Here is a 71,852-nt window from a genome sequence, read left to right on the forward strand (position 1 = left end):
GAGCAGTTTCACAAAGGACTGTGGCCCGTGGGAGGGACCCCATGATGGAGCAGGGGAGAAATGCGAGGAGTTCTTCCCCAGACGATGAAGCAGCAGCATGAAACAACGCGTGATGAACTGACTGCGACCCCCATTCCCTCTTCCCTCCTGTGCCGCTCGGGGTCGGGGGGAAGGTAGTAGAGACAATGTTAAGCCTGGGAAGAGAGAGGGGTGGGGGGAGGTTATCTTGTTCCCTGTCTCATTCTCCTGCTAGTTTTAGAAATAAATGAACAGTTTTCCCCAAGTTGAGTCTGTTTTGCCCGTAATGGTAACTTCAAGGATTTCTCCCCATCCTTATCTCAAACCTTGAGCCTTTTTTCTTATATTATCTCCCCCTGTTTTCTTGGAGAGTGGGGGGAGTGAAAGAGAGACTGCATAGTCTGGTCCTGATTGGGGCTGAACTATGACAATTACGAAACAAGGGAACTTGCACTTAGTTTAAATAGTATTCAGAGCAGAACTACTGAAATATGGAGGCCTTAATAACGCCTTAAGCATTCCTACAGTGAGACAAAGCACAATGGCATGAATAAGATTTATTTTTCTTATTTTGTTTTGAGAAGAGGGAAACAATATTGTGTTTATAGTCTAACAATTCCCTTTGGTCTTTAAAACTACCATGAGGTTAGATGAAGAGATGAAGCTTTGCCACATGCCTTCACAGATAAATTGCAAGCCCTACTCCTAGTACTGAACATCTATTTGGGAATGACTTAGGCTTCCCGTGTGGATCTGGCCTATTCAGTGTTCACCTGTCAGTCTTGCGCCACAGATGATGTGGTTAAACAGCACATCCTAAAGAATCACCTGTTTCAGAGTCAAGTTCCTATATCCCTTGTAGAGCTGTGTACCCTGATGCATAGTTGTTCAAGTACCCCAAAACTTTTATTTTTCCTCCAAATTATATTCAGAGAATTTGAAACACTTTTCAGTCCATTCACCTGAACTATATCTGGTGAACTACCTTTCCTCTTTGATTTTTCCATGCTTATGTCAATGGGAAGCATAAAATGAAGCCTAGACTTCCATAGGGGACCAAACATCTCTGTGCTAAATTTGATGCTGCAGACTGGATAGATGAATTCTGAATGAATGCCAGTCTTACCCCCGTGATGTGCACTTTCAGAAAATGCTCTATGGCCCATCTTTCCTTCAAATATATTAAAGTGACATCTTTTCTGGCCTCCATTGGCTTCTGGTTGGACGAATTTGGTCTTAGCAGTCATAAGTGGTGTAGGAATATTATGCATTTTAGAACTAAGGTTTGACATGATGCAGGTTAGACCTTGCTGAACAATCTAGATAATAATGTTTTTTATGGCTTTCAGATGTTTCAGATGCTGCAGCATAAAGGTCCATAAATATCTAGAATAAGGAGTCTATGGCCCATTCATGTCTATTTTATGTAGCATTGTATTTCTTTACTGAAGTTTGCTATTTCATGTATGATAGCAGCATTTTTGTTTTCAAATAGTTTTTTTTTTTTTTTTTTTTCCTATGGAGTTTCTTGTAACACAGAAGCACTGAGGTGATCAGAAGATGAATTCTATTTTAGCACTCACAAATAGGAAGATATCAACAAGAATTAGCCAGAGAAAAATAAAGAAATAATCCATGACAGTGTTGAGAATGATTCCCAGAATTTTAAATACTTGTTAAAGGCTTTGCTGTATTTCACTTCAATAAACATCATGCTCCAGTTACTACTTGAAACCATAGGGGCATTATCCTGTGCAGCACTTATCAATATTTTAACATGTGAAAGTCAAATGATGTTGAAACATTGAACTATATTTCCATCTGTGCAAGCTAAAATGGTACAAATGCATCCCGTGTAATGGAATACTACATCCCCAGTTACTTTCTTACAAGTGATACCCGATTCCTCTGTATTTTCTGTAGTTGTTTCCATTGCTCTGATGGCACCCAGTGGAAGACTGTCCTTTAAAATTAAAGTTTACAGCATTTAAGGAGTTTTAACACAAGCAGTTTTAAATCCAGAGAAAACAAATGCTTGGAATATGCTATTAAAATTGGTAACTGATTTTCAGTTGCCCTTGCCTTGGTGCTAATTCTCTCTGTGCATGTAGATTTTGTGTGGAAATGGGTATCAGGACCAAAACAAAGGTCCTGAGAGTGGCTAGAGCAGACATGCACTGCTTCTGTAAGAGATTCTGGGAGCTTGTGCCCAGTGGAAAAATGGTCAGCATTGTCCATGTACTGCTCAGCGGGCAATAACAGAAGAGGACTGCGTGTCCCACCATACAACAGGAAGCAGTGAAGGGATGAGGATGCTGCCAAGCATCGAACATTTCAATGGGGTTTCTCTGAAACCTCTGGGAAGACAGTCCCAGTCATAGACCTGCAATGTGACTTCCTTACGCCATGGCCCCAGAGTCCCCTGCCTCAGGCACAACTGGATGGCCTATCGTATATTAGACCAATTGCCTCATTTTGCCCCACAGGGTAATGAACCAGAAGAAGGATCACTGCACTGTGAATGGGTGTGACACAGGTGTGATGACATGAGAGTGTGAGACCCATGCCAAATGATACCTCTGTCACTCAGTGTGTCACTTGAGAGTCTGTACCCCAGCAAGATGTTCTTTCACCAGCAACCCATCACTGACTGATAACGATTGCTATCCCTTCCCTGAACTAGTCTCTCGTTGCTTATGTTGTTGCTGACAGTAGGGATCTTCCTTCCATCTGGTGACTGTGTTCCTTTTTTTTGGCTTATATCATGCCAGTTTTTGTTGCACATTCTCCTTGTTTCTTCCGACTTTTCTACCCGAGGTCTTGGCTTATATCCTCATGTCAATTAAACACTTACTTCCTTATTTCTTGGATTTATCTGCAGCTTTATCTCTCCATGGTAATGTATCTGCATTTCTTATATGATCGCCTTTCTAACAAAGCTTGGACTGCTTCCTTTTGCTATTGCTTTATAAAAAGATTTGATGGCTACCGAATCTGCTTAATTGTGAGTGTGCTTCAAGTACTCCTCTCCAGCCTTTTAGGGGCTGCTCATTTAGTTACATGTTTCTCTGTATAGTTGTAGTCCTACTAGGCTGTAACATCAAGCGAAACAGACTTTGGGTTCTCCTGCCCATCTTTTCTGTGCTAATGGGAGGGTGAATTTTTATATTCCAGCATTGCAGGACTGGACTCTGTTCCCACCTGATCTAATGTCTTCCTCTAGGTGTCCAGGTAGACCAATGAGTCAAACAGAGAGCCAAGGTGAACAGAAAACAGGCAGCTGTAGTTGTTTGACCATGTCCCTTCCTGTGGCTATTACTCCTTTCAGTTTCATCCAGCAGAGAAGCAGTTACATAGTCTACACGAGGCAGGACGACTCTCTCTCTGCACTTTCATGCAGTGTCATAGGGCACTCAGATCTGTGCTTTGCAGTGCCCTGTTGTCCAGCAATGGTCAGTTCTCCAGAGTGCCAGTTATGGATGTGTCCAGGGGGAGTCTTTTCTTGTTTCATGAGTTTCCCGGCTTTGCACACCGGCCTTAAATTGGTTTCACAGCCAATCATCAGTCACATTTTTCCAGGGCATTGCCGACTCTGCTTTATATTCTTTTATTCTCCTTGTGAGGCTATCTACTGGCAGTTTATTACAGTTGTTTAGCAGTGTTTCTGGGAATGGATTTCAGAGGGCTTCCCATCCACCTGGAATTGACTTGATCCATTAGCCTGTAAGTGGCTGTAAGTGCATCCAGTAGAAGGGGTGCAATCATTTGGTCAATATGTTTCATCTACAGTGCATGCATCTAGAGTACCTTCAGAGCTGGTAAAGTTATACAGCAGACACTGCTGCCTGCATCAAAAGACCAGTCCTAGGCTACATCCCCACTACCATGGGATAATCATGGTGCTGGAATACAACATGAGCCTCTCTGCAATGCTCTGCTTTTCCCATGATTTTTTTATAGGCTGAACATTCTCCCTTCTTGCTTTCCATTGGATCCTGATATCTGCATTCTCCATTTGTCTGCCTGGCTTCCTATTTGCCTTTACACCTGCCAGCACCTGCACAGTGCTGTTCTCTGTCATTACTATGACCCTTTCCCAGACAGTTCAGCTGCTCTCACTGCTTGGATTAATTGCTCTTTGTATTCTTTTCTATAAGCCACAATAGAGAGTCCCAGGCAACATACTCATGGTGGTGGGAAATGACAGGGGTGATCAGGCAGGAGACAACATCTTTGAGAACTCTATAAAGGCTCATGTGGTTATCAGAATCCACCAAGGAAAATTGTTTTATAGTCAGTGGTTCAGCAGGCAACCCTGGAATGGAGATACTGGGCCTTTGTGAAAGATTTTGATTTTTCAAACTCTTGCATGAATTACCAGTAGATAAATTTCAAACGACCAGTTCAAGCATCCAAGAACATCAACGGAGATTAAGTGTGGAGAACACAGGGCTTTCTAAGAAGGAAGCCTGGCCTGGAATTTGTGATGTATATGATTAAGACAATGCTAGCTCAACAGTAAAATCAGTCTCTGATCAGCTTTTGATTGTAAATGGTAAATAAATGCTTTTAACTGAGATTAGAGCAGAGCTGTGGTGCCTGAATATCCACTCCTTGGTGCCTACAATGAAGCAGGAAACAGAGGTGAATAATACCAAGCGAGGTGTGTGACACCAATATCAAATGGTCCATGTTTGAGGCCCAGGTGACCCTGACTTCTGTCTGTTCTCTGCTCCAAAACTGATGTTGCCAGTTATCTATTAAGTAAGTAAGTGTGAAAAGTACTTGTTAGACATTATAGTCTATCCCAGTGGTCATGCAGTATTTTAGATGGGCTTGTGCACCTTTTCCTCCCAAAGAGATGATAAAAAAAACCCTTCACATTCTCATATACTTATCCCTCACAGCTAGCTTGCTATACAAACTCTGTTCCTACTTTCATGCTTTTGAAAAATTTTTGATCTGGAAATCAAGCATTGTTAGAAGTGTGTCTCCCCTTTTTTTTTTTTTCAGTGTACTTAGTGTGCTAGGTGTGCTATATTTCCCTGCTCCTGGGAAAGGTTCATGAATGGTGAAAGCTGACCTTGATTCAGGGAGAGATGGATAAAATTAACAGAAAAGGAGGCCATCCATCAAGTCCCGCTAAATACAAATTATTTTGGATCTGGAAGTCCCTGAGCAGCAAGTTGTTGAAATGTGGTTATGTGAGTTTGCCCTCTCCTAGAGACAGGTTGCTGGGCTGAATGGATCTTTGCTCTGATTCTAGTGAATCTAGAGGCCACTCTTAGCATTTATGTTAGAAGACTCTGTATTTCTAAACAAAATGACAACCGTCCAGTGGCTAGTCTTCCATTTTAGTTTCCTGGCCAAACGTGAAAAAATGTATTTGAGCCCCTTCCCTTTGAACCTGGCAGCCGGACCAAGCTCTTCCGTTTCTGCCTGGAGTCATGAGCAGCAAAACACATACTCAGTCTACAGCACAGACCCTGCTCTAAAAGATTTGGGTTTGTGCCAACAAGGAACAAAAACACATTTTGAAATTTTCAGTGCTGCTGCAAAGGGAACGATGCCTTGAAGTGCAGGGTGTATGTTGCTTCCTGATGCCTCCTCTAAAAATCTCTCCTGCAAATGTGCTTTTCCCAAGGTCAGATGGAGGAAAGATCCAAAGCCTTACCTTCTTAGTTTCCCTCTGTGCTCACAGAAACTGCTTTTGAAGAGGTAGGTGGCTGCTTTGGTCAACCATTCTGGAGGTATTAGGATGGACTTCGGGACCCAGAATAAAGCAGAAGGTTATGGAGTTTCTACACAATTGGATGTCACTTATTTTGGCAAGATCATCCTGCACCTGGAAAGGTAGGCAATAAAACTGCAACCTGTTTTCTACCTAACATATGGTATCTAACCCCACTGGAGGCTTGTGCTTGGCAAGGAAAAACACTGCAAATTTGATTTAGGCACATATTCAATAGTAGTCATATGGTTTCCACACGCTCTGCTTTGGAGACAGGCCAGGTGCACAAACAAGAGGATATATAATATCAGTAGTATGGAATTCTCTTCCTCTTTTCAACTTTGGCTAAAAATTAGGTGTCTTTGTTAGGGAATACAAACCATTCCTTCTGGCAAAATAACCCCACAAACCCTGGCCTTCCATTCATCTTCCCTGCATGTATGAAACAAGTTATGGGGTCTAAAGGATCACAAAAAGGACAGGAAAACACATTCATAAGTTGTCGTCTTTATTCATGCTTTGTTCACTTCATTATTCACCTCATTATTTATTTCATTAAATGTTATCTGAAATGCAGAGGTATGTAGGAATCCTAAAGCAATGGCAGCTGTAAGGAGTTGGCGTCTTCGAAAATAAACTGTGTTGGACATCCATGTTTGAGTTTTCTCTGCCTCACTTTACCTACCTAAAAAGAGGAAAGCTGTATCTGCCAGCTGACTTGGCTGGTGCCTTGTGGGATTAAACTGGTGACTGGGAAAATGTTTTGAAGCTCCTATCTGAAAGACAGTGTGTATTTGTGAGGTGTTACGGTGTGCAAACAATGAGTGATAACATACAAGTTCAACTTATTCATTGCACTATGTAAAAGCAGTGCATTAATCTTTTGGATTGAATCACGGTTTCAGCGTGGGATGGATTAGAGATGTCTCTAAATGCATTAATACATGCAAACATAACCAGACTGATGAATCTGTTTACTCAAGAGACAAGCTGCCATGGTCTCATTGTCAGCGAGAGCCAGAAAGCGACACTGCGTCAGGGCGTAGGTCAGGACAACAGTTACAGCTACTGTTAAACAATTCAACAGCTCAGCAGTTCTTCCTCCTTCTCCCCTGCTGCTGAAGGCAAATGATCACCTGAGACAGGAACTGGAGCATTCAGGCAATGTCATATTTCATGCTACTTCATGTGTGCCTTACTGCCGAGAGCTCCAAACAGTATGTGCTTTTCTTCTTTCCTTAAGTTTGGAAATTTCATCCATTTAAATCAGTGCACTTGAATCTGGGGGTCTGCACTGGATTGACAAGAACATTTTGGCCATGAACGTTTTGAAGAATAATTGTGAGCTGTTTGGACACAAGACAGTTCCTATGAATTCATATACTGAAAATCTTGACTATATTTGGGATTTGTAATTCTGGACTCCCTAAGAAATAGTTTAGCAGCAGTTAAGAAGCTTCAGAGGAGCCCAGCTGTGTGCAGTCATGTGGCTACCGAGTGTTCAGGTGGAACAACTGTCCTGGGGTCTGTGGGTTGCAGAAACAGTGCAATATCAAGGTAAGCACTCACTGACTGAACATTGAACCCAATCCATCTGCTGGCACTGGAGCACATCTCAATCACGCCATGTTACTGAGATTGGATAGAGATGTCAATGTTCAGGAAATTTTGTTCAAATAACAGGTTGGCATGGAGGCTGGCATGAAGCCTCAAGGTACTGACAATTTGTTTGTGTTCTGGTGAGATTTCAGACATAGCCCTGTCACTATCTAAGCTGAATATTTGTTACTGCACTTCCTTAAGGTAATATCTTTGTTGCCTCATTGCTGAGGTGGAAGGAAGCACAAGGACCATAACGCAAAATTTTAAATTTGGGATTATGAAGTAAGACTGTTAAATCACACTTAGGAACTGATGTTAAGCTTGATTCGCAGAGCAGACTGGTCACCTGTTGGTCCTGGCATCATCTGACATCATGTGCCCACACTTTTTGTCACAAGTTGGCCCCTATGACGAAAGATGAAAGGAAATCCTAAAGAGACCCTGAAATGTAGATTCTTTCATATTTTAAGTTAGAAGCAGGGAAGAGATGAAGAAGGACAGTTCTCTGTGTTCAGGAGAGCCTCTCTATCTGAGGGCACAGTGAGGCTGCCACCAATGAACAGCGTAGCTCTGAACCTGTCACTGCAGGGTGCCAGGGCAGACAGGTGCTCCCAGACCAGCCGCTGCGTCCTGTTACGTTAACAGACCTGCGAAAGGAACAAAGTGTACAGGTACTGTGTAATCCCCAGGGCTCGGGAGGAGACCAGGGAAGAATGATCTGGCTTCCTGATGGAAACTAGCTCCAGGGACTGATAGTGTTTTCCTTGGCTCGCACAATAAAGGGATTTTCCCCAAAAGCCAAATCCATGCCTCTTTTAATCCACATTATGTGGATTTTGGCCACTTTACCTAGCCTGCAGGTTCTGGGAGGCAGAGGTGAAACTCTTTCCACAACACTGAAGACTTTCACTCCTTGACACTTTCATCTCTCAGGTTACTTGCTGTCTAGAAGGTGACAGCACAGGTTCTGATGGTCAATGAGCATTGCTAAACGCACTGTACAAAAGTGTGCATCTGGAAGGAGGCATTTCAGCATCTCTCTTCCCTGGAGAGTCAAGCAGAAGCCAGAGTTGTGCATGCCTGTGTGAAAAACAAAGGCACATCGCAGCAGCATGAGACGAGAAACACAGTTATACTCGCCAACAAGAATGACACTGATATTTGACACTTCTCCGATGCTTTTCAGCTGAGTATATTAGAGAACTGTGCAAGGGCAGTCTCTCAGAAAGCGTCATACTGGAAGACCAACAAATAAGCTGGGCAGAGGAAAGTCATGCAGACAACCCTTCTTAAGCTGTCCTGGAGCAGGGTGTGTTTGTACATCACAGGCTTGGGGGCTTTCTCCCAGTGCATTTAGTTAAGAATTTTCCAAATTTAAAGTACCCTCACTATTTTTTCTTCACTGAACAGAAAAGATCAGCCCAAAACACATGTATGCACACTCATAGTGGCTAAAATTGCAAAAGGTATGAGTGCTGTCAAAGTACAAATCTCCATTATTTTTGCTTTTGAGAAGATATTTCCTCAGATACAAACATGGGTACAGATTTTCTACTGGGAGAGAGCAAATAGCAGCGGAGAGTTGGACCAGGGAAACTGCAGCCCCCTGACATATCCCATGGCAGTATATCTCTCCTGGCCATGCAACACAGAGGAAACCATATACAGAGGCACCTGGCTGTGCAACTTCAGTGTTACAAAAAGATTTTGCAGCAATTTTTCATCTCCCACACCTGACAATTGCGAATAGAAGCTGCAAATGCCAGCTCCGGTGGTGCGTAGCGCACCGCTGTGCAGGGAGGGCTGGTGTTCAGTGCTGCCTCTCAGGGGAACGAGGGGACTGCCACAAACTGACATTCACCCCACCTGCTATGGCACAGCTCTCCATTGAAAGATACTCGCAGAGAACATTTCCACTTCATTGTGGTCTTGTATCAGTGTGGCTTCCACATGATGAATACACTGAAGGGCACTGTTACCTTTTGAATGGAAACTTGGTTTATTCCTGAGAAAATGAATAGCATTATTTCATGCGAACAAATGTAAAGTGCTTTCACTGTCTTAAAGATCTGAAGTCACTTCTCCCCATCCTTCCCCTTGCAAAAATTACCAATGCCTGTGAAGAGGATGGCAGCTAGTTGTGGTGGGGCACGAGGAGGCTGCACTGGAACGCAGGGCACCTCGTTCAGACAGCCCCTTCACCAGCTGGCTCAGCCACTTCACATTATACCTGTGCTGAGTCCTCTGCATTTCAGGCTTTGTTTGTCCCTGATAGGGAGTCAGGAGTGATTTTGAGGCTTGGTGCAGCACTAGCACCTAAGTGAGTTGCCCAGGGATATCTAGGGAGCCATAGACTGTAGATAGACAGTCCTGATCTAGCCACCAGAACCACCTCTTTTCCTCACAAGAGCTGCCACCGATTCCTCCTTCAGTACTATCTACATGCTGCTTAAAATAGATTTAAATAGCCTTTCATAGACCTTTCATAGCCTTTCCAGACAACTTGCCTTGTTCACTACCTTTTTATCTAGATGTTGAGAAAAGAAATCTCAGTTGCCACATCTCCTAGTCTTTCTGCTTATTTGCTGCCATTTTTTCTCATAGCAAAAATGTTCTTTATACCACTTTCCAGAAGAGCATTCTCCATGAAAAAATATTTTTGCTGCTTCCTCCAGGATGCTCCCTTGTGGGCAACACTTTTCTTATGCTCATATTCTTAATTTCCTGCTCCATGTGCTGCCATATTCTTAGACTGTCCTAGTGGCAATGTTGCTTGATGCTTCTAAAACTCGAGCTTCAGATGTTACTGCTTTCTGACAAATCAAGTTCCAAGCATATTAATAAGCCTATCCTAACTGTACATCTGAACTGTGGGATTATTTTCCCCATTGCCCAACAATTCACATTTTAAGTACCTTGCTGAAGACTTTAGTTCTCACTTTACTTTTTGGCACAGTCACTGCACGTGAGTGGCTGTGAGGTGAAATCTATACTGATGCAGAGGGGTTGCACAAAGGCAGTATCAGAAGCCTGAGTCCTCCGAGCTTTTGCAGGACGACAATTTAATCTAAGTGAGTTAAAGGTGCTAGTGCAATGAGGCTCTCAGCCCTGGCATTAAATTTATCCGTGGTGATTAGGGAAACCCTATCATTCAGGCTATTTTGGCACATTAGGCACTTTCTAAAGCTAAATCAATCTCTCATCCCCATATAGCTCCACTCTGTCTGTGAATCTGCTCTGACCAGCTGCTTGAACTTACTGCCATGCAGTCTGTCCTATTTATGCTTCAGTGTGCTCTGTTCTGCACAGGAGATTATTTCTCTTCCATGTTCAAGAGGTTTGCTCTTGGGGTTTCATCAGTGTATTGGTTCCTCACACACACATGCACAAAACCACAACAAAGAATGCAAACCAAATTCCTCCTATGACAAAGCCCAACATTAATATAAAAGCAGCTTTATTTTACTGGAAAATGTAGAGGAATGCAATATAACAGATTACCTGGCGACATGGGAGAAAAATGGCCTAATTAACAGCTCATCATTCCAGGGACTGTGCCAGTGGATGTAGATATTTTCTGTGGCACTTATCAAGGAATTTGTTGGTGGTGTGTTTTACTTTTTAACTGAATTCTCACACAGAACTTAAAGGCAAATACCTAAGGGAGAAACCTAGACTTAAGCAGAAGTGAGTTTCAGAGGAGTGTAAATGCAACCCTGAAAATCAAGCCATTTCCTCATGGACCGCAGTAGGAGAAAGGGCCCTTAATGTGCATGAACTCTGCAGGACAGAGTTGCCCACTCTGCCTTTCCCCACCCAAGAAGCTGTGGTCGTGCCCAAGCATTCTTCAGTGTGGGGGGATTTTAGGGCATATTCTCTCTATCTAGTTTCTCTTAACATAATTTTTTCTCCTCCTGCCTCTGCCCACGGAGAGCAGACCGCGGCTGAGCGCTGTTCAGCCTCATGTAATAATACAGCCAAAACCAACAAGGTCTGAGTACATCCCACCACAAATAACTCCTATTCCTATTCCTTATAAGGACAGAAGATGCAAAGGAATAAGGAGGAAAAGAATTCAAATTTTTTTTTTTGGAGCTTGAAGATGCAGATTCAATTCCTCATGTGAAATTAAAGGCCACTAGGTGCATCAGCAGTTTTGGAAAACTTTCTGCAGCCCCGATGCTCAAGACCATACAGGAATCTAATTCCATCTTAAGTCAATGGGAGTTAAGCATCTATCTGAAGATCTAAATCTGAGGGGAATTTTCAAAAACACCCAAGGTACCAACTTCCTGTTAACACCAAATACAGCCTGGCTGACCTCCACAGAAGAGAATACAGTGTTTGCCATCTACTGCCAAAACACACAGGAGTCGGTTCACTTGACACAGGCTGAATATGTCTATTAAAGCTCCGTTCTCAAACTTATTCTTCAATTTAAGAAACTCATCAATGTGCCTAATTCAGTGCTCACAAATTCTCCCCCTGAAGTTACAGAGCATGTTTGTATCTGTGTGTGAAAGTGCTCGTGGAAATGGGAGGGATCTATCACAAGTTTTTCCACGTGTCACCATTCCAACTTCAAAAAGCTTGTAGCAATGTCAGTCACAAGGTTATCCAAGATCTTTTTTTTTTTTTTAAAAGCACTGTGACCCTAAAGGGCTATAGTCAGCAGTGAACTCAGAAAACCTACTTCTGACATGAATACTAGCACAGAGAGATGAAAACTTGTTCAACATCAGCCTTAAATAAAGGAACATGACTAAACAAGAATACATTCTTATTAGCAACCAGTTGTCTGTCCTACAGAAAGCAGAACATGCTAATATATGTAACTATAAAGACAGACTCCAAAATATTTAAGTTCATGATCAGAGGTGTTGACAGTTAAATTGAACTTCTGGCAGGCATTTCCAGCTTGTGAGGGAGCAAACAGCAACTCTTCAGCTTTCAAAACATTTACCAAAGATAATAATTACAAAGCCACATAGTTTCAGAATTACTTTCATTTGTTAGGACAGTTAACAGCAGTGAGGAGCAAAGCCAAGAGAAAAGCCAAACGCTAGCAGGAAAATAGTGACAAATCACTTGATGTAAAGCTGAGCCCTGTAGTATCACAGGAGAGCACAGGACCTGCCATCTAGTCCCAGCAGGCCCACACTGAATCTGTTACAGTCGTCTGACCTGAGGAGGAACTAGGCTGCGTTGGGGTTGTGTGGTACAGCCGTAGGGCAGGATTTCCAGTCTGACAGTGCTTCTTTCCCCCTTCATCCCTTTCTAAGTCTGACCGGATATGGGTGAGATTGCATCATTGTCCCGACCAACAGACTCAGAACAGGCACTTCATGATGCCAGGGAAAAGGGGAGAGAGGAAGGAGGTATCTAGGAGTAGACAACAGGGATAACCAGACTGGTGGGAAGGGAAGTGTCTGGGATATCATCCTCTTCTGCTTGACAGGAGCAATAAGTGTATCACTCAGCAGGTTTGTTCCACCTCTCACCTTGGCACTCAGGTCCAACCTCCTTCTCCTGCCCTCTCTGGCCATCCCTCTGACCTTATTTCTTCTGTTCTGCAGCAAAAGTGTCTGTTGGCAACCAGCTATCCAGAGCCAGTGCATCTCTTAACTGGTCATTTATCTGGTTCTCATCACAGCCACTGGAGCTTGCTGAATTTAGCACAGGCCCCACAAGGGGGGGCCTATTTTTTAGCGAGGCACCCACCTCGCTCTGCAGGCATGTTTGCAAAAGCAGAACTTAGAATACCAGCTCTGGGCTACGCAAATTTGGGATGCTGGTTCATTCGTAAATGTTTTGCAAAGAGCTATCACTTATCATCTTTATTAATTCCTGTGCAAAACAAACATTGTAGCTAAATGGGGGAGGAGGTGGGTGAAGTGAGTTGGGTTAAATGCCCCCTAGCAACCTAAACTGGTTTCAGCTGCAGTTTAGGTTGCCTGTTGAGTTTTGTTTTTTGGGTTTTTGCTTTTTAATTCAACTAGTCCAGAGCAGTGTTGGTGCTCTTCTGCTTTCTGCCTTGGCGCAGATCCAGAAATAGCAAAATACACTGCAGAAGAGGCTGTTCGCAGAGGAGGTCTGGGAGCCCAGAAGTGGGGGAGAGAAAAGTTTTATGAGTGAGTCTGTTCATACTCATTTGCTGTCCCGATTATGCAGATTAAGAATGTTTCAATAAGCCAGTATTATTTGGAGTGCAGAAAGAAGACAGCCAGGATGAAGACCGGCTTGAGCTCTGTCTATTGACATATAAACAAGACAGGCTACTGACAAGATGTTACTCTTGGGAGTAACTCACAGCTATAGCAGCTGCCACCAACTACAGTAGCTGTTCAGCTGGGGAGACTTCTGTAACATTGACCATTATAACAGCAAAGGATATCACACACGTGCTGCCTAACATGCAGCTCAAAAAGAGAATGTAAAAATCTTCTGGTCTTGCAGTCAAACCACTATCTCCAGTGTATCTTAGCAGACACAGCCCGAGGACAAAACTCCCAACGGATACTCTAGTCCAGTGCTCCCCATGTGGATGAGCTACGGAGATTTCTGAGCATCGGCAAAGTGTAGCGGCGTGAGTAACATACCACAAATCAGCCACGACTTGGCAATGTCAGCAGAAGGGTGTTGAAGTGTTACTATAGTATTTCCCTTTTCACACTTCAGTAAGTTAAGAGAAGTATTAAACCATCTAATCTCCACACTGTTGTTCCTTTCTAATACTTCTGGAAGTGAATACTACAAATAGATGATACCAATGTTGTGCGGGAGTGAGGTAGAAACTCTTCTGGTAACTGCCTGTCCTTACAAAAAAAAAAAAGTAGTTTCAGCTTGCAGAGAATACCTGGCTTCAGAGCAAGTATAAACAAAGTTGGAAACTTGGTTCATTGAACAGATGTTAAGAAATGTAAGGCAATTACAGCTCCTTCAACTCAGCCTTTTGTGTTGAAAGCATTGCAACATTTATGGAATTATTTATTACGAACTTCTATGGGTGCAACGCAGTATGTGCTGCTGCTGCTGTTGTGTCTCCTGTGAAAAGCCATCAAAAGTACATGTAGACAGACAGACAACACATCACATATGGTTAGATGAACTCTCCTAGGGTAGTTCCTAAATCTGAGACATTTTCTAACATCTTGCCATTCAGGAGTTCTGTGTTTCTGAAAAGTTTCATAGATCTCATTTTATCCACAGAGGACCAGAGTTATGAACAGTCAAACCTGTAATATGTTTAGGAAAGAAGAATAAAAAGAGGAAATCCCATTTCTCCCCCAGTCTTGGGTTCCTGGACATCTACCGAGGCCCTTGATGGTTCTGGGACTGGTCAAAGGTGGTGCTGACAACATTAACAATATTCTGGATAAGCAAATATTAATTTGTGGTGGGGACTTGAGAAGATTATCTGTCCTATCAGACAGATCTATCCTTTCAGATTCATTCTATTGTTTGTGGCAGAAAAGTAGGTAACAGTCATCAACATCCTTGGGCCACATCAACAAAATTAGTATTTTTCCATAACCTATAATTGACCAGATGAGTTTGGACCAAAGTCCAAAGAGATTGACTGAAAGCCTGAGGCACTTTTTAGAGTTTACCACATTTAACTATTACTTTAGTTTTGCTTTGTGTAAATCTTTTGCAAATGGAGGGAAGCATATCTGCACAAAAATAGGGGATGTGGGCTCTGCACACCAAAAAATCTATGCTTGCCACAGCATGGAAAGATGCCTTTTCGATACTCTACTCAGTCACATCTTCCACATATTCATATCATTTCTGTCAGTTCCCACAGTGACTACTCCCCCTCCTTAACTAACCTCACCAAGCTCTTGCCTTTGGGGCTAATCCCGCTGTCTTCACTCACCCATATAGTAACAGCCTAGCACTGCATGATCAGCCATCTCCCAGCCTCGCTCACAAACACCCTGTCTCTTTCCCTCTTGCACTAGGAAATAATGGGGTTTAGGGCATGCAAGTGACCATCCAGGCAACTTCCAGGCAGGCAGCGTCCAGGGAGCCACTCTCCCCTGTGTACATGTGCTGGGAGGACTAATGTCAGATGTGCTCCACAGGGCACATTCGAGCGGCATCTGAGCTTCCTTTCGCGGGTTTGTTGTCTGTGTGACTGATGCGCCTGGTATCAAGGCAGATTTGGAGCCGCCCTTAGCGCACAGTGGGGATCCACCCTCTGAGCCTGGAGATCCTTCTCGTCTAATTATTTCTAGAGAATTACACAGATGAAGTGTACAGACATGATTAGACTTACCATGGATTTTAAGGAGTACTTATATGTTGCATGGTGCAGAGTAAACTTCAGCTGTGGGAAATTACATTCTGCTCAAAATATGTGCAGCAGGAATAGATCCTTTTTTTTGTAGGGATCTAAAAACACCCACATCACTATAATCTAGTTGCGTAAAACCTCTGCATATGGGATTAGAGGACTTTGTCTACAGAAGACTAGGGTTGTCCAGGTCATACGGTGACAATAATATATGACCTATGAATTCTGTTTGTTGTCCCACATCACTGTAACAATGCATTAAAAGTGTTTTGCCCCTTCCTCTCTTTCCCTTTCTCCCTTAATTCTCACATCATCCTGGTGTCTCCATACATGTAGGTTGGAATGCTTTTTTTTTTTAACTTCATATCATGATGACATTGGGATTGGGGATCCACAGGCTCACACTGAAATGATTGATGCCATTTGCATTTCACATTCTAACAGCTTCATAACAAGATCTCTGTAGACTTGCACTGAAATTGTTTTCCAACTGAAGTCTTACAACACAGCAGCAATATAATGACATTTTAATGGGATCCCTATAGACTTGCCATGAAATTGTCAAGAGAAAATAGTGGTGACGTTAATTGAATTGGGAGCTAACATTGTTAAAATCAAATGCAAAAAGTAATTGCTCTGTGAGAAGAAATGCACAAATTTAGGTGCTGATCCTGTGAAGATATATGTGTGTGAGTAATTTTGCTCATAGAAGCCCCTTGATATCTACTTCTTTGGGGAACAAAGTTAGGACCTAGGAAGAAACCAATTCATTTTATCTTCTGCCTTCATATACAAAATGGCTAACCCACATGCAACAATCAAAGACTGTGCCTCAACTGTGACATTTCCTATGCATGTCTGTGCAGATGCTAAGCAGAAATTCCCTGAAAAGCTTGGCACTTGACATCATGAATCCTCTAACTATAAATAAACACAATAGCAGTTGCTTATCTGGTAAAGCCCTGGAGTAAAACCATATTCATAATGAAGTTGCTGGGAATTGTGTCATTGGCTTTAGCAGAGCTAGCTTGCCATTCCCAGTATCATCTTCCTGCACATCCCAAAAGCTCAAATATACACCTGCTTTGGAGGCTAAACCTACAGAGAGGAAGGCTGTTCTTTTTAATCCTTGTGTTTTCTGAGACATTAGAATGTGTTTGAGCTAAAATTTTCTCTTTTATTTCTGGTGTGATGAGACAGAGAAAATCGCTTTAAAAATGAACTTTGTGATTCTCATGTCATCGTGTGTGTCAGACTTAGGAGTTCAGTTATTTCAAATTTCAAGAGACTACTGGAGTGGGCAATGCCACCTGACTGTGGAAAACAGGGTGAATGTTCTGACCTCACTCTCTTGCCTATGGCATTGTTTGTAACAATTACACTAACATCTACTGACAGTTTTTTAGTTGGTCATAAAACAGTCAGAGCACAGCCAAAAATAATCCCACCTGATCAGAAGGACCTAAAACTGTTACGTCCAACATACCGAGTTCTGTCCACAAATAAAGTGGTTTTATTTGGGATCTTTTTGAGAGCACTTCCTCATAAGCAGAGTTGCATGTCAGGAGGAGGTAAGAAGATCGATACAGAAAACAAACCATTAGCAATGATAAATTATTCCCTTTCTGTCACGAGAAGCCTAGAGTAATTGATCTGCCATGGAATCCATGCAGACCTACTCCTTAGATAAACAAAACGCTGAACAATAGAGTCCTGATAGGTGGCCTGATAACTCAGAAGATTAGCACAGGGCTGCTGAGTGAGCTCTGGGCCAGGGCTTCAGCCTGCCTTCATGGAAATCAAGTGAGAACTGTCACCATCAACTTCAGTAGAAGCAGGAGAGATTTTTATGCCAGGTAAAACTAAAACTATGAGCTCAGTTATTAGGGAAAGAATACAGAGAGAACAAATCAGAAAATATAATTATGTCTGGGTCTGAATTCACCCCCACCTGGAGTACTGCGTCCAGTTCTGGAGCCCCCAACATAAGAAGGACATGGACCAGTTCGAGTGGGTCCAGAGGAGGGCCACAAAGACGATAAGAAGGCTGGAGCACCTCTTCTATGAGGACAGGCTGAGAGAGTTGGGGCTGTTCAGCCTGGAGAAGGGGAGGCTCTAGGGAGACCTTATAGCAGTTTTCCAGTACCTCAAGGGGGCTTACAAGAAAGATGGGGAGAGACTCTTCAGTAGGGCCTGTTGTGGCAGGAGTAGGGGTAATGGTTTCAAAATAGAGGGAGGTAGATTTAGATTAGATATTAGGAAGAATTTTTTTACAGTGAGGATGGTAGAACACTGGAACAGGTTGCCCAGAGAGGTGGTGGGTGCCCCATCCCTGGAAACTGGCTGGATGAGGCTCTGAGCAACCTGATCTAGTCAAAGATGTCCCTGCTTCTTACAGGGGGGTTGGACTAGATGACCCTTGAAGGTCCCTTCCAACCCTAACCATTTTATGATTCTATGATTCTATGATTCTAATTCATCTGCGTCCCAAATATTGCATGGATTTTTGGCATTTCTTCATACCAAAAAAGGATGCAGTTTACCGCAAAAAGATAGAGTGATGGTTAAAAGGCTGATGAGAAGTAGGAAATGGCTTGTTTAAGGAGACATTGAAAAGAGTCTTAGTTTGCATTGAGGACTCTAAAAGGATGGAGGGCATAAAGAAGGTGAAAAGTGTATATAGAGTAATTATTTCTAACATCACAGTGACATGGAGACACCCACTGAAAATATTTGCCAAATATTTTAACGAAGTGAAGTAAGCCTTTTTTTTTTACACAACACATGAATAAACCATGGAACTCATTGATGCAGGATATGGTAGACAGCAAAGCCCCAAAGGAAGTCTGAAAAGTATTATATGCCCTCATGGTGGATAGATACACTGGCAGCTTTTAAAAATTATGATCTGGATGCAACACTGAACTCACAAATTCCCTTATCTAGAGATGGATAGATGTACAAGGGAGAAGAGCAAGATGTACCTGCTCTAACTCCTACATGCTCAAGTATACATGGGAGTCCACTGTCACTTACCTAGACGCATTTGGCCGTGGTGGGACTGTGTGCAGCTGATCTCAGGTCTTATGGAGTGTTTTGCGAAATACGTCAGCAGTCTCTTAGCACTAGACAAGTTGTCTCCTTGTCAAACCACCACTCCAAACAGCATCTCTGCATCTGTTCATTCTATCTGAATAGTGAGGACTTCAGAAAGCAGAAAGCCTGATCAGGATCCCACATATAGATTCTTCAGATGATCTGGGTGCACCCTTATGTGGCAGAGAGATGCTCCCTCCAACATTTGCTCTGTGACCAAAGAGAAAGTTTCAAGCAGAAGGTTTATCAGTCTATTATTCTTTCCCAGACATTATGTCCCTCACAGACAAGATGTTCAAGTACACTGTGCCAGCACTTACTTAATGGATTCTGAATTGTCATTTTAATTTTTAGAAATTGTATAATATTACTTAGAAAAACTATTTGCCTTTTGGCTTTGCTTTACAGCTAGGAGCAAAACCAGACAGCGAAGCCAGCCATGGCTCCCAGCAGACAGCTCCTGAAATGCCTAAAGATGAGCACATCCAACTAGCTCAGCTGTGCTGGAACTCCTGGCCAAAGAGATTTATTTATTATAGGATGTGATTGTCAAGTTACTTATTTCAGTGGCTCCAGTGCTGCAGTGCAGAAATCCTGGGTGGTCTTTGAGGCCATTGGGAGAGCTCTGCACCTGGGGCTGCAGAACGTATTAAGGAATAAAGCGTACTCACGGCTGGCTTGGTGGACTGTGACCAGTTGGTCCAAAGTTGTGGGAACCACTGAGCAAGCTGTAATCCTTAAGAGGCCAGAGTCCATTCTCATGTATTCAGAGAGACACCCATCATTATTTCAGCTGAAACCAGATCAGGCACCAGAGCTGGACAAGGGACAAAACATTAAGTTCTTTCATTTCATTCTGACCTCTTTTAATAGCAATAACTGCTAAAAGGAAAACAAATGTTCGTAGGGATCTGCTTTGTTCTGCTTTTACATGTGGAGCACACAAGGGGCTTTTTCATGCAGAAAACTGCATAAATCACTCCCCTAGTTTTACTTAGGGGAATGCAGCATTTTCATATTAGAGAAATACAGCCAGTAACGAGATGCACAGACATCCGACAAAGAAGAGTAGGGATTTCAGAAAAAAAAAGGAGAGATGATTTAGATATTAGCCAAAATGAAGCAGAAACCTCATGAGGAAACGAGATTACAGGAATTAGGCAAAGAAAGCATTTCATGTATATATACAGGGCCAGATTCTCAGCCGCTATAAATAGGTGTAGCTTTACTCACTCAGTTTCAGAGAGATATATTACAAGAAGTTCATTCTGTGATAATCCTGGGATCATTTGATTACTGGCTGCTTCTTTGTCCTCTTCCTCCTTTTTTTTGGTGTGCTTATTTTACTGGTCATGAAAATACTCTCAACAGAAAAGTAATTTTAAAATAGTTTTTTACAGGGTCAGTTTCAGCTGGATCAGTGAATCATCAGGCATACTGGATGATGCAAAAACACTACTGCTGATGCAGGGAGGTATGTGGAACACATGGAAAGCGTGAGAAAGAAGATGGAAGCAGCCCACAGCCAATAATATAAAGGCCTTCCAATATTCATTAGCTGGAGATACAGCACTATGGATATAGCAGTCTGAGCAAGAAAAGACCCACAGTAAAAGATCAGACTTAATTATCTTAACGTACAACCAAAATAGCATAATAATGTCACATCATTTCTCTATCATCCCAATTAAGACAACTAGAGGCTTGCTTCTGATCAAACATCAGCTATGTCAGACATTTGTAGAAGGCCATGTTGAGCTTCTTATCCAAAGTCCTCCTCCTCAGAGATACTCTCAATCCATTCTTGGCCCAGCCTGTATTTGTGCCTGGGTTTGCCCCCGCCCATGTCCAGGACCTTGCACTTGACCTTGTTGAACTTCATGAGGTTTGCAGGGGCCCACCTCTGCAGCCTGACAAGGTCCCTCTGGATGGCATCTCTCCCCTCCAGTGTGTGGACCGCACCACACAGCAAATCTGCTGAGGGTGCACTCTATCCCACTGTCCATGTCGCCGACAAAGATGTTGAACAGGGCCAGTCCCAATACCGACCCCTGAGGAACGCCACTCATCACCAATCTCCACTTGGACATTAAGCCGTTGACTGTAACTCTTTGAGTGCAACCGTCCAGCCAATTCCTTACCTACTGAGTGGTCCATCCGTTAAAGCCATGTCTTTCCAGTTTAGAGACAAAGATGTCATGTGGAACAGTGTCAAATGCCCATTTCTGGTAGATTGCACCCACTACAGTTTCACAGCACTCTCTTGTCTACAATCTGTAGCCTTTGAGTATTTCTTGTAGATCTTTTGGGAAGGAGTTACAGGTTTGTTTTTTTTTTTCACACTTGTAGCTCATCTGAACAGTATGGTCCAGATATATGATAAAGATGCTTAAAAGCTGCTGTGCTGTTAATGGCAACAGAACTGCAACCATGACACCTTAACAGAGGATTTATACATAAGCGTGTCACAAAATAATCCTATGTATTTTGTTCACAGGGATGTTGTTTCACCTCACTAAGATTCATGCAGCACATAGGGTATAAAAATAAGAGAGAAGCATACTCAAAAAAGGATGGCAGATTCCTCACATGTGGTAAATTGCTTGTAAGAGTCAAATTTTGATATGGACATTTTCATCACAGAAACTGACTGGGAAAATTCTTCAGGGGCATTTGTGCATGCTCTTGCTCCAAAAGGCTACGTATCTAGGTTCTGCCTGTTCTACACCTTCTTACTAGTTGATGGCAAGTCTGAGTTGCAATATGTTATGTGCTTATATACTATACAGTTAAGACTCATGAAATAACTACATCAGACAGTCATGGTTTGCCTCTGCCAAAGACCTGAAGTGGTACTTTGATGACTTCCCTTAGGCAGGCTGCAACCCTTATTTCCTCAAGTGGAAGAATCTGCTCACTGTGTCTATTCTGTAAACATTTTGACTGATCCTGCAGTGCTGTAGCTCTCCCAGATGCAGTAAAACATCTGAGATGAAAAATTTTGTGTAAATAGTGTGCACAGATATCCTCTGGGGAAGAGTACAAAGGGAGCTCTCCAGATTTCCCCAGAAGGCTCTGATACAAACATGGCAAGGGAGCAGAGCAGTGTAGACTCACCTCCTGATAGTTTACTTTGTTGTGTTGTGAAAAAGACCAGTGTATGCAAACACAGATGACATCCTTGCCCATGCCACCTAGATAGGTACCAGAGGAGTCTCTTTGGGGAATGCTAACTTTCTTTATCTGCCTGGGATCTACCACTTAACATCTCCAAAAGGCCTTGGAGTTGACCAGACAAATCTCCCTTGAGTGTGCAGGGCCAAGCCATGCTCCGAATTAGTCCATGCTTAACTATTCCTTAGAGAAGAACAGGCTATTACTTTCAAGAGAAAGGATTTAAGTTTCACATGAGTTGCTCATAAATCCTACTGGCTCCTGAGAATAAACTGTGTAGATGGACTCCTTATCTGATTGGAAGTCCTCTCTGAACACCACTGGGAAGCTGGTGTAAATGTACTTAGGGTGACTGTTGTGTAAAAAGAGGAAAGTGAGGAAGAGAGCCATGGTCTGGCCTTAATTTTGTTGGAAAAGGATCATATACGACTGCAACTAGTTGTCTAGAAAATCTTGTAGCTTGAGTGAGCCCTAAAATAAACCAAACATATTCCACGTGCACAGAGGAGGGAAAAGCATTGCTATGTAAAGGATTATTTGCATTCAGATTCAATTGCAATTCCAACCAGGATGTGGCATCCCACCTCATAACGGTTGTCCTGAAGATTTAGACTAAATTTACCATCAAATAATACACCAAAGCTTTAATGCAGGCCTGTATTTGATTCAAATTACTCATGCTGTGGTAGTTTAAACATGCATGCTTCTTTATATGGGTTTGATCAAAACTGACAGGCAAAATACAAAGAGCAGTGTCAATTAAACTCTATGGATGGAGAGGAATGTATGAAACACAAACGAGAAGTAGCAGTATGTCAGGGATTCTTGCCATCTATTGTTTAGCGGTGGTTGATGTGTAGTTCAGATGGACACTTCATCCATGAAGTGATCCTATAATCAGATTCACACAGGAAATGCATCATTTTCAGGCATCGTGTGTCTGCTATCCCTCAGGATAAAGCACGCTGGGAATGCACGGTTTAAATAAAGATGGATGTCACCTGCCGAAGCTAAATCTCGCTATTTGGCTAGAAGCTTTAGCTCAGTTTTCTCTTGCAGTTACCTGATGGGATGGAAGAAAGATGTCATCTGGAAAGCCATTCACGTGTGTTTTCAAATAATCTTTGAGCATGCAAGTAGGGAGCTACCGACCCATTGGGTTTGGAGCTGAGTACCTAATGCCACAGTTTTATGCAAGGTAAATCACTGTTCTTCAACAGAGGCTAAAGGGCTCTGACTCTCTAGGGACACTCACTCAGGCTTCCTGTGCAATAAAAACCAGCATCCATGCGTTTTCTTGAATAAGGGAGTAAGTGTTGCAGACTTTGATACACAGAAAATCTCTGTGCACAAATATATACATTTGTATGTTTATATATACATGTATAGACATATGTTTTCCTACTAGGAAAACAACCAACTGCTTTAATAAACTGTTTTCATTCTGAGATCATAATCACTCTTGCATGCGTATGTGCACACACACAAAGGGACAGGGACAACTGGATCTCTAAATAGAAGTGTACACGTTCTGGCTGGTTTTGGCTTTGCTTTTTTCTCCAAGCCTCGCAGGCAAATGGCAGCAAGGCTCTGACTCTTTCCAAGTGAGCTGCCTGAGGCTTGTGTGCCTGTGTTCAGGCCTCTCACAGGGAGCACTCTAAGCTGAGCTACCTAAAATTCTGCCCTGCATCCTTTCTGGCATCTGTGCTGGGTATGTGAACAAGATTACGTTACCTTCTTGAGGTAGGCTTAAGAGTTATGTCATGTATTTAAGGGCTATCAATAGTGCATGTGAAGTGTGCGCACTCTTGAGAGCGAAAGGGTTGCATTGTGACATGAAAAGTGATAAGAAGCACCAGCCTTAGGTTTCCTCAGCCCCAGTGAGCAGTTTAACAAGGCTTCATGATGCATGTCACCTCTCCTGCCATGCCCGTAGGACACACTGCATGTCTTTATTTCTTCTGCATACTATACCACCTCATCTGTAATTATAAATATATGTTTAGTGTCACTTCAAAGCCTCCCCTTGACAGGGGTGTTCCCTTCTCAGGGATTTTGAATCGCTGACATTCCTTCTGAAGAAACTCCAGAGGAGGGTGTGATAGCCTCCTGCTGACAGTTACCTTTGTTCAAAGGGGCTGCCAGAGAAAACCCATTGCAATGCAGAGGGAAAATTGACTTTTGTGTCACCCATTGGACATGCATTGGCTTCTATAGCAAGAGGCTATTTTCTGTGCTTAGCTGTTTGTTTTTTTTTTACCTGGAAGGTATTTAGTGATGGGTACAGAAAGTGGATTTGTAAGTGGATTTTGAAAAGGTTAGCAGTAGTTTAGACTTCCCACCAGGTAAGTCTGATGATGAAAAAACCTCCTCCTGGCTGTGCTGGTTCATTGCATTTATTTTATACAGTCCAGCCCTGCAAGCCGGAACTTGGCTAACCCAGTTATTTCTTTTGTGGCATTTTCCTCCAAACTGGCCCATTTTTAAAGTATCCATCTGTCAGTTTATTATATTATTATATTACAGTACCATCTAGAGGTCCCAAATGGGATCAGGGCTCTGCATAGTAGGTGTAGCATGCAGTTGTCTTCTGGAAGATGAAGTGTATAGCCTGAGTAGATGAGAGAAAAAGGAGGATTCTTGTCCTATTTTATAAATTTCAGAACTGTCCTTATTTTATAAATTTTGCATAAAGTAAGATGTATACAGTCAAACAAGAAATGCTGCCAGGTCTGTCATTTTGGATAGGACTATACTGCTTTTAAAGATAGCCCACTGCCCTACATTGATTCTACCAGGAATCTACTGGATTTCTGGCTGCCCAGCAGCCACCAAGAATGCCCAGACAAAAAGGCTGTTGCGTGGATCAGCACATCTCAGACACATCCAATTACTTCCTTTGGGCTGGCCGAGAGGTATGGAAATAAGAGACAGAGCTGGGACATGAACAAGGTCTGCTGAGTGTTAATCACAAGGCTCTCCTGCCTCCTTACTGTTCATTGGTCATAGTCACCTGAAAATGAGAAAAACGTTGTCTGGCAAACTTTCATCTTCTTTGTAAGAGGCTCATATTTCTGAAGGACTTTTCATCATGCAGAATTTATGAAGATGTTTCTGAGAGGGTGAGTTTCCAGACATTTAGCTCTTGACATAAAGAAAGTGTTTTCATGGACTTCCTATGAAAATCCCAAGGTGTAATGTCACTGAAGATAGCAGTATTACAAACCTGAATTCATGGCAAATTTGAGTCATGATTTAGAATTACTAGAGGGAGATAGAATCCATAAGCAATTTGAAATAACTTTACTTAGACAGGTTGAGCATTATCCTCCACGAGGAAGGCAAGGCAGTAGTCAATCCTAATGGAGGTAAGCTAATAACATAAATTTGTAAAGATGATCATATTTAAATCACCTAATTTAGGTACAGCAGCACTTAACTACAAGCCACTTTAGCTCCAGGAACATGACCCAGTGCATCTAAATGAGTCAGACTAAGTATAGTTAATAGAGGGAGGTAGGAGTCTCTGAATGGCAATCCAGAAAGCTGGCATGTTGGATGGGAACTCTGAAGAGACAAATTACAAAACATGCAAGATGCACAGGGGAACAATATCTGAAAACTTCTGCTTCAGGACATCAGACACTTTCATTCACTTAGGATGCTTTGCTGAGATTATGGGTGAAGAGGAATGTAAGCACCAAAAAAAGGGTAGAGAATACGTTAGATCTTAATGTTAGGGGATGTGCATAGAAAGAAAACCATCCCCAGGCTATCACCAAGTTGAAGAGGTGTGACTCGACATCCCAGAATCTACCTCTAGTCTGTCAGGCATTCATATCCATGCCACATTCCTCCCTCCTGCTGAAGCTGGCTTGTTGTGTGGCTGGGAATGGAAAAGCCAAAAGGCCGGAAGGGTGGCAAGAGAAAAGGCAGCCCTCCACGAAAGGCAGAACGCTCAGCTAGGAGGGCAGAGCCCTAGCCTGCCCTTCACTCCTGCCTGTCCTTTTCTTTCTTGCCCTTTTTCTGCTCTGTTAGCACATACAGAGCCTGACAGGGTGCTTTGATGCACAGCACGGAGATGCCCTGAGGGTCTAGTGGTGCTGAAAAGCAGGCAACCTGGGCTCTCTTCTGGGACTTAAATACGTCCCTGAGCTAGGTTGTCAGCATCTAGTTCAAAGAATCTAGACTGGCTTTTTTTTTTTTTTTTAAGTAGAGCAACAGAAGTATTTATATTGCAGTAGGGTTTAGCCGTCCTGTACCTTAGGTTCTCTGAACTCCCTCTCAGCTCCACGTGACTGCCCATAGTGTTGTCACCGTATCTCTCCATCTTGGATTTAGATTGGCATTGAGTAACAAAGCTCACCTTATCTCCTAGTCAAACACTTCACTAACTAATGCATGCTGTAATACAGCCATCAGCTCTAAAAAAATTCTCATCCTCCCAGCTTTAATGAAGATACAAAAGTGTTGCCTACATGATGGAAGGAAAGACATTGAGTACTGAAAGGGAGACAGCAAATACTTACTTCAGTCTGCATCCCTGTTCAGGCTTTGACAGTGCGCAGGACAAAATGTGTCTTGGAGACATCCGTTCCACAGGAAAACATGGTCTTTCTTTTGCTCTTGTAGCAAGAGAGATCCAAGACTTTGCAGCCTAGCATCCTGCGTTGCATCACTGGAGACTGCAAAATTTCTGAGGTTTCACATTGTCACATTTTGTCTTACCTGCTCTTACCTGAATCTAGCAAGAACTCTGGATGTTCAGCTCTTCTGCTATCACATGCTTACATGATAGCATGTGAACTGTGTCTTCACCAATGGACTGTATTGTCTGCTGCTTTTTTTGTAAATACAGAACGAGTTTTGTGACCTGGGATCTATTACAGCTTCATCGTTATAATTAATCTCATTTCTGTATCTCTACTAATAAGGTGTTCAAGACCTCTTACATATTTTTGATCAGCCCTTGTTCATCTGTCAAGGATGCTATGTCAAACTTTGAGCATGAAGAGGAAATCTGTTGCTTCTGTTATTGCACATCAGGGTATTTGGGGGCACTCGCTAACACTGACTGTATTGGCATATATTTAAGGAATATCACATAGCTACATGATCACTCTGGGTGTGTGGCTCAGCGCGCATGGGGTGAGGAGGGCAGACAGTGTCAGCATGAGAGACAAGAAAGGATCCTCCATGCTGGACCCAGCTCTGATCTCATAAGAGCTATGCAAAGCTTAGATGAGCTTTGTTGTTAACAAGTCTTTTTTTTCTAAAAAGAGGACAGGGGAACTCACTGCTGAAGTGAAATCTCACAAGACCCTGACAATTTAAGCTTTAGAAAAGGAACTATGAACCAAGAAAGTTAGATGTTACGATTCATTATTTATAGGAAATGAGACTGATCTCGAAGAAAGCAATCCCTTTAAGTTCCTATGGCCCAACACCACAGATACTGTATTTTGAAGTATCTATCTTTAATGAAAGAAGGATGGTGCTAGACACTTGTCGCCCTTGTGACTTCTGGATAGCTGGGCTACAAGGCAGTCCACTCTATTCAAATTGCCTGTAAGAGCAAACTCCAGTGGCTGGCTTCGTGCCATTATACCTGTCTCGGTGGAGGCTGTATACTACGTCATATGACTGACCTACATATCACTACAGGAGAAGATAAATGTTCCCTGCTATAGTTTCTGCCAAGTGCTATAGAGCTCTGATTGGACAGATGAATGATGGCAAATGCACTCCTAATAAAGCCAACACCATTAAGTTAGAAAATGAGGCTGCTGTCATGTATGAGTGGTGGCAGAAGCATTTCTAGCTTAACGAAGTCTGACAAGACCTCCTCAACATGCTCAAATTAAATCAATGTCAACACCTAATCAGTTAAGCAGGTAATGGATTATTTTTAAAAAATTAAACCATAGCTGAATTATATCATTTGGAAAGAAGAAACATGTGACTCCTACAGATAATGTAAAATATTTTAACAATTGTCACATCTGCCAGGTTCAAGGAGATGCTGCTTCGACCTGAAGAGCTGAAATGTGTACAGCAGCACGGCGGCAGAATGTAGGGCACACCATGAATCTATGGACAAAGGAATTTGCAAGCTTTATCAGTCACTAACTGGGCTTGCATAACAGGTCGGCTCAATTAAATATACATGAACAGCATCTGTTTCTGCTTTTAAGACCACAGTGTGCAATGTGAACCACCACCCACTGGGTAGTAACTGGGTGATAGGATGAGAATCCAGCACTTCAATAAGCAACAGAGAAAGTATTTGTTGTTGTTGCTGGGAAGCTAGTGAAACAGGCTGCAAGGAGTGTGGACAAATGGCCTGAACTGAAGCTTTCTTAGACTCTCATGAGTAAACTAGAGAAGCTAGAACCGTAGCTATTGATCTCAGATAGGGACTGGATAGCGCTATAGCTTTTCTGCACATACATCGTTACTGTAATTGATTTGAATAAACCCATTGCCTTGGGATCTAGTCGCTGCCTGACTTGTGGAAATGAAGCAGGTATGTGCAGGGTGCTGACACAAGAGTGTTCTTACACCTCTCTCTGCAGCACCTGCAATGAGTCACTGTCCAGACTGGGACAGCGGACTGGGTGGATGCTGAGTCTGATACAGTGTGCCTACTCCTGTGCTCTTGAGGAAAGAAAAATGCTTTAGAAAACAGCTCTGCGTGTCACCATCTAGCTAGATTGGAGGTGCTCACCTTCTCACCTGAAAAAACAAGCAGTGTTCTTCGCTGAACTGCGTTTGCTTCCTGACCCCCTCCTTCCCTCCCCGTCCCCAGACTGCCCCTCTGTCTTCCCCTCCAGCCCCCAGCGCTGTGGTGTCGGCAGCAGGCCCTTTCCCCCAGCACTCTGTGCCTCCCTTGTTACAGCAGGCTCATGCCTCCTGGTGGGACCAGAAAACCTGCGAGGCCACCTTGGCTTCCACGCTGCTTTAAATGAGGAGTGGCTCAGCTAAAGCCAATTCAGTTGACAACCACAGAACTGGAGGAGGTGAAATGAGCGAAATGAGAATTGGGGCCTTTTCTTTTTTTTTTTTAATTTTTAATTTTTTTTTTTTCTTCTCACTGCTGCTCCCAAAAACCCCCCGAGACACTTCAGGCCTGTGCAATGTGCAAGCCTGCGGCCTTGGTGGGCAAGAGGCCCGGCAGTGATCAACCTGCTGTGTCTAAGAGGGACTGAGCGTTGTGAACACAACACCCTCACTGCATTTTAATGGATTCAAGAGTGTCGTGAGGTACCAGTCTGTCATAAAAGATGGTGTTTATTAACGGGAATCACAAAGTTTTTCTTCTTTAAAATACTGCAATAATGAGTTCCCAGCGACCCGTCTCTACAAGTGAGAAACTCTCATAATTTTATTAGTGCCTCTTAATAGCGCTTGGAAAGAAATTATAGTGCTCTTTGCCCTGCAGCCTCTAAAACTGTGTTAAACGTCCCCCGATGTCCCGCTACCCACTATGACGCTAACCGGCACGACCTTCGGACGCAGCCGGCAGCGCACGGGAGCGCGCTCGCCGCCGCCGCCGCCGCCGCCGCCGGGCCAGCAGGTGGCGCCGCGGCCTCAGCCTGGGCCGGCGGCGGGCGCTGCCGCCCGCAGGGGCGCGCCCGGGGCGGGGGGGCCGATGCTGCGGGAGTCCCACGGTCCACCCGCGGTCCGCGCGTCCGTGCTGCACTTCCCGCCCGGCTGGGGCTGCTGCGGGACGGGATGCTGCGGCGGAGGGGGTTGGGGATACGCGCCGGGTGGGATTGCTGAGGTGGCTGGGAACAGGGGAAGTGGGGCGGCGTGGGTGTCACCGTGGCGTCTGGGGGAGCGGGTGAATGAGAAGAGGGCCGACTCCACGGGAGCAGGTGCGTGATGGACAAATGTTTGCGTTGTGGCTTCTGTAGGAATACCTTTCACGCCCACGTGTGTCGTTTCGTGGCTCTTGAAGGAACTGAGGAGGAGGGAGAACCCCACGGGGTGGACGCATCTCCTGGAGGAGACAGCGCTGGAGCTGCTGTGCTGTCACTGTGCTCCAGCCCCCACAAAGGTGCTGGAACCGCTGGAACTCTTCCCAAAGCTATGGCCACTGGAAACGATGGGAGTAGCACTAAACAGGAGGCACCCTAGCCTACAGGGGGCAGAGAGGGACCCTCCTGGAAGGCAACAGCCTGGGGAGCAGCTCCACAGCTACGGGTTTCAAGGCTGGAGTGGGATTTCAAGAGGCGCTTAGGGGAGGAGGTATTGACCAGTCTGGCCTGTAACCATGGCAAGTGGATTGCTGTTTTTTATAGAAGCTGAAGAAATGAAATTGTGTTTGGGTAGATGATAGAGAGTAAAAGAAGAGTAGTTTGGTGCTAGAGGAGAAGAGACTAGTTCTTGGTACAAGTGAAGAGCATTTTGTCGTAGTATATTGGTCAGAGTTGATGTCGCCTCTGTAACGCATCATTGAACCCAATAAAAGATGTGGTTTATTTTGCTCTTGATGCCTAGAATTCATAACCCCAGAGCTCCATCCAAATACTCTGCAGGCACCCTGTCTGCTATAAACACTTCTGACTCCTTTCTAACCTGGGATTTCTGGTTACTCCAGATGGAGTATGTCTTTGAATCATGGGGTACTCATCATACCTCAGATCTCACCCATTATTTTGTGAGCTGTCCAAAATGCCATACTGACCACTTCATGCTGACCACGCTATGCTTCTCAGATGGTGCTACCTGTATTTCTAAGGCTAGTGCTTGCAGGCAGGAGAAAAACAGGTAAAAGTCTTGTTCTGCCTGCTGCATTTGCCTTTTTTATATTGTGTGGCTAAATGGGGAACACTCCACTCATGTTATCAATACAGAATGTTCTGTACTAGTCTAGGTTTTTTGAGGTCCCCTCTTTCTCAATAATGTTGTCCACTTCCCTCCTGTGACATGATGACTCGAGAGCTTCTGCCAGCATACTCTAACCTGGATGTTAAAGGGCCACTTCATTTTGAGATCAGTACATTAAGAGATAAGCCACCAGTGTTGGGAGGAATGGAGTGAGATCCTCACTGCAACAAAAGAAAAATACTTAATACAGATCTCATCAGGAATTTGTTTCCCTTCTTTTCCCAGGAAGTTGACTTTTCTTGATTAGATGACTCTATTTTTAGATAGAAACTTAACATTGTTGTGAATTTCTCTTAGTTTTGATCACAGCAGGAGTTTTCCTCCTCTAGGCTGCCTTGCTGCAACCCACCGTGAAAGTGTATCCAGCCCAAACTTTGTCCTAGAAGCTCCAACGGTCTTCTCTGTAATATGACATCAGTTGTGTGAGAGGGAAGTGCTGAGGTCCTCTAGGAAAAATAGTGACCAGGAACGGTCTATGAAAAACCATTCATTCAGCCAACAGGTTGTTCCTTGCTCGAGTCCAAGTTGCTCCAGGGGAAAAAAAAAAAAAGACCAAAAAACCCTGGGTGGCTGGGAGAGCACTAAGTGAATTATCCCACGTGAGAATGTTCCTTCACTGCTATCATCTTGGTCGCTCCTCACACCTGAGGCTACAAATAGGTGCTTATTTTGTACCGCATATGCAATAAACCCATCACTTCAGGGAAGATTTGGACCTATTTTGCATGTGCAAACTGATTGCAACAGGGCTGTCAAGAAAGAATCCTGACATGGGAAATTAATCATTCATTTTCCTATGTAATCACAAAACTAGATGATGAAAGAGGTACAGTAACCATATGTGGATTTTATTAGATTGTTTCAAAGTGAAATCTTACCTGGAAATTAATTTTACATTCCTGAGAGGAGTTGGAAAGGTGCCTAAATGACTCTGAAAAAAACCATCAAGTTTAATGGTAGTGTATCAAGTCAAGAAAAGAGTATTTAGTGAGAGAAGTATTTGACATAATCTTTGACATCTTCATTAACAAACAGAGCGAATACAATAACTATCACTGACGCTTTTGAATGACACTGGGTTAGGAAGAGTTGCTGAACTGAGAATGAGGCAAAGGAATCCAGTGAGATAAAAATTTGGGTAGAAATGAACAATAGCAGATTTGTTTGAGGAAAAAAACCCTGCAACATAAAGATATCTATGAAATATAATAAATGAATAGTAACAACAGGGCAAGCTAGTGAATGCCAGGGTGCATATGCCACTTCACTACATCGCTGGGCCATCCAAGATACGGTAACTTATCTGTATATTTGTTTATATATGTCATAGAGCAGAGCTACAGTAGCTCTCATGTGATCCCACTCCACTGCCACGTTATGTTAAATTCAGGACAGTATTATTTGAACAGTAGGGACAAACTGGAGAAACTTCAGGAAAGATTGACAGCAATCTGAGATTTAACAGAGAGAGGTATGTATGTATAAAAACATTGCATGAAACAGAAGATGTATTTAAGGGGACTTATCCTTTGGTGAGCACAAACAAAGCATGTGTGTCTTTTCCCTAGTAAAGACAGAAAACTGTAAAATATCCTGTATGCGTAGAACATATACCAAGACAGTTCTCAAGACAGACAAGATTCACAATCCAAGCACTGGACACTATTTCTCCTATAGCTCATTATATCTTACCCCTATGGGTACCTCTTGTCTGATTTTGGAGGTGGACACTTCCATTGATGACTCTGAAAGGTAAAGTATAAGCTTATAGCGGGGGACTTTTGATCTGTGAATTACAATAGAACAAAAGTGGCAAAACAGCATTCCCCTCGAGTACACATTTATTTCCAGGACGAATAAGTCTGTTGGTAGATAAAAGGAAAAGAGCACTTTTTAGAGATCATGTACATCACCTGCAAGATTTTGTCATCACAAAACCAGTAATTGACTTACTGACAGCATTTTGCCAGTGAAACTCTGCCATGACCACCACTTCCTTGGCGATGGGATTGACAACTCTGGGGGAACAGTCTCTGATGAAATGCTTACCATTTGCCACGCTATGTCCTATCAGATCACAAAACCTGCAGTATTGCTGTACTGTGATAGAGAATTCTGGTGGCAGTGAAAGGTAAAATACAGGTTTCCGGCTTTGCAGTGTGGGAAGACAAACCTGTTCAATCAATAGCAGCATTCTTCAGAGGTCACAGGCAATGCCAGCCTTGGTGGAGGAGGCTATACTTCACAGGTAAAGGAGGCTAGACTTGGTCCAGGGCACGATAAAATGTGTTGGTGACAGTTTCACCTGTCTTTCTCAGGTGTTCAGGTAATTTATAAAGCTCTTTTGCTTGAGTCTTAGAAGGAGATTGAGTTAATATTGGGTTATCAACAGTTTGGACACTTAGGTTCCTTTTCCTTGTGAGTGCTTTTAGATGTACCAGTTATCCTGAAGCACGGAGGTTACACTGGGTGCTTTTTCTGCTGATATTCACTCTGTAAGGAACAGTCAAGTTAGCACACTTATCTGTTATGAGAAGTTGGTTGTGGGACTCCAGTAATACATTACTCCTCTTATTTAGTGCAATCTCATTTAGATCCACAGATCTGATGAAAAAACAAGTGCTGCACTGGCAAATCCACTATTTCAGCACAATTTCCGATAAGAAGCATCATGGTCTTCTGCCACCTATTTCAATTGAATAAAACTTATTTATTTATAAGTGACAGAAGAAAATTGATTAAATGAATATCAATGTCAGTGATCTGCTTGTATACAAAGCGGCAATTTTAATTTTGTACCCAGAGAATAGATAGAGTTGCCATAAAGCTAAAAGGCAAAACTAATTACTATTATGCCGTAAATAAATGCCTAGCTGTTTTACAGCTCTGCCTGGCTTCTGTCCTCATTGCTTTCCCTAGCCAGTACTGCTGCACCAGCTGGAGATGGCAGTGCTGGTGTCTTACACTGGAGCAGGGAGCACTGGGACTGGCAACCATAGGTTTCCAAATTTGTGTTTGGGAAATAGACACAAATGTTGTACAAACTCTTCCAACCTACCTGAGAGTCAGCATTATTCACTCCTTGGAGAGCAGAGCTTCACAAGAAGTGAGGAAACATTAATTACACGAATGTCTCCTCTTGACACACATCAAAGTGAGCAGATTTCACAGATGAAATGTCAGTGAGCGCTGCTGGCAATGGGTCCCTGGGCTGGTGTGGGATGGATAAAACCCAGCCACCCTTTCGCACTTCCACATTGCCCCATCTCAGCTTCGCACTGAGGGCTACTCACTGCCGTGCCGCGGCCCTGCCCACACACTCAGTCTGCTCCGCCGATTGCTGGGTCACTAACTGTGCAGCAGCTCCGACTCACTGACACCATCTCATTTCTGCAACACATAACAGAACAGGCCTCAGAGATTCCTTTATAATGCCACAGATAGACATAAACAGATGCTCTGAACAGATGTAATCAAACACAGATGTGATCTGAAGATTCCCAGGCAGACTCTGGGGTCCAGCCAAACTACACGTAGCATGGACTGATGGCAAAGCTGGAAATGCAGTGAGGGTCTCACCTTTCCACCCTCCCGATGTTGCTGAGCAGAGCAAACTAGGTATGGCAGATACGAACGTGCACCAGTTTCTGGGGGGCACCTGGGGACCACCAGGCTGCAGGATGGACCCTGTTTCCCCCCAGGTAGTGCCTGCCCTTTCTCCTGCTTCTTCCCCATGCTGGCTGGGGGCATTGTTGTCTTTGGAGAATCTTTCTTATAGCAGATGATCCTGTCTGGTGCAGCTGGGTTTTTTTTTTTACCAGAATCTACCCAAACAGCCCAGTCTTCCACTGTGACCTTGTCCTTCTAGCAGTGGTGAGAGACAAAGGGTGGGTGAGTTTTCTGTGACTAGCAGAGATGGCAGTAAAGCCATTCCTACTCATATAAAAACACTTGTCTTGGGGCACGTTCATTCATGGGAGGCTGAGGAAGTTGTGGAGTGGGGAAAGTGGGGGAGTTAGTGCTAGAAATGAAGGGTGGGGAGAGTGGATCCTTCTTTCCATGTCATTCCTGTGTCTGGTGCAGCCGTTGGATTTCCAGATTCACTGGGTCTCTTTTTCCAGAAGCTCCTGGTTCTCTGTCTCACAAAAGAAGACACATTTGCTGGAGGATTGTGGGGAAGACAGGTCAGGAGGTGAACAGGGACAAAAAGAAGAATGGTTTTACGAGAAGAGTAGTGCCACTTAGAGCAAGTCTCAAACTGGAGGTGGATGCTTGGTGGGGACAAGAAGATCTGGACTCATTTCAAGGAAATTTTGACTAAAGAACTTCTTCAAGATCCTAGAATATGCGGGTGGAAAAAAATCCTCGAGATGCAGTTATCTAAGCAAATGCAATATGCACGTCTGTGAAAGAGAAGTAATCATTTCTTAAATTGACTCATGCTGTGGGTTTGATCCAAAGTCCATGGAAAAACTCTGACTGACTTCACAGATCCTTGGGGTGTAGGTGGGAACTTTGCCACTCTCTTAAAAAAAAAACCAACAGGGTCAGGCTTCTGCTCTTGCCTGAAAAACAAATTCAAGGAGAAGACACAAATCTAAATTTGAATTTCTGTAGCTATACTGTTGTTAATAATATTAAAGACCCACGAGTCTATGTTTTAAAGCATATTGTACCTAAATAGAAATTTTACACATATCTGCTTACATGCTTGTTGTAAAAAAGTAACTTAATAGAAAAAGTAATCACATAAGATTTTATAGATTGAAAGCAATGTGTTAAAGAGCACCTTTGAGTCCTTTATTGTTAAGATCGTAAGTTTTCTGATTCATGCACATGAACACTTTGCTTTTCAGAGCAGTTATTTTATTTAGCTTTTCTTACAGAAGTGAGCTGGGTGATAGTAGCTATTATTTCAATAGGCAGGGCACGTGGTTTTTTTTTTTCAAAAGGTTATAGTAATTAATTTGAAGCCAATATGAAAAATATGAATAGCAAACATAAAATAGCTTTTGTCAAAGTCCATATTGCCTGTAGAAAAAGAAGGGAGAATTTTAACAACGTTTCTATATGAAAACATCGTAAGACATTGAAGTTGTTGAAAAGTTTTGGAGAGATCTTTTGAAACAGATGAGTTGTTTTAAATTAATATTTAAATTTATATTCATATATACTATATATACAATAATGTTTTTAGAAAGAGGCTGAGATTGAAAAACATGCAATGATGTGAACAAAGAAAAATATGTTGGGATTCGCAACACTTTCTGAAAGTTTTTCGACATCCCATTTCTTTGCTTAGCTTTTCCATCTCTATAAATAGGCAACACCAAACTGAACTGATCTTGACCCGAGCTGCCCTTGTCACCGAAGCTGTCCTTGGGGAGCACCGACTCTCACCGACTCCAGACTCATCTTGGGGTGACTGGGGCATGTGGTTTGCTTTCAAAAATGCTCTGTGAATATGAACAGCTATTACGACCCCGGTACATTTAATGACAAAAATGTGCTAATGCTGCGCTGACGGCGTTCGCCCTTGCACTCCATCCCTCACGCAAGCGATGCTGCGGGATCCGGCCGGGCAGGCTGCGGAGCGGCCCCGCCGAGCGGCCATTGGTGCCGTATTCTCCTCGCTGCCCTCTCGTCTTTGCTGCGAGTAAAACAACCTAAAGCAAAGGTTTGCTTTCCCCTCTCAGCTCAGAGCCCTCTGCAGAGACACTCTCCGACGGCGCCTCGCCGTTGGTAACACGAAATGCCGAGGAAAGAGAGCAAACGCACCTCTCCCTCTGAAAGTTGTGCTCTTCCGACTTGTGAGGAGGATGATTTGGGGGTGGGTGGGAAGAAACCGCCGGAGAAGGGCAGCTTCTATTGGGCCCCTGTCCGTGCCGTGCGCGGCAATAGGAGAGGAGAGGGCAGCGCCCACGGGTGCGCGGGGAGCGGCCACGCGTGTGCTGCCGGCCCGGCGGCAGGCATTTATCTCTTCCCTCGCCCAGCTCGCAAGGCAGAGCGAGGTGCGGGGCCGCGGGGCGGGGGAGTCCTCGGGGGCGAGGCGGGGTTTGGGAGGTTAGCGGCTGGGGCCTCGCCTGGCAGCCAGAGCACAGAGGGGCTGGTGGGGACGGGGAGGGCCCGTTCCCCAGGGCCACTGCAAGGAAAGCACCTGCCCCGTCGAAGAAGTGCTTTTAATTAAGTGCGGTAATGACCTCCACCTTGGCCGTGGTGAAGGTGAGTCAAGTGCTTTTACGCTCCCGGCCGAGATACTTCCTTCAGTGACGGCTTTACCAGAGCTGCTAGACACCGGTTAAAGTTACGGCGATGGGAGAGCCGTAAAAAAAAAGCCCCTGGAGCCCCGGCCGCCGAAGGCTCCCCCCTTCCCCCGCCACGCCAGCGACCCGCGGGCCCCACCCATAACGCGGGGCAAGGGGCTGCATCCAGCTCCCCCCACACCCCCTCTCATCGCCCCGGTACCGCTTCTCTCTCCAGCACGTCCCAAAAGGACAGAGAGGGGCAAAGGGTTCCCTCTATTATTTTCGGGGTAAAATGCCATTTTCCCCGGCCTAACACTTCCTTCCCCCGCCTCTGCGCTTTCCCTGCGGGAAAAAGAAAAATCCCAGCAAGTGCTGACCCGAGGCAGACGGGGTGGCTTTCGGCAGGATCCCCGCCGTGGCTCTGGGTTGCCAGTGCCCCGCCGGGGGGAGCCCTCCGGTGACCCCGCCGGTACCTCTGGCCCCAGCACGTCGGAGGTCGCCTGGCCGCGGAGGGCCGGAGGGAGGGCTTGTCCCTGCCGCCTGCACCTCAGACAAGATCTTTCAGAAGGTGCCTGGGACACCAGGAGGAGAAAGGGGGGAACCTGCCCCGAGTAGGGAGGGGAGGGGGCACTGCAGGCTGGCAAGACCTGCCCCCGCCAACAACAAAATGACACGCAGGGCTTTGTTGCTTCGGCTGGCCCCTCTGAGGCGGCATCTTTCGAGGACTGCAAGGAAAATACTGTCTTGCAGTCGCTGTAATCCCCGGTTTTCATTTACTATTATTCAACCAGGATTTATCTCTGTTGTTTTAGGAGGCTACTTTTCCAGGACTGTTACTCGATACTGATCCATTAAATCATTCCAGCTGAGAGATTAAATGTATGATTTGCAACCAGCTGGATTTCTTAAATGGTGTCTTCGCCTCCCTTCGGAGAACGAGGAGACCCGACGAGAAAACACTTTGCTTTGGCATGGAAACCCGCACATTTGCCCGAAGATTACCACACGGCGTTCATTCAATGCCAACAGTATTCTCTGCCTTTCTCTTCACCGGATTAGATTCCTTCCAAGCCGTAAAATGCTTCCAAAAGCGAGATACCATCGCAACGGCAACGCACGCCAATCGAGCGGGCACGAACCCCGCAGCCCCTCTCCGCCTTTCGCAGGGCTGCCTCTCGCCCCCTTCTACCCTCCCCTCCTCCCCCCACGCGACACCTCAGGCTCTCCTTGGGGTACCAGCCCCCGGTAGGTGCCCGTGCGGGGTCCCCGGCGAGGGTCGGGCGGCCGGAGGTGAGGAGGGGCAGTGCCGTGGTCCGGTCCTTCCCTCCTCCTTCGGGGTCGGGAGGGGGTGTTTCAAATCAATGGTGGCGGCAGCAGTGCCCGGGTGGGGACCGTCCAGGCGGCTTTTTTTTTTGCGATCGCCCGGCGCTAGTCGAGGTAATAAATACACTCGCTTTAGAGGAATAACGGGAGAGGGACTGGCCGCCCTCCACCACCGGAGATCCCCCCCGCGGAGTCAGCATCTCGGAGAATGACAGAAATAACCCCAAGACCCCAAAGCGATCGCGCGTGGCTGGGAAACACCGTCGCTTGCGCTGTGCCGGCCTCACCCGAAAAAAAAAAAAAAAACAAAACCCAAACAACAATTTGAAATGCCCCTTCCAAGCTGAAAGGGATCTGGGTCTTTTCCCGGACTAAAATCACCCCGCAGAGCCACGGCACCGGGGGTGGGGAGCGTCTGTTGGCATAGTCGGGGAAATGGAGCCCGGCTCCACACATATCCGCAGCGGCGGAGCCCGGTCAGCATTGCCCCTCGCCTCCCACCGCCTCGGTTTCTGCTCAAATCGCGAGTGAGGTGGGATCGTCCACCTCCGGCCCTTCTAATTCGGGAAGGGCCACAGCCAGGTAAGCTGCCCGGGGACGGAGCCTACCCCCACGTCACTCTCTTCACGGCCACCTGCGGGGCCCCTGCCGCCCGGCTCCGCGCCCCGCGCAGCGCTGCCAGCACGTCCCTGCCCCATGCCTGGCTTCCTTCGAACCCGGGAGGTTTCTAAACCCTCCCGACTTCCCAGTTGTTGATGTTTTTGTTGGATGTGCCCTCGACGCGGTCTTAAGAGCGATATCCCAAGCTGTTTCTTAAATTTTAAACGTCCCCTCCCTTCCTCAGCACCAGCCCGGGCCTCGCTCGGTGCGGGGTGCCGACCCTCGCCCCGAGCAGCTGCTGGGCGGACACGTAACCGAATATCTCAGGGGCCAGAGCGAAACCCGCAGCAGCCCCATTTTCCCCGCTCCAGCAGCCGCCCTGCCCCCCGCCCAGGGCAGGCCGGGTCCCTGCCCCGCTCCTCCTCCGGAGCTTCGGCCGCGGAGCGGGCTGGAAGGGGCGAGCTGCGAGGAGCAGATCCCGCCGCCTGCCCTGTGCGCCCCGTCGGTGGCAGACGGGCCATTCCCTACCGCGGGGCGGCTCCGGCTGCCGCCGCTTGGACCCACGGCCCCGGGGTAAACAGCCGAATGGTGCCAGCTCGGCCCCGCTCGGTGGTGGGGCTGGGTCTCTCTCGTCGGCTCAGGCTTTGGTAAAGCTTTCCAGCCTCACGCACCTCTTCAGTGACAACTGAGCCTCTTTCTGTTCAGCGCATCCCGTTCAACTCCCCCATCCAGAGTCACCTGCGCCCCCCCCACCCCCACCCCGGCAGCCCCCCGAGGTGTGCAGGGCGGATACCTCCCCGATGGGTGACTTGCTGTGGGCCCTCGCCGTCTCCCTACGGGGCAGCCCGTGTCCCTGCGCGGCGTTGGGCACCTGCCGCCCAGGGTTCCCAAAGCACCGGGCGAAAGCCTGGCCCCGCAGAGGGGACGGCAGATGTCAGGCGATGGGGGCGGACCTGTCCCTTCCCCGCCGAGGCCGGGGGTGCCCAGCAGCCGGGGTGGGAAGCGGGGAGGGCGGGGGAGTTTCCACTCAGAGCCTGCCCGGGCTGCCGGCAGCGGTATCACTGTGCCCGGCTCCATGGGCAGCATGGTCGGGGGGAGAGGAGGAACGATGATGCCTTTACCGCTAAAGTGCTCCCAGATGGAGTCTCTGCTCATCCCTTCTGACCCCCAGCACCACTGCATCTAAGCCGGCACTTTGCAACGGTGGGGCCGGGGGCATCTCTGCCCAGACTTCAGCTCCCGCACGACCAGAAATCGCTCTTCCAATGCGATTCACCAGACTTTGCTCAACTTCATGGCAAAGCTTTATGAAGTCCTGCCTTTTTTTTTTCTTCCTCCCTGTTGCCAGCCAGCCCTGCCCGCGTTGACACCCGGACAGGCTCCCGACGGGCACTTTTCAGGCTCAGGGGTCCGGCTCACACGCGGTAGTTATAACCGCTGCTTCGGTTTCCAGGCTGCAGCCTATTTTTTGAGAGCAGGGCAGCGCAAATGAATATTCCTGATGAAGGTAGCTTTCATCGGGCTCTTTACAAAAATCTGTTCCCCCTTCCCCCCTCCCACCCCCTAGATACACACACACCGTACCGAGGTTTGCATTTTTCATGGCGGGACAGGCAAGGCTATAAAAGGCATGTTTGTTTTTCCTGGCTGTTTCAAATATGTATTTCCTGGAGGACTTCGCATCTAATGGGATCATCAGAAGCACATGTGCGATTTTCATTTTTCTAAGTGATTTCTCCTCTCCCTGAGCAGCATTGTTTGCGGGTGTAACGTTTTACCTGTCTGTTCACCTTAGCTTCAGATAAACCTCTCCGTTTCCCGCTGAGTCTCAGACTCTTGGTGAAGTCTCAGTTTGCTTCCATGTGTCTGTTTTTTTTTTTTTTAAGGAGTATTATTATTATTCTTATTATTCCCTTCTTTTTTTTTCTTCCCCTGTAGGACACCGGGACTCTGGATAAAGGTGAATTTGATATTTAGAGATGGAGCTGGAGCGTCCTCGCCCAAAACTGGCAAAAAACCCCACCACCACCACCCCCAGCCAATAACCAAACGACACCCCCCCCCCCGTTTGTGTAAACGGGAAGGCGATGGACCTTGCTCCCAAGCAAGGAGCAGCCTCTCGGGTGCAGGGAGGGAAGGTTCGAGCCCTGCTCCCCGCAGCAGAATGGGAAGAAGCCGGTGGCTCAGCCCAGCTCCTTAGCTGAAGTATGTGTTTTTCCAAACCCCAGAGCGACTCTCCTTCAGACAAAACCCTCACCTTCTTCTTGTGTGCCGAAGCACTGAAAGTTCCCTTCAGTATATTTTTCTTGGCTGGCAGAGCCGCAGCGTGTTGATTGACTAAGCAGAGGAAGTCAGAGAGCTCTGTAGCGAGGGCTAGTGGCCAGTGTTTTCATCGCCATCTCTCCCCCGTCCCCCCCTGTCCCCGCCCCCCCTCGTATTATTTGTCATCCTCAAGTGGGAGTTTGTTCAAGGCTCATTCCGGGCTGCATTTGTTTCTCCTAAAGAAGGCAATAGATTTTGTTTCCGGGTCTGGTAACAGGAGCCCAAGTGCCTTACACAAACATCGCTGGGCGGGCAAGGGCGCTTCCAAAGCTTCTCATTCCGGGGGCCGGAGCAGCCCCCCTCAAACACACTTTCAGGTTTCAGTTAGGCCCGAACTGCTGAGTCGTGGGTGGCGAAGAGAAATGGGAAGGCAGCTTTCTCCGAGGTAGTCCACGAGAAATATGCCAAGCAGGCGACTTCTCTCGTGTAGATCGTGTTGAATGCCGGCAAAAAGTGGCTTATATCATCCAAAGGAAAATCCAGCCACGCAGCCTGTGGTGGAGGAGATGGGATCCTGCTTGCCAGAGGGTCCTGTTGGAAAACCCCCAATCTCCTGCAAGGCATTTAACCAGCCGGCTAGCCAAGCTCCGGCAGACTCTCCCCTGCTAACAGGGAAGGCTCCTAACTCCCACGAACTGGCTCCCTGTCCCCAGTAAACTGTCACTCGCCCCTTCGGGGGCAGTGCCACCTCCTCAGTAGCCTCTCGGGATGCTCTGCTCTCGCTCCCGTGGGAGCTGCGCCCTCGCAGGACAGCCAGCATCACTGTCCCTCTGGAAGGTGCGGCTTCTCCCGCAGCCCTCTCTTCAGCGCGGCACCAGGAGAGGTAACGCTCACGTAACAAAGCGCCGGGCTTCCCAGCAGAGCAAATCTGCTCTGATACAAGCCGCATATTCAGTGCCCAGCTGTTCAAAGAAACTACTCCAGTCACAGTCCCGCAGTCCGTAAATGATTATGTAATTCGGTATGGATCTAGTCTGAGGGCAAACACCACTTTTACAGATATATACGCACGTGTATGTACCTACATCTGCCTGTCCGTGCGTATACGAGACAGACAGCGAGGGCGGTTTTTCCTCTTTGGTGTCCAAGCTATAGGGGCTCGGCTGCGGGGTCTGCCCGCCGCACCCCGGCCTCAGTTCGGGGATGGCCAGGGGCGGTTTCATGGATAAAGCCTGCCGGGTCCGGACCGTACTATGCCCCGAAACCTGTGCAGGTACTCCGCAACCAACCCGCCCTGGGATGAGGTATGCCCCGCGTAACGTAATGCTAGTGAATCATAACTAATCTGTTTAAAACCAAGGATTAGTCACATCACTTTCGGCGTATTCCTCTATCAGGAACTTTTTTTTTTTTTTGTGCGTAGAAAATCGGGGGGATTTGGGCTAATTTGCGAAACATAATTACTAAGGCAAGTACGGTCCGATAAAATGAGTCTTAACATGTACGAGTTTTCAGGTTGCGTTACACCCGTCCCACCGTCTGGGCTTTAAACTGTGTGCAGCCTTAATGCTAGATTGATCTGCAGATTTATTTTTTTTTCTTACTGCATGATTTCTCTTTCTAGCTGTCTTTGACTTCAGCGACTCGCCCTCTCTCCCTTTATCCGTATATAAGTGATCATCGCTGCAATTTACAGGGGGTTTCATCGCCTCTCTCTTTCAAAGGGCCTTTCTCACCCTGACAGCCCTTCATTTACTTTTCCCGATCGAATTCTGCCTCTTCTGTGCAATATGACCTTTTATTAACCACGTAAACCCCATCCTGTTTTCAAATTGCTTCTTTAAGTGTTCCCCATCTTGGCTTTACTCTTTCTAATCTTTCTTTTCTTTTCTTTTCTTTTTTTTTTTTTTTCCTTCCAGCGGGCAAAGCCTTAAAGCTTTATTTCGGTTTCGAGGCCATGTTTTATTAACCCAGTCCTTCTGTTTTCCTTCCCAAACTTATTTCTGTCCCTAAAAATACAAAATAATTAACTAGCCAATTAATTTATTCTTTGCGATATTGCACTGCTGCATGTATTATTTTACAGGGGCCCGGGAATCTTCTGTAGTCCTAAGAAGCAGCCGTTACTATACTTGCGAAATGTTTATTTTCAAAGGATTAAAATTCATAGCTAAAATTATTAGATGCCCTCCAACGGAAAGAGCAGGGTCTGCTGTTTAGATCCTAAAGCAGGCTGGACCCCACTGACACACTCCCACGGCGGAGGCAGCAGCCGCATCCTCTCCGCTGCTGAAAAATCACCCCAAAGAGCAGAAACGTGAGAAACGTAAACCTGAGCACACCCCACCGTCTCCTCTGTAACACTGTACCCCGCTGCCCCCCAGCATAACGGAACACTGGATTTACTACGGCGAGTGAAATGTTTTTTCCCGAGGCCAATCCTCCCCTTTACCGACATCCATACCTTCCCTTCTATAGACTTTAACGGGGCCTCGGAGAAATGTGTTTTTAGCGGGCACCCACGAACGCCCAGAGGCGCTAATCCAGCCCCAGATTATATCAAATTAGGACATCGCCCGCGCAAAACTCCCGCTGATTGAAACTTCAGCCAGCGTCTGAAACCTGGACGCGATCTTTGCTGATCTACGCATATTTCTATCCCGCTTGAAGCCGTATCGTTTTCTCGGTTTATTTTTCACAAGAAATTCAATTTAAGGCAAAAAAAAAAAAAAAAAACAAAAACCAACCAACCCCCCCCCCCCCCCCCCCACTATAAAACCCCTTGCAAGCCTTTCGGAACATTTTAAACAGACGATATATGGTATTTGGCTTCTAGCAAAGAGTTGGTAGCGAGGGTGGAGACGGTAACTAACTCACCCTGAGCTCTTATCTTTTAATGAAGCGAACTTGCAGCAAGCAAGCAGCTTCCCCGTCTCTTTTGCCACCCTGTGCTTACAGAAAAGGGAAAAAAAAAAATAAAAGGAAAGGAATAGAGAAATCCCATTCCCGGGCGCTGCAAAGGCTTTCGCAGCCCAGCCGTGCCGGACTCTGCGGCCACGCTGGGTTTGCGCACCCGGCCCTGGGCGAGGGGGCGGCAGGGGCCACTTTCTGCCGCAGCCAGCGGACACTGGGACACTGGGTGGGAAAAGCCCGCAGCCTGCCCGGGCGTGTCCTCGGGGGAGCCGGTGAACCACCTCCCCGGTCCCTTTCGGGTCAGCATTCCCTGTCCTTCTCCGTTTCCCCTCCCCGAGCCGGGCCGGAGTGGCCCCCGACGTGCCCGGGCCGTTGCTCGGCAGGGCACCCCGAGCCGGGCACGGGTGCGGGTGTGCCGTCTGAAGGCCCAGGGGGCGGGAGGGGGGTGCGGCGAGGCCCGCTCTGCTCCATTCGGAGCTGAGCCGGAGAACAACCCGCAGGCGAGTGAAGCAACCGCACGCCGAGTTAGATTTCTAAATTTTATTATAAAATAAAAGCAGAAATATTTTCCAAAGAACGTATTCACATAATATAAACAATAAACAAAACTAAGGTGAGTGACTTGCGGTTGATACTGTCGTTTAGGTCTAAACTTGAGCAGCAATTTCTTTTTTTTTCTTTCTTTCTTTTTTTTTTTTTTTTAATGCCCACTCCTGACCTCGTCGCACACCGAAGGCAGAATCTGCCCCTGCCTTCCTCCGGGGCCGGAGCCGGGCCATCACTTCCTTTCCCACCCAGCAAATGGCAAAAGCACCGCACGGACAAGGCCGGAGAAACCGTGTCTGTGCACAGCATCAGCTACGAGAAGGTTACAGGATCTGCCTAGAGCGCGTGCTGCTGCTATAACTTGACTACAACTTTTGTATTCTTAGTTGAAATTGTACATCGTACACCTGCCGCGGATACATAACTACAATAGAGTAATGGGAGCGATGTGTAACTTCCAAACAGGCATGGGAACAGCGGCATGGCGCTCCCCTTTTCCTTCCCACCCCCCGAAAAGAAAAGATTACAGTGTGCCTCTTCCCACACAGACCGGCCCGACCGAGTGACACCACCGAGAGATTCGTGAAGTCGAGGCTGGAAAGAGCTGCTACACTCAACCGCCTTACAGCAGCCCACCGTGACAATCACAGCTCCTGTCCCACAGCCCTTACGCACCTGAGACCACCCTTATGGCTTTTCCACCGCATCTCTGCTCATGGCCGAGTCCGCTACCTTTCCAACCTGCAGCCAGCCTGCTGCCAAAGGGCACAACGCATCCTCTAAGGAGTTTGTCATCGCTTTCAAAGTCTCTGGTAAGATTAAAGAAAGAAAAAAAAAAAAAAAAGGAAAAAAATAGAGTAAAGGAGGGTTGATGCGAAGGAGGGAGCGTGTGCATGGTTTTACGAGCCCAGATCAACCAGGTTGGATGACATGGGGTTGAGGATGGAGTCCTGCAAGCTGTGGTGGTGCATGGGGTCGGTGCTGGGCACAGGGATGGCACTGGGGCCCTGGGGGTGGCCCAGGCTGTGCAGGGGCTGCAGCCCCGGGTTGGAGCTGAGCAGCAGCGCGGGGCTGGAGGAGGTGTGATCCGGGGTCCCCGACGGCGTCTTCTCGTCCTCCGAGCTCCCCAAAACTGTCTTACTCCCGTTCATCGACGCCGAGAGCGGGTTGTGGCTGTTGGAATTGGAATTCTCGCTGTTTTCCCTACAGGAAACACAAGAGAAGGGAGGGAAATCACCGTGTGGCCGCCGCTCTGGGGGCGGGGGCGGCAGGCGGCGGGGAGCTGGCTCCCGGGGGTGGCGAGGGAGGCCGAAACGGGAGGTTTGACAAACTCCGCAAACCTCCAAGGCCTCCGCATCTGGCACAAAGGTCTAAGGTCCGCCGAGCTTGTAAACAGAGTCTCCCATTCGCCCAGCGGAAAGTGTCACTTTGCCAAAACGTCATTTTTCTGCCTCCAAAAGCGTTTGCACGGCGTGGGGAGGAAGTGGGGCAGGAGGGGGAGGGGGGGGAAGACTTTAAAAAAAATTTTTTTTTTTTTAAACTTTCAAGTTGTTCCCGGAGCTGAAAAGATGTTCGGGCGCGATTTCTCCTGGAAAGGCCAAAGCATGGAGAGCTGCGCGATTGCTCTGCGCAGCAGCGCAGCCCCGTAGGCTCGCATCAGGCGGGAAAGACTTTCGCTTAAGTAACGCTTAAGATGCTTTCTCCCCCCCGGCCCCCTCGCCCGTAGCTTAAAGCTCAAAACATAGCCCAATATGGAAGATAAGGCAAGCAAACAGAGTCAAACCGGCTCATTTCCCCGGCCCTCTGGGGAAACGCTACGCACGCCCGCTGCCGTTCTCCCCGTCCCTCCCGGGGCGGTGGAGGGGGCAGCCCGGGTGGCCCCGATCCCAGCCCCCGCGGCGGGGGGAGCCGGCACCAGCTCGGAAAGGCAGGGCACCACTTCAAAATTCACCACCGGGTAAATACCGAGAAATCGCTGGAGTTCGGCCAAGGCCTTGCAGAGATACAGACATATATATATATATTTTTTTTTTTTTTTTTTCAAAATGAGAGGGGCAAGATGGGGTGGGGGCGGCCGTCCCGTCATGGCTAAACGTGGCTTTTAGACGTAGCCCTCGTAGAAATGCTTTAGACACAGCCCTGCCCGAAATACTGAGGGGACTGCAAGTCTACGCGAAGGCTTCTGCGGAAGCCTTGAAACGCGCTGTCTGGCGGAGGGGCCCTGTCCTGCAGGGTCTGGTCGAGAGAAGCTAAGCCACTGCGCTGACGGTTTTTCCTCAATAAGGGCTGGAGGATGTGGCTGGAGACACTTTGTGCCAAAAAAATAAAAATAGACAAGAAAGCTCTGTTCGAACAAGTTTGCTTGAGTGAATGGCAATCCCATGAACGGTTTGTTTTCCAACGCCTGGGGTGTAATATTAGGTTGAGTGTATTTTTCAATGTCAAAAATCTTATTTGTCTCTGGAGACCCTTAAAATTTGATTCCTCGGGAAAAAAAAAAAAGAATGGAATAAGTGTAACCTTCATTTCCTTTGGATATTTGAAGGTGAGTTCCCGCTATCAGCAATAAAAATGATCTCTAACATCTCGTAAAAACAACACTTGCGGGGATTTGAAGGAAAATTAAAGCGCTAGCACCGTTTCGGGTAATGTGTGGAGCAAATCCGCACGGAGCCCAAACCTGCCGGGCACACAGCTCGCCCTTTTCCAAACATATGAGGCAGAAACAATAAAAATTTAAAAAAAAAAAGGGAAAAATAAAAAGAAAAAGGAGTCTCCTCGGAGGCACGAGTCTAGGGGAGATTTCCAACCCGTTAGTGAACGGCGCAGGCCCTTCGATCAGATCCGTCCGGACCGGGCAATTCGGCGAGCTAGCGAGGAGCCGCTGAGGACGCTTTTTGCTTCCTCACCCCGTCTTTAGGAAGGGACCTGAAGGGACCCCTGATAGAGGAGTTATCCCGAATACCCGTGGGTGTAGGCATCAACCTCTGCCCGGCAATTAACTGTTCCTTCACTCCATTTAACGAGAAAAACAGTTTCGGGATTAGGCTCGGTCTAAGAACGTACATCTACTATCACGCACCCGCGAGCGCCTTGCTGGGTAGCGCGTATGAGCCCAATTTAGGGAGCGAGGTTGCTGCAGTCGGTCCCTGTCCAGACACTCCCAGGACCCGACCTTAGAGGCGATTTTGCCGGCAGCGTTCGGACACACTCGCTCCCGAAGGACGCGCTCCGATCTATGAGGGGCGCGGAGCCCTCGCCCTCGGCCCCGCCGCCCCCGGCCACTCCCGCTGGGCCGCGGACCCCGCACTGGGCACCTTGAGCTCCGCGCCGGGCTGCGGCAGGGCGGAGGCGGCCGCGCTGCTGGAACCGCGGGGCCGCTGCGCGGGGAGCGGGGTCTCGGCGTGGAAGGGGTCCCAGCCGACTCTCCCGGGGCTAATTTTGGCGCCGTCAGGCTGAGGTAGGGGGAGAGTCGTGGGGCCGGGGGGAGCCGGAAGGAACTGGGGGGAGCCAGGAGGAACTCAGGGGAGCCGGGGGGAGCCGTACCTTTCCTTAGCCTCGGCCGCGCGGTCCCGCTGCCGGCGGTTCTTGAACCAGTTGCTGACCTGGGTGGTGGTGAGGCCGGTGGCCTCGGCCAGCTCCCGCTTCTCGCGCGGGGACGGGTAGGGGTTGTGGGCGTACCACTCGCGGAGGACGCTGCGGCTCTTCTCCTTGAAGCAGTAGCTGGTCTCCTCGCCGTCCCAGATGGAGCGGGGCAGGGGGAACTTGCGGCGCACCCGGTACTTGCCCACCGCCCCTAGGGGTCGCCCCCGCAGCTTCTCCGCCTCGATGTAGTGCGCCTTCAGCCAGAGCTGCTGCAGCTTGGGGTGGTTGTGGGCCGAGAACTGGTGGCTCTCCAGGATCTTGTAGAGCTCGCGGAAGTTGCCTCGGTGGAAGGCCACCACCGCCTTGGCCTTCAAGACGCTCTCGTTCTTGTGGAGGTGCTCGCAGGCAGGGAGGGACCAGAGGAACCGCCCCAGCCGCTCGATGTTGCCGCCTTGCTGGAGCACCTCGCAGACGCAGGCCACTTGCTCTTGGGTGAAGCCAAAAGTCGGGAGCATCGACATGGTGAGCCTTGCCCCGCCGCGCACCCTACGCCTGCATAGAGGGGAGCGGCGCGGGCCGGCGGGCAGACCCCCGCATGCGGGGACGGCCCCGGGGCGGCGGCGCCCGGCGGGGCCCGGTCAGGCGTCACGGCCGGGCGCGGGGGGCCGCGGCCATCGGCAGCGGACGGGCCCCGGAGCGGCGGTGGGAGCCGGGGGAAGGAAAAAAAAAAATTAAAAAAAAAAAAGAAATAAAGGCGAAGAGCGAAGGAAGGGGAAATAAAAAGTCTCGGGAGCCCGAGCGCTTTTCGCCCCCGGCCGCCTCCTTTTTGTAAGTCCGAGTTGCGAGAGAAACTTTGTGGCTCTTTTGTCTCCTATCTGCAGCGCTCGCAGCGGCCGCGGCTCTCCCACCCCCACCCGCCTCGGCCGCCGGTTTGGGATCTCCCTACTTCCCCCCCACCCCCCGCCGCCGCCGCCAGATCCCACATAATATAGTGGTAAAGCCCTGCTCTCTCGCTCCTCTCCCTCTCGGAGTTTTTTCCCCCTTTCTTTCTCTCTCTCTCCCCCTCTCTCTCCCCCTCTTTTTTTTTTTTTTTTTTTTAAATAATATTATTCTAAGCTGGCATGAAAAGTGATTATCCGCGCTGTGATTGGTCCGGTTATCTGACCCGGGGACTGCCAGGAGAAGACAATAGTTTTAGTCAAATTATTTGCCATGGTGACGCTGTCAATCAGGGGTAACCCGATCTGTTTTGAGGTGGCTCCCCGGCTGGGTTGACAGATTGCTCAGATCCACTCAGAGGCGGCCCTGCGAGCTGAGATATTAGCTAGCGAGGGAGAAATTTCCGCCGTGATTGACGCTGCAGGCGCCCGTCGGGGGAAAAGGGGAGCGGGGGAGAGCCGGAGCCCGGGCCCCTGCCTCTCCCCGCAGGGCGCAGCGGAGCGGCGGGACGGAGCCCCCCCGCCCCGTCCGGGCCCCACTGCTCGCGGCTGGATCCCGCGGCCCCATCCCGGTCCCGCAGCCCTATCCCAGCCCCGCCGCTCCAGACCGCGGGTTCTGCCGTTCCCGGCCCCTGCGGCTGCGGTGGGGAGGAAATCCTCTCGCAGAAAATTTTCTTCTAAACGCGTTAGCTTAACCCCCCTCCCCAGCGCCCAGTAACAACTGTGTCGGAGAGTTTTATAGGGAAGGGGCCTCTCACGTACAATAGAGACCCTGTTCGTGACCTGGGATCCCGTTACAGGCCCGGCCGTACCTGCCCGGGAGCCAGGAGGAGGCAGGGCCAGGAAAGGGCTCAGCCTCGCCCCGCAGCCGTCGGCCGGGCCCCGCCGCCCTCCGTTGCGCAGGACGCGGGCGTTTGCGATCTTATTCGCCGGGCATTTATTTCTACTCGATTTCCAGGAGCGTCCCGGGGTGTTTCATCCAGGAGGGGACACGGATAAAAGTCAGAGACACTTCGCGCGATTAAGCGGACCTTGTCACCCACGCGTGCTCGTTACACACCGCGTTTTTAGTTTACTGACTGTGTGGGGCAGCGACCCGTATCCTTCCCCGTCCCTTTCGGTCGACACAAAGTGCAAGGCGAGGGAGAGAGGCTGTGCAAAGTCGGGGGAGGACGAAGGAGGTGCCGGTGGCTCGGCGGGACTGTCTGCGGGAGCGGGCAGGAGGAACGGAGCGGCGGCGGGGGCCGGGGGTCGCCCTGGGGAAGGCTCTCGGGAGGAGCCCCCTGGCCCCAAACTCAGGGCATTTTCCAGGGCCTTTAGGGCAGAAATAATAATTCGTCCCACAAGCTCTTCCTAAGCCGTTTGTAGCCCGGAGAGGAGAGGTCTCCGCAATCAGGGGTTCCCGCCGCGATACCTTTTCAGCCGCCTCGGCGTGTCAGGGATTTAGGGAAAAACGCAGGAGACCGGGATGCAGCTCCCCGCCTCGCAGCCCGACTGGACCTTCCCGGGCGGCCCGGTGGGTCCCGGCGAGGAGCCACGCCGGGGGCGGGAGGGAGGGGGGCAGGAGGAGGAGGAGGAGGATGGGGGCAGCGGATCAGCCCTTGTCCGGCTCCCAGCGTGTCCGGATCTCTGTGTCGATCAGCCGGGTAGGTCTGTGTTTTTTTCCAGTGCACCCCGTTTTGGAAGCTGCGCGTCCTTCTGCCAGCCCAGGGCTTCTCCCGAGCGCCGCCGGGGAGAGGACCAGCGGCAAACGGGCGGCTCCCGCCCGGCGTCCCCCGGGGACGCAAACCGGAGGCTTCCTTTGCAGAGCAAGAGAGAGGCAGCTAAAATTCGTTTAAACCAAATTCAGGGATGGTGGAGACGGGTCCGTGAAGCCCCCTCGCACAGTTCTCCCTCGCTCTCTTTACAAAATGAGCCCTCGGCCGCTTAGTGCCTTGATGCCGGCCGACTTCTGCAGGATTCAAGCTGTGCTCGTTTGTAAACGAAAGCACCCCGATATCGGCGCTTCCCAGCCAACCTGAGTGGCGGAAGAGTTCGCAGCCGCGGGCATAGCGGAGGGGAGGGGAAGACCCATCAACTGCAAACGTTACTCTGAGCAGAAACGGCGAGAGAATCCCAAATCTCCTCTCCCACCCCCGACCCCTGCGCACACACCGTGTGCCTTTCGCCAAGGGGAATGTAGAGCCGTTCCCCTCCCTCCTGCGATGCGGACCGTGGCAAAAGAGAAAAGCGGTTGTGAGGACTGAGCTGCTCCCCCTCCACCCCCCGCCTCCCTGCGACGGCGCTCGGTCGCCCCACGTTTATTAGGGATCTACCTGACTCCGCTTCCTCTCCTTCCAGCTCCTAACCACAGCGGTTGAACCTGGACGGGGAGCAGCTGTTCGCCCCAGCCGGAAAGGAGATGTCAAAACCTGTTGCATGGACTTTAGATCTGAGAAAAGTCTCTTCTTTAGCGCCCTAAAAATGTGAGTACGGAAATCTACACGCCAGCCCCTCCGTGGGCGCTTTCACTTTAGGCTGCCTGAAGCCGGGCTGCAGCTCGCATGTCGCGCTGGTTCGCTTCCCAGGGCGCCGGGCAGAGGCAGGGCTGGCCCCTTCCCCAGCACCCTGTATCAGCTTGCGTCCCAGGGCGATTGCAAATTAGTGACATCTGCATCCAAATTCTGTAGAACTGCTTTTAACTTTCGGGAAAGGGAAAAAAAGAATCTTCCTATACACGCTAGAAGAGAGAGCAGATACTGGCTGCAAAGTCAAGTTGCGGGGCAAACCGACTTGCAGGGACTGGCGAGGGAATCAGACGATCGGGCAAGGAGCTTTTTTTTTTTTTTTTTTTTTTTGGCATTTGCGAAAGAGCTCCTTCACGGCTATTACATTTCAGAGCGGGGGTCGCGTATCGCCTGCTAACTTTTGCCCCCGATCCGACGGGAACGTTTTGCCCGGCCGCTGCCGCCTTTCCCCGGCTCAGCCGCCGTGAGAGGCTTTGATCCGGCCTGACCCAAAATTGTGCCCAGTCCCGCTGCCTCCCGGGCGAAAAGCCCGGGGCTTCATCCCGGCCCCGGGGGTGGCTCTGCCGAGGGCCCACTCTGGACGCGCCGCACCCTCGGCGCACGAAGCAGCGTGCGAGACCGTCGTGAAAGATGAGTGAAATAAAAAGTCGTTTTTGTGCAATGCTCCTGTTATTAACTGGTGCGCAAACTATGGGGGGGGGGGGGGGTGGGGGGAAGGCAGCCGTATCTCTTCCTCGGAGCCTTTAACTGCACGTAACGGATTCGTGTCCACGAGTGGGTGCCAATATCACGCTGCTGTTCTCTGCAAACCTCCTTCTCGGGCATGCCTCGACCGTCGCCTTGCAGAGAGCAGCCTGTGCGGGAGGCTCTAGGCCCCCACCGCTCCCATTCAAGACAGGAACGGATTCACCCAACCCCCTGCCCCGCATCTTTCCGCAAGCCCCTGCGACCACCGCCTCCGCGGACCCGCGGGGCTCGGGACAAACCCTCCGGCGGGAGGCAGACAGATGGTGGAGGGGTGGCTGCCCATGTCCCCTCACCCCACTGGCACAGGGCTGAGGACACGCGCGCTCCTGGAGCCGGCACCGGTTCCGCGCGTGGGAAGGGCAGGTAGGCGGCGGGTCTCCGAGAGGCCCTTTTATCGGCAGGACTAGCAACAAGAGATAACACCCGCAACCTTCACGTGCCAGAAGGAAACGCATCTTCCCCGCAGATGTCCACTACCATGGCAAGGACTGTAGGCAGAGCAAGCAAATGGCAAACAACTCCAAGTTTTCGTTTCTTTATTTAATTTTAATTTTTTTTTCCTTTCCTTTTGGCGAGAGGGCAATATGCATTCTCCTTAACACCAGTGGGCTTTAAAGTGGGTGGAAGCCTGCGGCAATTAACCTGCTATTCCTGCCAGTTTTTTTTTTTTTAAATGAATCATACCGACCTTTGCCAGGATCCTGGGCCTGCCCCCCACCCTCCAACCCGGGGTGGAGGGGGGACTCAGCGGGTTTGCCGGGGCACCCCCGACATTTCTCCCTGGTGGGACCCGGCCCCTTCAGGCAGTCAAAGCTCCCCAGGGACTCACGGAGGTGGTTTGCAACCCAGAACCGCGGGTTGTCGTCCGTCCCCTCTCCCCGTTATTTATTCACGCACTTTTTTTTTTTTTTTTTTTGCGTTTCGTTTAAAACCCGGGTCTATCCCATGGCAGACGGCACAAAGATCCTGCCCTGGATGAAAATGAAAACAGGACGGAGGATCACTGCGTGTAACTAAGTTAAGGCAAACAACAATAGCTTGTTGTTCCGTGATTTGAGGCGAAAGGAACCGTTCAAAGCTTTCGCTGCCGCGCAGCGCGCTGCTCCTCAAGGGGACCGGCCAAGGATTTCAGATATGTAGCGGGTAACTTGATTATGCTAACAAACTTCGCTTAAAAAGAAAACGTGCTTGGGCTGGGGGGCGGGGGAGTGGGGGGCTGTGGGCCGGGGTGGGGGGAGCCGAGCCGGGGCCCCTGCGGGAGCGGAGTCACTGCCCCGAGGGGCGGCCCCACTCCCCGCGCCCGCGGCTCCACCCGTCCCCTCCGACCCGCGGCGCTTTCCCGGCCGGCTGGATCCGAGGTGCTCGAATGGCATTTTCGAAGGAGATGTATTAATTAGGAGATTGGGGCCTGATGCGACGTGGCTGCCTGAGCTGGCCTCGGTGAACCTCCCCCCCTCCCCACACTCGGTGAAACGGGACTCCTGGGCCGGCGCCATGTCCCTGCTCAAGGAACCACGACCTCCCGCGCTCCCCACGAAACCCGATAGCCCCCCGAACCGGCTAATGCGGTCCGTCCTGACTACCCCTATATCGTCCCTTCTCAATCTCGGGCTGGGCTGAGAGTTTTCCACTCACCTCTCCCACCAGCACCCTCCCGGCCGTTACCCCCGACATCAATGTTTTTTTGGGGTGTTCCCCACTCCGTGGCCCGCAGTCCGGCTCAAATCTCGCGGAGGGGACAGGACCAGCTGGGGGGCTTCCCGAGTGGGGGGCGAGGGGGGCCCGGGGGCCGTGGACCGGTTCAGATGCTTGGCGGCGCAAGGGGACCCTCAGCAGACGGCGTACAGCTTACAGACAAGACAACAACAATGACAAAAGGCACATATGGTTAAAATAAGGAGAGCGAGAGAGCTTTCTGCCTTAGGGGATTGGCAACAGCCCGGCAGAAACGCAGGGCAATCCAAACTTCTGGTGGGCTTCTGAGGGATTGACAACTTAAATCACGCTACAAGCATCAGTTTGACAATATTTGTAGACTTCTTGTTTCCCAGGAATCTTCTTGATCAGTTATAGACCAGGTTGGTCTGAGCTCGAGCCACGAAGGTTGGTGTTTTTTTTTTCTTTTCCCCTCTCCTCCTTTCCCCTCTTCCGTGTTGATGAATAGCGATCAGGTTTCTTTTAATGGCTGCCCCCTATTCTCACAGCCTCCCACAACTAACCCAAGAGCCTGTTTCCTCGACCTCAGTTAATTCCGCTGATTATTCCAAGATGATGAGGAAAGCACGAAGATTGTTCGCTCTTCCTACCGACTCAAGGCAGTTTTGTTACCGTCTCCACCCCCGGCTCAGACGGGTTTTGACCGGGCCATATTTTTAGGAATGGACTGCCCCGCCCTCCCCTCCCTCCCCAGGCAGCTGACAGCTTCGGGGGCTCGGCCGTGGCCTTGTCGCTCTGTGGGTGCGCGACCCCCGCCTCGGGAGTGAGAGAACCAAGCACAGGCACCCCTCGACCGGCGTGTCCCGGGGGTTGGGGACACACACACACCGCCGGCATTTCGGCGGTCACTCAGGTGAGGTGAGACCCCACGCTCCCGTGTGGGCCTTGGGGCGTAAAGGGGGTAAGGTAAACCTCCGGCCGGCTCCTGCAGCGCCAGTGGGAATTTGGGCTTCACCCCTGGGAACCACAGCAGCTCCCCCGGCCGCGGGGCCAGAGAGATAGATCCGCTCCCAGAAATCTCACTAGAGGGCTCTAACACTCAGCTCCGGGCGCAGCTGGGGAAAAACGAGGCTTCGTCCTTGAAATCCTTTGGTTTTCCCGACAGATTCAGCCTGGTAAAAAGTAATCTTTCCCCCACCTCTGCCCCGCCTCCGCCGGTACTGCCAATGGTGGTTCGCGTAGGTCGTCACCATGACAAGAAATCCTTCGTCTTCGTCATAACAGCAACCTCCCGTCCTGCCTCACCTGCGAGCGAGCGGACCTGTTGTCCCCTGCCTGGACCGTAACAGTGCCGGAGGGTTTTGAGGGGTCCCACTCCCTTCTGTACCCATCCCACGGCTGCAGAAGGGAGTGCAGCCCCTCAAACAACCAAAGTTCCCACTTTGCTGTTGCCCCCAGACACAGGTGTCCTTGTCAAGAACTAGGGAGCAAGCATTATTTAGGGATACTTAGAATTTTTTTTTCTTTTTTTTTTTTTCTTTTTTTTCTTTTTAATCCTTCAGTATAGAAAGAGCTTGCGTAAGTTCTTCCATGGTCTGCGGAGCATACTGTGCCCATAAACACATCCATCATTTAAATCCTGCAAGACTGAGGCAAGCTGAAATGTAATGTACTGTTACCAAATAATAGACGCAGAGATACTGCTGTCAAACAGCGCTGATTGACTGAACTGGAATCTGTTCTGGTTTGGGTTTTTTTTCCTCTTGAACAATTTCTGTAATTTGCTGCAGGGGATAAATAAAAACCAAACAAGACGGTATCAATTAAAACCAAAACAATTACTAGTTGTAAGGGAAAATTAATAAAATTTCAGAATGCATTCAGTTTGTTTTAACTCCCAATAAATTTCGTAATAAATAAGTAAATTGCCTTATTTGCAGAAATTAGGAGGTGCAATTTGGTTTGCTTGTCATGTCTTGCAATGCTCTCAGAAGCTTTGCTTACAGATCAAAACTACAGGAAAAGCTTTGTGGAAAGCTAGGTAATTTAGACAATTTAACATCAGTTTAAAGCTGATCATCTTTCCAGTGGAAAATTTGCTACTTCTGAACTTGTGACAATGCTCCATATTTTCCTCTGGGGATTGTTTTAACCTCCTTTTTTCCTGGATTAATTCTGTCTCTGTCCTTTGATGTATTCTCCTCTTTATTTCACAGGTTCCTGAATCAGCTCAAATGCACCAGGGAACTTTTACTTCCCAGAAAAAAAACTGTGTAATTTAAACAGACCTGGTGTCCCATTTCTTTCTTTCTTTCTTTTTTCTTTCTTTCTTTCTTTCTTCTTTCTTTCTTTCTTTTTCTTTCTTTCTTTCTTTTCTTTCTTTCTTTTTTCTTTCTTTTCTTTCTTTCTTTTTTCTTTCTTTCTTTCTTTTTTTTCTTTCTTTCTTTCTTTCTTTCTTTCTTTTTAAATTTTTGTCATCAGTTTTGTCCTCTTTATAAACAAGGACTTTATGACTAAACTAAGATTGACTTCGTTGCTTATTTATGATGCAGAAAAGGCCAGTCTAGTGAACACTGAACTGATTTCAGTCAGCTAAACCACTTCAGCAAGCGAGATTAAAGGTCTATACTTTACTGGTTAAGAAATAATCTGCTACTGGGGTACATTCTATTTCCTCCAACAGCCCAGTCGTGTGTGCATGGCAGGGTGTGTTAAGGCATGTGGTCTCCACTGGAAGGAGATGCCAGTGGCAGCAAAAGCTACCACTGCATAGTGCAAAGGAGGGGCATGACATCAAGCACCCCGTTTAGCTGCAAGCATGCTCCCAGGCCCAGCTTTAGAAATAATTATTTTTTGAACCACCGAGGCATCACTTGGGACTCAAAGACCTAGTGACAAATGCCATTTAGCATCAGGGCCCAATAATTGTTCCCAGTACTGTTTTACTTAGCAATAGGGACATAGTTCAATCATCGTTGCAAGAAGGGACTTAATTTCTTATCTTCTTGAGACTGACTACTTCTTCCTTTTTAATCACTCTTTAAATAATTTTTAGTTGTTTCATTCTCCCCAAAAGTTTCAGAGGAAGCCCAGATACTAGACATAAGGATTTCACTGAGTGACAGTGAGTTGAAAACATGGGATTATTGTGTAATTACTTCTTCATTATTTTCTATCTGCTACCTGCTACAACCAGAAAAAGATCTGGAAGTAGCTTGCTAAAGTGTGTCTGTGTGTGCATGTGTGGAGAGAGAGAGAGAGAGAGAGAGAGAGGCATATGTGCGTGCACGCACACACACGCACACACATTCTCTGTATTTATATATGTCTAGGTGCTGTAATTAAAATAAATTTAATTTTACTCCAGCGAAAAACAGATAATAATTTCTTTAAATTCTTTCTTTAATTGAAACCCTTTCTTAAACAGTAGGAGAACCACATCAGAGTAATATAACCTGATAAACATTTCCTTAATTATGAAGTCTTCTTCACTTCAGTCACACAAGAGAGGTGGTGGAAGCAAGGAACAGAGCATGAGATAAACTGGGACGAAGCCCAGGAAGCATTTTACAGGACAAAAGGATTTTTTTTTTTTTTTTTTTCTGATCAACATTCTGAAACAAATACAGTTATGGGTGAGGGTGATATATTCATGTTTATTTTCAAGTGGAATAAGGTTGGCAGCAGCATTTGGCATGCACTGAAGAAATCTGGGAACTGGGCCTTACAGTCATCATGAAGAAGTGAGTTTCAGCTTCCAAGAAGAGAAGAAAGTAAAGAGGTATAATTGGGTGAGTTACATGAGTTATGATGTGGAGGCTGTAGTGTAATGAGCATGTTTAATGCACATAAGGGAAGGAAAAGTACTCAGTGCCAAACTGGATGCCAGACTTGTGGCTGGCAGAGGTGAGCAAGTGGTACGAATTCAGCAAGGAGAGGGCCGTGCCTGAAGACGGTTCTCTTAATCTGTCAAATTGTTCTTTAGAATAGAATAGAATAGAATAATTAAGGTTGGAAAAGACCTGTAAGATCATCAAGTCCAACTGTCAGCCCAACACCATCACGCCTACCAAACCATGTCCTGAAGTGCCACATCTACACATTCTTTGAACACTTCCAGGGATGGTGACTCCACCCCCTCCCTGGGCAACGTGTTCCAGTGTCTGACCACTCTTGCAGTAAATACATTTTCCATCTAAACTTCCCCTGATGCAACATGAAGCCATTTCCTCTCGTCCTATTGCTAATTACTTGTTTGAAGAGACCAACATCCAACTCACTACAACCTCCTGTCAGGTAGTTGTAGAGAGCGATAAGGTCTCCCCTCAGCCTCCTCTTCTTCAGACTAAACAATCCCAGTTCCCTCAGCTACTCCTTATAAGTCTTGTTCTCCAGACCCTTCACCAGCTTTGTTGCCCTTCTCTGGACACACTCCGACAACTTAATGTCCTCCTTTCCGCAACATACTAAGGGGCCCAAAACTGTACACAGTATTCAAGGTGTGGCCTCACCAGTGGAGGATCAATAAGTTGTAGCCATTGGAGCACCTCTCCTATGAAGAAAGGCTGAGAGAGTTGGGATTGTTAAGCCTGGAGAAGAGAACTCTCTGGAGAGACCTATGGAAGCCTTCCAGTACCTAAAGGGGACCTACAAGAAAGCTGGAGAGGGACTTTTGACAAGTGCATGTAGTGATAGGACAAGGTGGTAATGGCTTTAAATGAAAAGAGGGTAGATATAGATTAGATACAGGGAAGAAATTCTTCACTCTGAAGTTGGTGAGGCAATGGAGCAGGTTGCCCAAAGAGGCACATTCCTGGAAGTGTTCAAGATCAGGTTGGATGGGGCTTTGAGTAACCTGGTCTAGTGGAAGATGTCCCTGCCCAGGGCAGGGGAGTTGGAACTAGATGATCTTTAAGGTCCCTGCTAACCCAAACCGTTCTATGATTCCATGATTCCATGATAACTCCAAGATAGAAGTGTGCAATATAAATGTAAAGCATATTGACTACTTTCAGGTAGTTAGAGGGCTCATAGTTTGCCTCATATGGGTGAGGAATTTGACTGGGTGTTTCAACCTCACATGACAAAAGCCTTTATATTAAATGATATTGATGTTGATGATGTGATGTGTGTATGTTGATGATGCACCTGTGACAGAATTTTGAGAACATCTATGGACTTCCTTCCCACCCTGTCAAAGATCCTTTGTATTCATCTCATTAATCATGCAATCTATTTAGCCTTGTAACACATGTCCAGAGAGTAGGAAATACCTTTGCTAGCCCCCTACCCTATCTGTGCAGTACATGAAATACCCCAAGCACACAGAAGAGAATCCCAACAGGTCTGTGAGCACTGAACTGCGGTTCTGAATAAATTGAAAGTGTAGGGGGGAAAAGATGATTCGGCATGAAAGAAGAAGAAGAAGAAGGAGGCTTTTGAAAGTAAAAGTTTCAAATTTTTCAATGGTGTTGATGAACTTCCCTTTGTCTTCAATGTTAGACAGGCATTTTAGGAAGACAAGTCACATTGTTATTAATTACAACTCTTTTTAAATGATTCTGTTCCTTGGGTACAAGAAGATGAACATTTATCTCTCTGGCTATGTCTCTTAGAGTACAGGACCAAAGAAGTGCAAGATATTGTTCCTGGTGTGTATTTCCTTTGGGCTAGTCTTTCAAGACTCTAAAGGTGTTTAGATATGGTTGATATTATGTAACCTTCAACATTAAAGCAGATGTATATCATTCTTCTTCTTTTGAGAAGTCTTATTTGATCCCTGGAGACCCATAATGTGATCTTCGCTCAATCATTTTGAACACAAAGGGAACTTTTCCAAGGCATTATAGAAGCAGCAATGTTTAGCTTATCATTATACACAGAGTTTGATGAAGCAGGCACTTTTCCTGCTCTGTGTTAAAAAAACAACTAGTTACTGTGTACTCTGTGGTGATGCAGGCTGACAATCTACTGTAGAATATGATGTCATGTCAAGACTTGATCTATTTCCTTATATACTCCTCAAGAAACAGGATTTTTTCCCCCCCAACACATCTGAAAATTCACAGGCAAATATGCAACCAATCAAATCTTGCACAGATGCTAACACCCAGCTGTGTGTGTTTCTGTGTGGAAGAAATCTACAGCTAGCAGAACTCTTGGATAGAGAAATCCTATAAAAATACAGATTAGGCACACATAAGTTAAATATGTCTAACTAGCATACCAAGAATTTATAGTTTTATGAAATCTGTATGATGTACAGAACTCTCAATATTTCTTAAAAACTTTTCATGAGTGTACAAAAGGGAGAATGTACATTTCTGTAATAATCAGCAGAACCTTCCTATTTTATGTACAAAAAACCAAAAGAACCACATGACCTTACTTCCAAGGGCCAATCCTTGCCCTCCAAACTCCCATTAGAAGTTAGCACTTCAGTAATCTTATCTTTTAGTGATAAACACTAGAATAAACCCATATAATTTAGCAATAATAACAAACAGTAAGTTTGTATCTTGGGTGGAACTTTTTGAGTAAAACTGTCCAATATTTGCTATGCTAAAAAACCAACACTACTGGATTTGACCATTTAAACAGACGACTTAGATTCATAACAGAGATGGGAAGAAGTGCAAATGTAGATGTGAGTTTTCTTTTTTAAATGAGAAATTACCTAGATCTGAGGAGACTTGTGTTTTTTTTTCAGCTTAATACACCTTATATCCTCAATAAATTAGGAAAGACTATTTTAAAGTTAGGGAGGCACAGGAGGTCAAAATCAGATAAAAACTCAGAGCTGAAACCCAGGGTAAATACTTGCAGGAGTTCAAGCCTTCATTCCTTACAAAACATCCATTTAAGTCAATAACTTGCCAACTTGGGAAAACAAAGGAAACGTTTCTCTCTGTGTGCCCGTGTGTGTTGCACATGTACATATATGACACACATGTATGCATGCACACATGCACGCACACACACAAATATATGATCTTAATCTTTTTATAAATATAGTTTGAACATTCTTTGCATCTTCTCATTAAATCCATGGGAATTTCACTGCATCAGATCTATTTCTTTGATGAATGATGAAACATACAGCAGAGTTGACAAGCACTCCATGTTTTTGTGGAGCTACTGAACATTTGGAGCCAGTAAACAGAAGATGCTCTTCATTGATGTGTAAGTTAAATTCTTTTATCGTCACCTGGTTTGTTAAAAAATTTGTTAGAAAGGTAAGTAAGTAATAATTAGATTTTCTGTAATATCTTCACTAATGACTCAGATGATTTTACACAATTGTTGTAAAACCAACTTGAGTGAAGAGGCCAGTGAAGAAGAAGGAAAGTAAGCAGGAAATAATACATGTTGAATATCCATTTTCATAGAAGTGGATATATAACAGGAGTTTTTTTGCACTTCTCTTAGTGTTCCTCACTGCCATGCATTACATTAATCTAGTGTCTGCTTAGTAAACATAATAAGTTAAAATCTATGACTTTATACAGGTGAAAGGAGCCTGTCTCTTTGCATTTGGGAGTCTGTCCCCAAATGCAAAAAGCTAAGCATTCATATTGACCTACACCATAAAGGTGAGTCCCTTTTTTCCTGTAGAAATCATATGCCCCAACAAATGCGAGAACCACCACAAAACTCTGTGAGAGCCAGTGGGAACTACTTTTCTCCATTCCTTTTTGTCTGTGTTTGAGCTCGTTGCAGAAGTGGGCCTGACTTAGATATTAACTTCATATTAAGAAGATTTACTCTTTTGGACATATCAAAGTATAGATTAGTCTGAATTGAGAGACTAGGGTCAAAATCAAGCAAAGTTGCAGGAGATCAAATCCAGTTCTGAACTCTGGAGTTGAAGGGCAGACTAATTTAATTCTAATGTTGTGGCTGTTCAGGGGGCTGTTGGTGCTCTCCTTATCTGTCTCCAATTCAGAGATCCAACATGATTAGCTGAACTGGTGTCTTATTTGAGAAAGGCTGAACAACCTTGCCCATGAAATCCCCCTTTCCTTGCCTCACTCCAACACAGTGTATTTTTCATGGACAGACGGTCATTGACGGGTCATGTTACTTTCTGGGTATCTTCTGACGGGTGTTCAACCTCAGAAACAGAAAGGAGTAAGGGAAAGCTGCCAAGTCCATTTGCTTTATGCGACTCCCCACTTCAGTCACACAAGAGAAGGCCTTGCCTCTTTAACCTGGGCAGTTGATGCCTGGATTTTATCTTCGTACATATCCTTTAAAACTGAATCATGGACCTGAGAGGAAACAAGCTTAATATGCCATGTGCTTCCTATTTGTTGAAGGTATCAACGCTGAAGCTCTGTTGGCATGCTAAAAAGTGAACATTTTTACAGTGTAGCAGGTTATGAAAGCTGCTCTTGATAAATTCCATAACGGCATTTTACACTCCACGTGCTCCTTTCTGTGAATGACAGATTGCCCTATCAGATCTCTAAAGAAGCTCCTGACAAGGGTGATTCGGCATACAAAGAAAGTGGAACACGTGTCTAATTCAGTGTTTCTACATTGCCTAGCACATTTACATGAGGCTGTGATATTGCTCTCTGATATACCAGTGGAAGAAAAAACTCTGTTCCATGTACGTTAGACACTCCTTAATAGCACCAGAGTCTCTGCGGATGTAAAGCTAAAAACAAATGTGTGGATGTGTTTACCTCTCCTCCACTCTTGACTGATTGTGAAGACATATGAAGAAGTTGTTGTTCACCAGAAATTTTTCCTCTTAGCTGGACAGTAGGAAAAAGGACCATGGCAGACAGACTAAAGGTAGATGATGTGGCTTGTTGGAAAGCAGGGATTAGAGACTAAACAACCTGTTTTAGTAACTACTAGAAGTCTTTGTGTCAAAAATAGATTAACCAGATAAAAATATTGACACGCATTCTGTATTCTGAAGGTACTTTTTGCAAGAGCGCAGTTGAAAACCTGGCCCAGTAGGACTGTTCCAGACATACAAATCACTGCTGGTTTTATCCATTCGGTGGAACCAATGGGAAGAAAGTTCAAAGATACAAATATATAATTGTAATTGACTAAATACCCAAAACAGGTATAATTAACTGTTAAGTGCTTTCTAAAAACAGCACATAGATCCAGTTGTAAATACTAGAAACATTGTGCCTGATTTAGAAACATTAAAAATAACCCAAACATTTCTCAAATGCGCATTTTAAACTTTGCTAAGATCTCTGTTTTGTGGTTTATTCTTCAGCATTCAAGGTGGATGTATGAGATTCCATTTCAAGCTTTAGCTTAATGGCTTCACTTAAGAAGCAGGAGAAAAGGAAAGTTATATTAATCAACCTTTACATATGATTTGGCAAAACACTTCCAGGAATTCAATAAGGAAGAAAAAAACAAACCCCACACAGTTGCACAGAGTTAGTAGCAGCGAATAGTGCAGTTACCGTCTAAAAAGACACACTTTTCAGTCAGTCTTGGCTGGTGAAATGTAGAAGCTGAATGTGGATTGCACTTTTTAAATCTTTCAACATCAAAAAATAGAAGAAATGTAGTGTGTTTTTATTTCAGAGTACTTTGTATGCGCTCTCAAGATAAATGGGAGAGACTGATTGTGTTTGTACCTGTGCCAGACGTTGTCATTAGATATTGCTGCTTTGTTTCATCAGCCAGATGAACTTAGCCAGGGACATCGATCAGATACCTACATTTAAAAGAACACACTGTCAAATTAGTGGATAGAAAGAGCACATTATAAGAGAGAAATTATCTGGTGAAAGATTTAAAGACTGCCTCACTTGTGTTTTGTTTCATTAAATGTGGCCTAGTCCCCTTTCATTTTCCATTTAGCATGAACATTCATGGACTCCATTACAATATCAGCCTTATAACAAACTGGCTGGATAGGCATACGCATGAGCCTCCTTGGAAAATATATAGCTACGCTTCTTAGGGATTCTAGATTACCTTAAAATTTCGAGTCTGGGCAAGGCAACCCCACCGGCCTTTGTGTAGAGTCTCCCATGTACTCCAGTAGATCTCATGTCTGCAAAGTAGCTTGATGGGACGCAGCAGTCCTCGTAGGTGTCCAGGCTGATGTCTGCTTCGCCAAAGAGGAGAACTTGGGATGGGAAGGGTTATCATCCACACCCTCAAAGGATGCAGAATGTGTCCTAAAGAGAGTAACACAAAAAGCCCTAGGAAAACTATCCAGATGTTGCATTTTGCCTCCTCCCTCTTAGATACTCTTGGAAGATAATCTTCACTCTTGTGCTAAGGGTCTAGCGAGTAGCTCATAGTGCTAATGGAGAGGCAAGGATCAGGCTGGAAAGCAGAGGTATGTGAGCACACAGGAGTGTGGGGAGAGATCTGCATGAGTAGAAAAAAGAAGAAAACAAATTAGAAAATGCTTCAGAAGTTACAACTGACAGCATTTCGTATTTATTTTGGTAGCACTAGGTAATTTTGTTATTCAGGTTGGCTAAAAGCCCTTGCTCTTGAAAAAAGTTTGTCAAAGATTAATTTTACAAAAAAGGTAAGCAAAATACACTCTAAACATCTCGTGTTTTGTGTCCTTTAAGTCTTTGTCTTAGTGGTAATTTCTTGCTGTTTTTATTATACACTAAGCATTTCTGGACAGAAAATACTTAGGCTTTCTACTTGATATGTATATGATATCCATCCATTTCTCTCTGTATATGTATTTATACATATGTACAGAACCCTGTGGACTCTGGAGCCCACCTCCACCCTGAACAGCAAGAGCAGGCCATAGTGGACCCAGGCAAAAACTATATAACTCAGGCACCTCTGTGCATTTTCATCTCAGTGGCAAATACTGAAAGACGCTTGACTAATGTTCCGAGGAAGCCCCAGGGAGGGGTGCCTTAGGAAAACCATCTAGTTGGAACCGAGGTCTTTCCCCACATGTACTTGCCTGCTTGCTGCCCTTTAAGCAGCAAGACATTACTACTTTGGTGTGATGTAATGGTCAAAGAGCACAGCAGGTCATCAAGAGCTTCAGTTGCATGTTGAGGTCATGCTAACCTTCAAGCTCCACACCTTAGGTCTCTTGAAGCTAAGTAAGCAAGCATGGAAAGGGTTCATGGCCAGCTTTTACCCAATAAAAACCTAGTGTTACTAGTCTTGTACTTAGCCTTATTAGCCCTCATGGTCATTGTATGCTGGAGAACCTTGCTGTGAGGGGTCCCGGCAAATGGGCCACCCTGTGCGCTGAGCAGGAGCACCCCAAATCTTGGGAGCACCCTGGCAGTTGCTGTTCCAAAGCCAGACTTCATGGCTAAAACTCACATTTGGTAGAGAAAGTGGTCCGTATAAATTGTCAGCTATGTAACCAAATTCTGCATCTAGCCTACATTGTAAATCAAGCTTTGGTGCTACTTTCCAGTCAGCTCCATTACACAACTAGCCGATTTAGTTTTATGGCATAGATGTATTTTAGCTAAAATGGTATTGTTAGGTGGAGTAGGGGATAGACAGGACTATTTAATTCATGAAGTGAAAGGCTATGAGATGGTAAGAGATAGACACAGGGAGTGCAGGTGCAGTACCTAATCCCTACCTGGCTGTCTCAGTACCTGTGCTTGGTGCCTGGATTTCCTCATGTTCAGATCTGCAGTAGCACCACAACAGATCAGAATCTCCTGTGAAAGCTTTCCCTCTTTATATCAAAAAAGATATTTCTGTTAATGCATGCAAAGTTTTGCCCTAAGTCTTTTAAAAGTGGAAAGAGCCAGCCCCAAAACCTACTGTACCATCCTCGGTCCCCAGAAATGTTAACTTCTCATTAAAATTATTAAATGGTAAATGGCTGAGATGTATTATTATTACAAATTTGAACTATTTCCTTTGATTGTTTAAAAATCTCTGTTTTAATTTGAGTCATCCATTTTTTTTACAGTTTTGAATGCTGCATCTTACCATATGTGAAATGTTTCTTAAAGGTGTCAAAGTGACTTGTCATGGGTTTGGAATGAGCACTAAATTAAATGTCCATACTGTAGCATACTTGTATAAATAATGAGATATTCCAATATAAACCATTCATTTGGCAGTTATTTCTACATCAGCAAGTACTAAGTGCTGTAGAATTCCTGCCTAACTTTGACACATGCAGAGAAAATCAGGAAGGAAAATGCGTGTGTTTAGAATTTTATAGGAAAAGACAGCCCCTTGTAGTCCATTGCCATGAAAGTATTTCTAACTTTTTTGGAAATAGTGCAAGAGGTTTAAGAAAATACTCTGGATTCAGAGCAGAATGCTGGAGCATTCATCTGCCTTCCACTGCACTCCAAAACTGGTTTCCATAATTTAGAAACAGAGAGGGTGGAAATGGATAACAGTGTCATTAACGCGTGCCAGGAGTGATTTATTATACGTGATCTAGTGTCACTGCTTTTAAGAAAAAATATGTTAAATAAAAATTCTTCATAAAATAAAAAATCTTTCCCATTGAACACTGCGCAGAATTTGCTTTATTAGTGTATTATAACACCACATTGCCGGGTCTGGCATTTCTCATACAAATAATGTTTCAAAGTGCTAGCAAGGCTTGTGGGCTGCAGTGCAAACCATGTTAGGAATACTGCTTGTACAGAAACACAACAGTAGCAAAGCTCCTTTTGCTGGAGTTCTGGAAACAGTTAGCACTGGAGGATCCTTTTATCTTGCATCAGCTTCACAAACTTACATCATGCCAGGCTAACAATAATGAAAAATTGATAATAGATTTTTATTTCCAAACTGTCGTTCCAACTGCCTGGATACTTTAGGCCACTTCTGAGGTTACAAGTCTTTCTCAATCACAGATCCATTCTTCTAGGTGAATTTTATCTTCAGACAAAAGGCATCCACTATTTTTCAAATGGGCATGCCGGTTTGTTGGCAGCAGGCCTAGGAATAGACCCTGCACTTATTGAAGAGCATGTCCCACATCCCCAGGCTGTCAAAGCCACTGCAGACCTTTCTCTCCAGCAAAGACACTCTTCAGGTTTAAGTCTGCGATGCGCTGCTTGGGACATGTGAGGGAGCATTTGCTGGCACCCGGCATGAAGTAGCTGTCTGACTGTCTTTACATTTGCCCATGATTAATCTCCAGAAACTGTAACCAATGCCTTGAATAATCTCTGAAATCTCTCGGGATTAAGAAATAAATAAATAAGCCATTCCAATATTTGCCTATGCCTCAGTGACTTAAAAGTTTAAAATCATTTGGCACACGATGGAATCAACGTTCATAAATGGAGCTAATAGATGTAGCTTTTCAGAGATTGCTTCCCGTAAAGGCAGATGTGTTCCTAAGTAATTTACATGTGCGTTGCAGTGAGCTTCAAAACAACGCTTAGTTACACGAAATCAGAAGCTTTCAGCAAATAATTTGATCTAGTGTCAGTCTTCATTTAATCATGCAAAATCAGATTATTTTATGTTTTTATTGCAACTGATAGCTGAAGTTTAAGGGCAGGAAGCACAAGCCTTCTACTGCACACTTCACAACTGTGTCCTCAGCCTGTCATGAAGAGAAAAAAATCTATCTGTAGTGGAATTTGAGGAGCAGCAGAGCCCCAGCAAGGGTAGTGGTGTGGTTACACCACCCAGCCTTGGGCTGGGTTGCACCCACAGCATGTAGGAGTGCATGATGGCACCAGGCACCCCAGATGACTCAAGAGTGCAATAAAGAGGAATTTCACTAGTTGTTAACTTGGACTCAAGAGGTACATTGGGATAGGAGATATTAGCTTTTTACATTCTCTTTGGTGTCCTTAATGCATCCTTGCAATAACACAGCATAATTTTTTTTTTTCCTTCCATCTGCTAGGCATAATTTACTGACACTTCATTGCTCGCTTGGCCAGGGGTTGTACAGATTTCATTAATTAAACATCTATTTCTGTAAAGATTGCCTGTATGAAGCAACAAAATTGCAATGAGCTTCTGCTTACAATCCTAGCAGGCAATCTCACTAAGTATTCCTATGGCTTAAGGACTCAGGGGTACAAACGTGTCGAGGAGTTGCAATTATCCTCAAAACAAACATTGCAAAAAAAAGAAAAAAGACACAAGCTAAGCTGTACAAAGACATGGCTAAGGCACTCCAATTTACCTTATCCAATAGTGACTCAGTTGCATAACAATATATTTATGATAAGCGTATAGCCCAGTTTGAAAGCTTATTTTTTTAAAAAACTCCTTAACTTCAGTTTTTCTTCCCCTGCTGCCCCGCCCCCCCCTTCAAACAGTGTCATGACTCAAGGTGGAACTAAAACTGAAGTGCTTAGGACCTCTGCTCCACTATCACTTCCTCTGAACACTGGCCAGGATGTTCCTGTTTCAGAGGCTCTTGGGTAAGAGATGAATGTTATTACGTATTGACTACTGATTCCAGCACTGCAGAGGGGCGAAAGTCAAGTAAAACTCATTATTTTATTACAGTATCATAGTCTTTTTAATATATTACACTCTGAAGACTTTCAAAAGTCCCAGAGCAATACTTTGACTTGCAATATTGTGATTTGTTCATTTGAAAAAAATGCATTGTAAGAGAATTCATGGAGATCTAATATTTTCTAGTGTTAGCATTTCTATTTTTATGCTGCCTTACTTTCCCCCAATGTTTTATTTCTCCATTAATTTTAATTAAGCTCTCACTGGATTTCAAGTACAGTTACAATACAGAATTGGGGAAGGTTTCTTGCCAAGACTGACCAAAATATCACAGAGATACTTAGTCCCACATTCCCACATCCTCCCACCCTTCATGTCTAAAGGTTTATATTTTCCATCCAATATATACACATACAAACACACACAGGGTCAGACATAGAGGCACTAAACCAGTGTTATTGTCCTCTGGCAATAGCTGGCAGAGGGAGTAGTGCCCTCTGAGCCCATGAACACAGCCTTGCAAGCCAAAGCAACTTCCTGGGGCCGTGGTTATCCTGGGCAGACGGGGAAGCTCTGAGGTGGATCTTCTAGCTTCGTGGTCAGACAGGTTTCCAGCCAATAGCAGCGTTTGGGAAGAGTGAAAGGTGGTATTGTATTACCTACGCTCCATGGATCTGGTTTTGGACTAAGCAGGGTCATGCTGGTCAACATGAATAAGCCCTGCATGCATTTGGTGTTCTCACTGTACCTAGGGAAACCACTGACCATTCCAAATAGAAAATGCATGAGACATTTGTAAGAGAGATACTGTTTCTACCAGAGATGTGGAATATGAGTGGATCCTTAAAATTATATGTTTGTTCTAATTAGTAACAATACATGCTTCTGCATAAAATTTTAGAAGGAGATATCGTTTGCCATAGCCCAATTCAAGGACACGTTTGACTGTCATTTTAAAGGGATAAGGCACATTGTTTCTGCCTGAAGCTACGGGGAACTGGCGCAATGTCACTTTCACGAGGCTGCACAGGGTGGTCTCTGGGCTGTCCAGAGTAGCACTTTAAATTGCTTTTCAGTGCAACCCTGAGAGACATGTGTATGGGAGGGGGTTACAGGGAGGAGACTCCTCCTGGCTGTGTACCAGCCCCTTACCCACGTCTTGTGGGACAGCCCCCTTCACATCCCCTCAGCTACCCAACAGTATGCTTTCTGCAATGGAAATCCCACTCAGAGCACTCCCCTCCTCTTTCCTGGCTAGGGGTGAGTATTTGCCTCCCCACCACCCTTTCTGTAATATCTGGCCAAGGAAGAAAGAGAGGAGGTGAAAAGCCCCAGACCCATGTCCACTCCCTCCTCTTTACCCTCCACGTGGATGAGGGAGAAGGGGAACCAGTTGCAGCCTTGCTCCTCAGCAGCATCCTGGGGCAGATGCTCAGAGTAAGGAGAAATATGGTTGGGTCTGCAGAGCTCACTGGGACAGTGGGACAAAACTTTTTGCTGTACAGGCTGCTATACGGGGCTGATAGCTCCTTTGGGTGAAGCTATTTTGGTTTTAATACTATAGAAGTCTGGTATGCCCTTGTCTCGGGTGCTGAGAGCTTTCCAAAGTCTCTCATGATCATCTCCTACCTCTTAGGTAGACCTTAGAGGAAAAGTTTACCATATAGAAATGCAAACTTAAACAACTCCCCACTACTCAAAAGTCCTTGAACGGGATCCAGATGATGTGGGATCATGAGAAAGAGAGGCCGAGCCATGGTTACAGTCAGGGTGTGCTCCAAGATCACTTCTACTTACACAAATATTTACTTCCAAGGAACACAGAGATATATATTCTGCAAGACATCGCACTACTTTTCAGTATTTGTAATCACCTGATCAGTGTTTGGTTGATCTGATAGCTGCCTGAAGTATAGGTTACAATGAGTTATCACGCTTTTCTGGCAGCACTGAGTGGAAGGAAAAAGCTGTAAGAGAAATGATCTTTAGTCCTCAATTGTATGAACTTGGAATGGCAGATAAGGAGCAGATCCATTATTTCCATCTGCAAAAGGCAGCCATCTTATATCTCTATGATCTTTACTGCAGATAAAGGTGAAGTAAACCTCTTGCCTTACAGAAAGCCCTCTGTCCCCTTGGTTCTGAGCATAAGCTCCCCTGGTAGTGTAACAGGCATAATAGTGAAAAAGCAGACTTTTATTAGTGCTTCACAAAGAGAGTATCCCTTCAATAATATGCTTCATTTTGAGCTTGTGCTTGAACTTCGATTACTTTTTAATTTTAGATGTTAATAAAAATGCTTTATGGGGTCAAGCCAGTAACTCATAAGCATACTTATAGCTATTATGTCTCAATTCACTTGATTTCAAATCACTTCTTATTGGCAAAGAGAGGCACAGAGTTTTCTGTCACTCCTAGGTTTCCACAACAACAAAGGTCTCCCTTCAGTCTCTTTCCAACAAGATTGGATTGATTAACTACGCTACTGTTTATTTTACTGTACCCGCCAAGTATATGGCAATGCAGAAATAGGAAAAATTAGCCTAATGTGAATATGTGAACAACAAAGAATGCCAGAAAAAATATCATCCCTGAACAGGGAACAATTTCCATTTAATTTCATTTCAGGATACCAGTGTTTAAGATGCACCTCCCAGACAAACAAAGAAAATGTCAGTTTCTAGTTCAAGTTGGCCATTTCTAAAAAAATATATTGAGAATGTTTATCAGAAAACACTTTTGCTTGAAAAGTAAATTACACTTTATTTATTTATTTTTTTTTGCCTCAGCATGGGCAGATTTGCCTGACAGGAATCCTGATGGGAAATGGAGAGGTGTACGTTCAGAAAGGTAAGTAAAGAAAGTCGAAGACCCAGTATACTTTTGGAACCTTAGGATCTTGTCTTAGGATTAGGATCCCAAAACAAATATTCAAACTTATACTTGTGTGAAGAATGTAACAGAGTTAGGGAAGAGAGGCAACTGCAAGAAAAGGGAAATAAATGTTTGTTTCTGCTCCTTCTTTTCAACTTGACATTGTATGTGGAGAAACACTGAACAGTGCCGATGAGGGAGGGGAAAGAAGGTGATCTTCCAGGCTAGAAAGACAGCTCTCTCCTCACTTTTCCCTTTCTCCTTCACTGTAATTTTACATACTCATCAGTAATGCTCTAGATATGCACCTGGACACTTTGGCCATGAACCTATAATCATATATGGGATACCTTCAATTTCAGTGAAACTTTTCTATGGATGCACACAAGGAATTGAGGCAAGCAATGACAGAAAATAGAAATTTCTGCAGCCTTTTCCTTTCAG

At 46.3% G+C, this 71,852-nt stretch overlaps 1 protein-coding gene and 1 long non-coding RNA gene across 2 annotated transcripts; one reads left to right on the top strand and one right to left on the bottom strand.

The window, feature by feature from the left end:
- Positions 1-44,680: 44,680 nt before the first annotated feature.
- SIX2 (SIX homeobox 2) lies at positions 44,681-49,244 on the bottom strand. The gene is made up of 2 exons (XM_086745648.1): positions 48,248-49,244; positions 44,681-45,904 (listed from the first exon to the last, which is right to left on the bottom strand). The coding sequence occupies exons 1-2, from the start codon at positions 48,805-48,807 to the stop codon at positions 45,601-45,603; spliced, it is 864 nt and encodes a 287-aa protein (XP_086601774.1). The 5' UTR covers positions 48,808-49,244; the 3' UTR covers positions 44,681-45,600.
- On the top strand, positions 48,671-52,197 carry LOC147601331 (uncharacterized). Its single transcript, XR_015258269.1, has 3 exons — positions 48,671-48,808; positions 51,565-51,689; positions 52,103-52,197. It is a non-coding gene; the product is annotated as an uncharacterized LOC147601331 (long non-coding RNA).
- Positions 52,198-71,852: the final 19,655 nt, after the last annotated feature.

This window comes from Chlamydotis macqueenii, chromosome 3, assembly GCF_036417535.1.
Source record: "Chlamydotis macqueenii isolate bChlMac1 chromosome 3, bChlMac1.mat, whole genome shotgun sequence".
In the NCBI taxonomy this organism is placed as follows: Eukaryota; Metazoa; Chordata; class Aves; order Otidiformes; family Otididae; genus Chlamydotis; species Chlamydotis macqueenii.

Excerpts from the sequence above, each read along its gene's own strand:
- SIX2 (XM_086745648.1), bottom strand. The coding sequence starts at position 48,807 with ATGTCGATGCTCCCGACTTTTGGCTTCACCCAAGAGCAAGTGGCCTGC. Across the intron at positions 45,905-48,247 it reads GCGGCCGAGGCTAAGGAAAG|GGAAAACAGCGAGAATTCCA; the intron begins GTACGGCTCCCC and ends TGTTTCCTGTAG.